Consider the following 72,089-nt stretch of genomic DNA (forward strand, 5'->3'; position numbering starts at 1 on the left):
CGGATGGAATGCATCCAAGGGTCCTGAAAGAAATGGCGGAGGTGATAGTGGATGCCTTGGTGGTTATTTTCCAAACGTCGCTGGATTCTGGGGAAGTGCCGGAAGATTGGAAAACGGCTAATGTTACGCCGTTGTTTAAAAAGGGTGCCAGGCAAAAGGCAGGGAATTATAGGCCGGTTAGTTTAACGTCTGTTGTAGGTAAAATGTTAGAATCCGTGATCAAGGAGAAAATAGCGAGGCATCTTGAGGAGAATTGTTTGGTAGAGCAGACGCAGCACGGTTTCGTTAAGGGGAAGTTGTGTCTGACAAATTTACTGGAGTTCTATGAGGATGTGTCTAGGGCGGTGGATAGAGGAGAGCCGGTGGATGTGGTCTTTCTTGATTTTCAGAAGGCGTTTGACAAGGTAGCTCACAAGAGGTTATTGCAGAAGGTCAGGGGGCATGGAGTTGGGGGTAGGGTGTTAGCGTGGATAGAGGATTGGTTGTCAAATAGGAGGTAGAGAGTGGGGGTCAATGGGTGCTATTCGGATTGGCGGTTGGTGACTAGTGGAGTGCCCCAGGGGTCGGTGCTGGGGCCTCAGCTATTTACCATTTATATAGATGATCTGGAGGAGGGAACCGAGTGTATGGTGTCGAAATTTGCTGATGACACCAAGATCGGTGGAACGGCAAATTGCGCGGAGGGTGTGGAGAGTCTGCAGAAGGATCTAGATAGGCTGGGCGAATGGGCCAGGAACTGGCAAATGGAATTTAATGTTGGCAAATGTGAGGTTGTCCACTTTGGTAGGAATACTGGTAGGAAGGACTATTACTTATATGGCGAAAAACTGCAGCAGGCGACGGTGCAGAGGGACCTCGGGGTCCTTGTGCATGAGTCGCAAAAACCCAGCCTGCAGGTGCAGCAGGTGATCAGGAAGGCGAATGGGATGCTGACCTTCATAGCGAGGGGGATTGAATATAAAATAGGGAGGTCTTGCTGCAGCTGTATAGGGCATTGGTGAGGCCGCAGCTGGAGTAATGTGTGCAGTTTTAGTCGCCGCACTTACGCAAGGATATTTTGGCCTTGGAGGGAGTGCAGAGGAGGTTTACTAGGCTGATGCCGGAGTTGAGGGGGTTGAACTATGAGGAGAGGCTGAATAAACTAGGCTTGTACTCGTTAGAGTTTAGAAGAATGAGGGGAGATCTCATTGAGACATATAAGATGATGAATGGGATGGATAGGATAGAGGTGGAGAGACTCTTCCCGCTCAGAAAGGACAGTAGGACTAGGGGGCACAGCCTCAAGATAAAGGGGGGTGCGGTTTAGAACGGAGTTGAGGAGGAACTTCTTCACTCAAAGGGTGGTGAATCTCTGGAATTCTCTGCCCGTTGAAGTGGTGGAGGCTGCCTCGCTAAATATTTTTAAGACGTGGGTTGATGGGTTTTTGATAAGCGAGGGGATTAAGGGTTATGGGGAGAGGGCGGGAATGTGGAACTGAGCCACGACAGATCAGCCATGATCTTATTGAATGGCGGGGCAGGCTCGAAGGGCTAGATGGCCTACTCCTGCTCCTATTTCTTATGTTAGCCAGTATATCAGATTTGACCTGGACCAGGCCCTGTTGCAAACCCAGGCTGCAGGATTCGCAACCATTGCAGGGATGCCACATGTGTAGAGGGTTATAGACTGTACCCACATCACCCTCAGGGTCCGGTGAAGAATCCAGGAAGATTCATAAACAGAAAGGGCTTCCATTCAATAAATGCGCAGTTGCTGTGTGACCATCAGCTCAATATTATGCACAGACTCCCCGGCAGTGTGCAGAGCAGCTTCCTATCGAGGAGTTCAGATATCCCGGAGGTCTTTGAGGAGGAGCCCAGAGAGCTGGGATAGCTTCTGGGGGACATGGGGTACCCGCTCTGGACTTGGCTGGTGATCCCCGTGTGGAGCTCTGAGATTGAGGCAGAGACTCAAAATAATGAGGCCCACAGAGCCACCCATTCACTAGTGGAGCAGTGGATAGGGATCCTCAGGATGTGATTTAGGTGTCTGGACCACTCTGGCAGGGCCCTCCAACTTGCCCCCTGATATCATTGCCACATTATGGTGGTGTGCTGTGCCTTGCACAACCTGCTGCAGCAACGAGGAGACCTTCTTGAGGAGGAGGAGGAGGACGTGGAGGCCAACCAACCAGGTGTCGCTGGGGAGGAGACCACTCAACAGGAGGAGGAGGAGGAGGAGCAGGAAGAGGAGGAACAGAAACACCACCCAGACACTGAAGGGCTGGCAGCAGCAAGAGTCAAACATGTGAGGGAGGCTTCCAAAACTGGCTCTGGGCAATAGGAGGCTTTATTGCTGCACGTGGGTTCCCTTCTCCAGCCTCCTGCCTCTCCAGAGTCCTACAACCTCCTGCTACATTGTCACACCAGAGTGTGTGGGGGGCGGAAAGCCTGGGTAGACTTTTTCAGTGAGTTTCTTTAGCGGGCAGGGAGGGTGATGACAGCTGGCCATTGTGATGATGCCCTGGTGTAAAGTAGTCTGACTCCTGCTTGTGCTGTGCATGCACGCTGCCATCTGGGCCCACATCTGGGTAAGGGAGCACTAAACCCCCATACAGGGCCCCGGGATGGTTGAGGTAGGGGAAGGGAGAGAGTCTTTCGTGGGTTCTGGGGATGTGATGGCTGTAAGTCACTGCTAATGCAGGCCACCCAGTGTAGCCAGTGAGTTATTTGAGCACTTTCATTTTCTCAGTGACAGCCCTACTGACATTAATATAAACAGCGACCATCAGGGAAAGAGCATTCCTGTTCGAGGCAAATCTGAGATAGACAGGTGGGTGATGAAAAACATTTATTACTGACAATAAAACTGTCTCATTGATAACATAAACACACGTGAACAAGAAATATTAAAGTGTATAAATACTGTATCTATCTAGTGCTGTCCTTCACCCCCGTGCTACCTTAGTGCCGTTACAGCTTCCTAACCTTACTTGACCTACCGCTATGTCTCAGTGTCTGCCCAGAATATATTTCAGAGGTGGAGGTGGCCAATTGCCAACCTCACTCTGTTACCTGTGATGTACATGGTGGGCGTCCTCTGGAGGTGCTGGACTTTGAGAGTCCTGGCTGGCGTGCAGGTGTCTGGGACATTTCCATGACACTCTCTTCATCCCGCTGCCCCTGAGATGCCCCAGTGTCAGTAAGGGAGGAGTCAGTAGGTGTAACCATAGCCACAGTCTCCTGGGTGGAAGGCCTGGTACAGGCTCGAGCCTTTCCTCAGCATCCTATCGGGCCCCTGGGTCACTCCATAGTGCTTCTGCAGCGAGCTCCAGAAACTCCAGCATCACTTGGGGCTGCCAGTCCTGGAGGACCTCCTGCATTCTAGCCATGGTGGTTAAGCCCTTCGCGATGCCCACCTGAGTCATGGACCACCTGTCAATAGAACATAGAACATTACAGCGCAGAACAGGCCCTTCGGCCCACGATGTTGCGCCGACCAGTTACAAAAACAATGACCCACTAGCCTATACCAATCCCTTTTCGTCCATAAACCTATCCAGAGATCTCTTAAACGCCCCCAAACTAGACGCATTTACAACTGCAGCAGGCAGGGCATTCCAATCCCTCACCACCCGCTGAGTAAAGAACCTACCCCTGACATCCGTCCTGTAGCTACCCCCCCTTAATTTTATTTAATTTAATCCCCTGCTCCAGGCTTCCCACCATGGAGATCACCTTTGTGGTTTTGGCCTGGGAACCACGCAGTACAGGCTGGTCTGCCTTAATTAATAGCACCACCAAGTGCCCTCTGAGACTGGGCCACATTCTCAAAGGCTGCTGCCATAGCACACTGTGTGTTAATGCTGTCCCGCTGGGTTTCCTGCAAGTTCTTGAGCCTCTCAGCCATGGGCCACAGAATTTCAAGAGCCCTGAGTTGTGACTGGGCCGTGGCCCTTAGGGACTCCAGCATGGCCTGACTCAGAGCCTGCTGCTCATGGTGAGAATCCCCTGCTCCAGGCTTCCCACCATGGAGATCACCTTTGCGGTTTTGGCCTGGGAACCACGCAGTACAGGCTGGTCTGCCTGAAAGCTTTGGGACTCCTCCCAACAGCCTCACAGTTGGTCCAGTGTGGCCGTTCAGCCCGTCCTGCACCCCCTGGCTCTGTTGCTGCATCTCCAGAGGCCCAGCATGTAGCCTGGGGCCAGCTGAGTCCGCAGACCCCCGCGTGCCAGAGGCCTCAGACATTCTCTCCTCCACCCCATGTACATCAGCAGATGTGTAATGCGCACCACAGAGTGACGCAGATGTCTCACCACTAATTTGACCCACTGATGTGAGAGTGCTTGGGAAGGAGATTTGCAAGTTGCAGGCTGACGCAAAACTGGTGCTGGCCTCGGACGTCCCTCCACCAGCTCCCTCTGAGTAATCCTCTGAGCTGTCAGGGGCAAGATGGGTGGGAACAGCAGTGGGAACCATAATGCCAGATGGCCTGGGTGTGTTGGGGTCCCTTCCTGCAATGCAGGACACAAGGTTAAGCGCAAGGAAGGGAGAGGAATCTGGGCTGCGTGCAATTTACTTGACATTTTTCCATAATGTAATTTTTCCATAATTGGGTGGCACGGTAGCACAGTGGTTAGCACTGCTGCCTCACAGCGTCAGGGACCCAGGGTCAATTCTAGCCTCGGATCACTGTCTGTGTGGAGTTTGCACATCCTCCCCATGTCTGTGTGGGTTTCCTCCGGGTGCTCCGGTTTCCTCCCACAGTCCAAAGATGTGCGGGTTAGGTTGATTGGCCATGCTAAGAAATTGCCCCTTAGTGTCCAGGGATGTGTAGTTTCGAGGGATTAGTGGGTATAATATGTAGGGATATGGGAGTAGGATCTGGGTGGGATTGTGTTCGGTGCAGACTCGATGGGCTGAAGGGTCTCTTTCTGTACTGTAGGGTTCGATGATTCTATGAATGTGGCGGTTTGGCAGGTACTCACTTCCATACTACACCCTGACCATGCTGTCACTAACGGCCCACATCTCCTCCTCTCCTGCAAGCTCCAGTACCCGCTCCTCAAAGTGGGTGAGGACTCGGAAGTCAGTCTCACCACCCCCTGCTTTCACCCTCTCCCAGTGGTTATGGGCATTCTTCTGTGCGGACAGAAGGACCCACAAAAAATCTGATGGCACAAGTCCTGCAGGGTATCGGGGGGGTTTCCCTCAGAGAGCAATCACTGTGATATTCCTGGGGGTGGGGGGGGAGAGAGGTGCTTGGGGGTCAGGGGTTGGAAGCACGCAGGGTGTTGGGGGGGAGGGATCTGGGGGGCTAATTTAAGGGAAAGATGCTCGATGAGATTAAACACTTTGCTGCCCAGATTAGATCATTCATTTTTTTCCAGCACTTCTTCCGAGTTCTCCTGGACAGTGCCCTGCGAAACTTGGCCACAGCCAGCCAGGCTACATCTGCATCACCTCCCCCAGGACAACATCCTGCTCGGGGGGGTGGGCAGGGGGGGGGTGGTGGATGGTGGGGGGCAGTTTGCCTTGTTACCATGCACAGGAAGGCAAGGCAGCACTTGCAAATGTGCTGATGGTGCAGAGGGGACTTTGTAGCTCTGTGTTGATCAGGGACAGAGGGGACAGAGAGTCATGAGGGGCAACCATCGGGGCCTGGGGATGATGGGGGGGGTGTGTGCCAGGGGGTTCGATGTCCATGGTGGGGGAGCGAGGAGGAGATGTGTCTGGCCTGGGAGGGTTCTCCAAAGAGAGCTGTTTTATTTTTTGCTTTTTCTGCACCTGGGCAGTTTTTGGCTCCAATCTGAGCTGTTGGATCTTTGGCAGATTAAGTAAGTCCTGTTCCACTGCCTCTTGTGGCCAGAAACAGACTAGTCCAAAATTTCAGAGACAGAGTGCATTAGATTGGGCATGAAAACGCACCCCGAAAACATATCTGGAACTCTCCCAGTTTTAGATTAGCTGGACTCTTTGAAAAGATCTTGTAAAATTCTGCCTTTGATGTTAGTGGGTTTCCAAGTTGGCTGAGTAATGACAAAATTCAGACATTACAGGACTCACAAAGCCAGTGTCTCAGTATAAAGATGTATATTTATTTGACCAGCAGCTGTTAGGTAAAGTCTGCAAAGTTACCCATGTAACTATCTAAATGCTTTTTAAAGGACAAAATTGTACCAGCCTCTACTACTACTTCTGGCAGCTTGTCCCAGACACTCACCAACCTCTGTGTGAAAAAATTGCCCCTCTGGATACTTTTGTATCTCCCCCCTGTCACCTTAAACCTGTGCCCTCTAGTTTTAGATTCCCCGATCTTTGGGAAAAGATATTGACTAATTGATGACCTGTGCCCCTCATTATTTCATGGATCCCAATAAAATCAGTCCTCAGCCTCCTACGCTCCAGAGAGAAAAGTCCCAGACTATCCAGCCTCTCCTTATAACTAAAGCCATCGATTCTCGGTAGCATCCTAGTAAATTTTTTCTGCACTCTTTTTCTAGTTTAATAATATCCTTTCTATAATAGGGTGACCAGAACTGTACACAGTATTCCAAGTGTGGCCTTACCAATGTCTTGTACAACTTCAACAAGACGTCCCAACTCCTGTATTCAATGTTCTGACCGATGAAACCAAGTACGCCGAATGCCTTCTTCACCACTCTGTCCGCCTGTGACTTCACTTTCAAGGAGCTATGAACATGTACCCCTCGATCTTTCTGTTCTGTAACTCTCCCCAGTGCCCTACCATTAACTGAGTAAGTCCTGCCCTGGTTCAATCTATCAGAATGCATCACCTCGCGTTTATCTAAATTAAACTCCATCTGCCATTCGTCAGCCCTCTGGCCCAACTGATCAAGATCCTGTTGCAATTGGAGATAACTTTCTTCACTGTTCACTATGCCACTAATCTTGGTGTCATCTGCAAACTTACTCACCATGCCCCCTATATTCTCATCCAAATTATTAACATAAATGACAAATAACAGTGGACCCAGCACTGATCCCTGAGGCACACCGCTGGTCACAGGCCTCCAGTTTGAAAAACAACTCTCTACAACCACCCTCTGTCAAACCAAATGGTGTCTCCAAATAAACAAAACAAACACATAATTCCACATCTGGACAAGTATCCATCTTGTTTAGACAGTGAATAATTTTATTCATAAGCAGTGCTGAGAACCTTATTGCTTGCAATCCCCATTGATAAGAAACTGCACATTCCGAGGTTTCATTGTTTTCTGAGAATGTGGTTCTGCCTGAAAGTTCCCGTCCTTTTAAACCTTACAGCAACTTGCTTTTAGCCAAAGTGCACAATCACTTTACAAATACACAGTTAATACATTTCAAATCAAAATATGCATTTAAATCAGAATCATTTGTTTTAAATCTCTTACTGTAATCACTGTAAACTATTCTCTTGTTAGCTTATAAATCTGATTTAGAGTCAATTAACTCAATGCTGGTAGTTCTGTCAGTGTCTGAAATGCTTAACTGTGGATTGAGGGATATGGTGGGCTGAGGGATATGAGGGTTGCGGTATGAGTGTTGAGGGGTTTGAAGGCTATGGTAGGTTGAGGGGAATGAGGATTGTGGGTTGGTTAGCTCATTTGGCTGGATGGCTGGTTTGTGATGCAGAGCGACGCCAAGAACTCAGTTTCAATTCCCGTGCGGGCTGAAGTTTTTCATGAAGGTCCCGTTTTCTCAACCCTGCCCCTTGCTTGAGGTGTGGTGACCCTCAGGTTAAATCAGATCCAGTCTGGTTCCACCCACCCCCCATGCCCCCCCACCAAACCTCCCCCCCCCCCACCTCCTCAGCAGCCTATGGTTCTCTGGGATTGTGGTGACTTTCATTTCATTTAATTTTCGTGATGTTTGTGGAATATAGTGGGTTGAAGGATATGGAGGGTTGAGGGATATGGAGGGTTGAGGGTATGGAGGGTTGAGGGATATGGAGGGTTGAGGGTATGGAGGGTTGAGGGTATGGTGGGTTGAGGGATATGGAGGGTTGAGGGTATGGCAGATTGAGGGTATGGAGGATTGAGGGTATGGAGGGTTGAGGGATATGGAGGGTTGAGGGATAAGGAAGGTTGTGGGTATGGAGGGTTGAGGGTATGGAGGGTTGAGGGTATGGAGGATTGGGGGTATGGAGTGTTGAGGGTATGGAGGGTTGAGGGTATGGAGGGTTGAGGGTATCGAGGATTGGGGGTATGGAGTGTTGAGGGTATGGAGGGTTGAGGGTATGGAGGGTTGAGGGATATGGAGTGTTGAGGGTATGGCGGATTGAGGGTATGGAGGGTTGAGGGTATGGCAGATTGAGGGTATGGAGGGTTGAGGGATATGGCGGATTGGGGGTATGGAGGGTTGAGGGATATGATCTTAGCCGGAATCAGGGTGAACACTCCGGCTGCAGTATCTTTAATGATAAACCAGGGCTGACCTTTGTCATTTGTAAATATTGCTACTCTGTTGACTGGAATCTGTAAAACTTGTGTGGACAGTCACCGTCCCTGTCTCCAAACCATGGGTTCTCTCCACTTCATTTACTTTTCTGTACTTTGTTTGACGTTTTCCTCGTGTATCCAAGGCTCAAGGCGTCAGAAAGCAAATCGAAGGCTGGAGAGCCCCATAGACAGAATCCAGCCACAGGACAACTTCAACATTCAACAGGTAACAAAAAGACTATCGCATCCTCACAGCCGCAGGGTGTCTGAACATTCTTCACAGCCCATTAAGTGTAGTCAATGTTGTAATGTAGGATTCGCAACAATCAATTTGCACACAGCAAAATCCCACAAACAGTGATATGAAATTGACCAGATAACCTGTTTGTTTGTGATGTTGATTGAGGGATAAATCTGGGTCATAAACTGGGGAGAACTCCTCTTCAATACAACACCATGGAATGTTTTATGTTAACCTGGAAGCACAACAAGGATCTCAGTTTAAAGGCTGAGTTTTGAAAGATGTGTGATGTGACAGTGCCGCACTCTCTGAGTATCGCATTGTAGTGGCAACTAGTAATTTACAGATTCAGATTCTGGAGGGAGACTTCAACCCAGAACCTTCTGACCCAGAGAGTGTGTGTGTGTCTGTGCCTGTCTGACTGTGTGTGTGTGGGCCGAATACTGAGAGAGGCAAGGGAGGAAATAGCTGTGGCCTTGAGAGAAATTGTTGATTCCTCACTGGTTACAGGGGAGGTCATGATGTGGAGATGCTGGCGTTGGACTGGGGTAAACACAGTAAGAAGTCCAACAAGTTTATTTGGTAGCAAAAGCCACCAGCTTTCGGAGCGCTTACTGCTCCTTTCTCATCTGAGTGGGAGTTCTGTCCACAAACAGGGCATATACAGGGGAGGTCCCAGAGGATTGGGGAATAGCCAATTTTATTCCTTTGTTTAAGAAGGGTAGCAAAAATAATCCAGATAATTACAGGCCGGTGAGCCTTACATCAGTGGGAGGGAAATTATTGGAGAGGATTCTTTGAGACAGGATTTATTCCCACTTGGAAATAAGTGGATGTATTAGTGAGAGGCAACAGGGTTTTGTGAAGGGGAGGTCGTGTCTCACAAACTTGATTGCGATTTTTGAGGAAGTGACAAAGATGATTGATGAGGGTAGGGCAGTGGATGTTGTCTACATGGACTTCAGTAAGGCCTTTGACAAGGTCCCTCATGGCAGACTGGTGCAGAAGGTGAAGTCGCATGGGATCAGAGGTGAGCTGGCAAGGTGGTTACAAAACTGGCTCGGTCGAAGAAGACAGAGGTTAGCAGTGGAAGGGTGTGTTTCTGAATGGAGGGCTGTGACAAGTGGTGTTCCTCAGGGATCAGTGCTGGGACCTTTGCCGTTTGTAATATATATAAACGATTTGGAGGAAAAGGTAACTGGATTGATTAGTAAGTTTGTGGACGACACAAAGGTTGGTGGATTTGCGCATAGCGATGAGGATCCTGTGATGAGGACCATCAGAGGATACAAGCAGGATATAGATCAGTTGGAGACTTGGGTGGAGAGATGGCAGATGGAGTTTAATCTGGACAAATGTGAGGTAATGCATTTTGGAAGGTCTAACTCAGATAGGAAATATACAGTAAATAGCAGAACCCTTAAGAGTATCAATAGGCAGAGGGATCTGGGTGTACAGGTACACAGGTCACTGAAAGTGGCAACGCAGGTGGAGAAGGTAGTCAAGAAGGCATACGGCACGCTTGCCTTCATTAGCCGGGGTACTGAGTTTAAAAATTGGCAAGTCACGTTGCAGCTTTATAGAACCTTAGTTAGGCTGCAACTTGGAATATAGTGTTCAATTCTGGTCACCACACTACCAGAAGGATGTGGAGGCCTTGGAGAGGGTACAGAAAAGATTTACCAGGATATTGCCTGGTATGGAGGGCATTAGTTATGAGGAGAGGTTGGAGAAACTTGGTTTGTTCTCACTGGAGCGATGGAGATTGAGGGGAGACCTGATAGAAGTCTACAAGATTATGGGAGGCATGGACAGAGTGGATAGTCCAATAGTCAGTTACTAGAGGGTATAGGTTTAAGGGGCAAGGTTTAAAGGAGATGTACACAGAGGGTGGTGGGTGCCTGGAACTCGCTGCCGGGGAAGTAGTGGAAGCGGATATGACAGTAACTTTTAAAGAGCGGCTTGACAAATCCATGAATAGGATGGGAATAGAGGGATATGGCCCCCGGAAGAGTAATTTTAGTTCAGTCGGGCAGCATGGTCAGTGCAGGCTTGGAGGGCTGAAGGGCCTGTTCCTGTGCTGTAATTTTCTTTGTTTGTTGTGTGTCTGTGGATCTGTGTGTGTGGGTGTGACTATGTGTGAGTAACTAAGAACAAAGAACAACACAGCACAGGAAACAGGCCCTTTGGCCCAACTGTGTGGCTGTGACTCTGTGGTGTGTATGCATATGACTGTGTGGGGCTCTGTGACTGTGTGTGGCTGTGTGTGTGGATCTGTGTGTGTGTTTGTCTGTGTATATCTGTGTGTATGTGTCTCTGTGTCTGTGGGTCTGCGCGGGTGTGTGTGGGTGTGTGTGTGGGTGGGTGTGTGTGTGGGTCTGTGTGGGTGTGTGTGTGTGTGTGGGTCTGTGTGTGGGTGTGTGTGTGGGTCTGTGTGGGTGTGTGTGGGTCTGTGTGGTTGTGTGTGTGGGTCTGTGTGTGTGGGTGTGTGTGTGGGTGTGTGTGGTCTGTGTGTGGGTGTGTGTGTGGGTCTGTGTGAGTATTGACAGTATGAATCTATTTTTCCAGTTCTGGCCAGATTACTAACTCTGAAACATCCTGGAAACTCTTGCAGGATCCAGCTTGTGTCCAACACATCATCAAACAGCAGTGCAGAAACCTGGGAACCAGTCAGTACAGAGTAACACTCTTCACAATGGCATGAATAGACTAGCAGCAGGACCAGGGAGGAAGATGGAATTTAACACAGAGATATATTTTGACCGGAAGCCTGAGGAAAGAGAAATATGAAAAGAAGGAACACTGGGCTGGAGGAACAGGGACTTGGAGTTTAAGTACGAAAATCTTTGAGGAACTTGGTTGAAACTGGGCTGCCTCCTTAGATTAGAGAAGGTAGAGCTCAGAGTTAAAAATGATGACAGGCTTTGGATGAATTAAATGAAGTTGTATTTCAGGCAGGAATGTTGCTTAACAGAGGATAAAGGTTTCATGAGAAGAGTGTAGAGGGAGCTTGCCTCCATTTGTAACCCGTGCTGTTGCCCTGTGAGTGTTTGATGAGACATTTAATATTAGTTTACAGGTGTGTGGCGTCTGATCGCTGTTGGTTCAGAATGTTCTTATCTAAAGATGAACAACCACAAGCTGGAGGCAGTCACTATACGGGTAACCAATCAGGATGGAAATATCCGTATCAATACACTGCAAAAACTGTGAGTACAAAAACTCATTCGTTGAGAACATCCTTTCCAGATATATCACTCTGTCCAAGACCACAGGAAACTATAAATTGTCATGAATGTAGCCCAATCCATCGCGTAAACCAGCCTCCCATCCATTGACTCTGCCTACACTTCCCGCTGCCTCGGGAAAGCAGCCAGTATAATCAAGGACTGTGTTTACTCCATAAATACTCTCTTCCACCTTAGGAAAAAGATACAAAAATCTCAGGATATGTACCAACCCACTCAAAAACAACTTCTTCCCTGCTGCCATCAGACCTTTGAATGATTTTACTATATATTAAGTTGATCTTTCTCTTCACCCTAACTATGATTGTGACACTATATTCTACACACTCTTGTTTACTGCTCCCCTGTGTGCCCTGTGCATGGTGTAATTTCTCTCTATAGCGCACAAGTAACAATAATTTTCACCGCATCCAAATACATGTGACCATAATAAATCAAATCAAATCCAGCAATAAAATCTATCAGTCTCTCATATCTGGAACTTCCCAAAATCCAGCTTTCTCTGAAATCCTGTTCTGTTTATAAATATTTTCTGTTTTCCTTTTTCCAGTGATGGAATCTGTTGGGACATTAAGCAAGATTATCAGAAGGCTGAAACTGTTGGGCGATTCTCCAGGAAAAGTTTGTAAAATATTATTCACATCAACTTCAGACACCTCACCTTATATACCGTATTCCCAGTGATAAGAAATATAATCGTACCTTTTTGCTTCGTATTACAGATCGTGGATTGACTACTGACATTGTTATTGCTGACACAGATTACAGTAATTACGCAATCCTCTTCCTTCAACAGAGGAGGAAAATCACCATCAAACTCTACGGTAAATAAAACTTGGGCTCGTTCCAGGACTAGGTCGGTGACAGTGTGGTGCACCAGTGAGCAGGCAACACACTAACACCGAGCTCTCCAACTCCCCTGTATCGATCTTTATAGATTATATCAAAATTAACACAATGGTGGACAGTAATATAGGTGAGAGAATCAAATTCAGTGACAACATCAGGTACAGCACAGGGTTAGATACAGAGTAGAGCTCCCACTAAACTGTCCCCATCAAACACTCCCAGGACAGGTACAGCACGGGGTTAGATACAGAGTAAAGCTCCCACTACACTGTCCCCATCAAACACTCCCAGGACAGGTACAGCACGGGGTTAGATACAGAGTAAAGCTCCCTCTACACTGTCCCCCATCAAACACTCCCAGGACAGATACAGCACGGGGTTAGATACAGAGTAAAGCTCCTTCTACACTGTCCCCATCAAATATTCCCAGGACAGGTACAGCACAGGGTTAGATACAGAGTAAAACTCCCTCTACACTGTCCCCCATCAAACACTCCCAGGACAGATACAGCACGGGGTTAGATACAAAGTAAAGCTCCCTCTACACTGTCCCCATCAAACACTCCCAGGACAGGTACAGCACGGGGTTAGATACAGAGTAAAGCTCCCTCTACACTGTCCCCATCAAACACTCCTAGGACAGGTACAGCACGGTGTTAGATACAGAGTAAAGTTCCCTCTACACTGTCCCCCCATCAAACACTCCCAGGACAGGTACAGCAGGGGCTTAGATACAGAGTAAAGTTCCCTCTACACTGTCCCCCATCAAACACTCCCAGGACAGGTACAGCACGGGGTTAGATACAGAGTAAAGCTCCCTCTACACTGTCCCCCATCAAACACTCCCAGGACAGGTACAGCACGGGGTTAGATACAGAGTAAAGCTCCCTCTACACTGTCCCCCATCAAACACTCCCAGGACAGGTACAGCACGGGGTTAGATACAGAGTAAAGCTCCCTCTACACTGTCCCCATCAAACACTCCCAGGACAGGTACAGCACGGGGTTAGATACAGAGTAAAGCTCCCTCTACACTGTCCCCCATCAAACACTCCCAGGACAGGGACAGCACGGGGTTAGATATGGGGCAAAGTGCCCTGTTTACAGGCTGAATTATCTAACCAGCAGTGAGTATAATATCTTCCACAATCCCTCGTTAACTATCATCTCGTCTTGCTGTGTAAAGTTGACACCTTATTGTTAGCTGAAATTGAGTGAGTGATGTGTTTGTGCTGTGAGACTTGAATGCTCTTGAATGTTTTAGGAAGTGGTTTAAAGCTGTTTAACCTGATCGGAGAGAAAAGGTAATGTTTAAGGTGCTGCTGAATGGCCCGCTCCTCCCTCCAATGCTGTCTGTTGCCTGGTGTGTTCCCAGGAGTGCTCAGTGTAACCTGCATTCACTGTGGGTGAGTGGTGTGTGTCGGAATGTAACTGGTGACAACTTTGTATTGGATGTAATGTGACCAATAGGAACAAGGTGTAAGGGTCAACTAACCCAGTAAACCATGGAGCCAATTACAGAGGGATGTAATAGTCAGCTGACCAGCTAACTGACTATAAATAAGGAACTATGTGGAATTGTGGGGAGTTTGGAGTGGCCTAGGGCGAGGCCCCAAGTTTGGAGTAATGATGTTTTTTATTTATTGAACCCTTTCTTTGATTTATAAGTTGGGGTAAGTTTTGTTGTATTTTCATCAGCTGCATTTTGAAAAGTTCCTTCTGAAGGAACAGTGTCACATTCTGCGCTAAAATGGATTTGGGATAACCATGGATAGACTTATCCATCTTAATATTTTATTTCTTTGTTTCCAGGGAGAGAGATCGATGTTAATGAGGCCGTCCAGCTGAAATTCCGTCAACTTGTCCTCAACAGCAACATTCCGGAAATATTTATCTACAGGTTCCCTCAATATGGTCAGAGTCACCCCAGTAACAAGACTGGGTTTTCAGTGAAATAGTCACATTTCTCTCACTCCTAGATCCAAGAATATGCACAGATTCAGGCAATAACTCTCTCATCGCATGCTTCAAATTTGACCTTGCAATGGTTCATTGCCGACTCCATTTGTTACAGCTGTACCAGATGGAGTTTAAGATATGTGGAGTCTGCAGATTACACTAATATGGGTTTGGGTTGCTCCTTGGGGAATTTGAAGCATTTGGAAAAACACAGCACATTCTTTTGTGTTGCAGAGTGAAAGAGCTGAATCATATGCCTATTGATGGATTTAACTGCTTGACAGATTGAAGGAAATGGGGATGCGTGATTAAACAGTGTGAGAGTAGGAATAGGCTAGAGATTGGACATTTCTTCATTTCCCAGGGGCCGTCTGTAACATGTGCTGCCAGTAATTCTGCTGTGTGCTGACTCATGAGGGAGCTGGACTGGTCTCTGACTGAGAGCGTGATCACACGCTTTGCAGGATTGACTGTCAGTGTATGGGGAGTCAATGTGAGCTAGTTTTGATTGCCTCAGGGGGACGGAGATCTGCGTACCCATTTTAACCCTAGATCTTTTCTGCTTATGCCTGTGTGCAGAAACTCTTTGGTCAATAATGCTCAAAAACAACACGAGGGTGAGGCAGAAGTGATGGTTGAATGAATTGATGGACAGACAAGGAGATATAGAACATAGAACATTACAGTGCAGAACAGGCCCTTCGGCCCACGATGTTGCGCCGACCAGTTAAAAAGCAATGACCCTCTAACCTAAACCAAACCCTTTCCATCCATAAACCTATCCACGGATCTCTTAAACGCCCCCAAACTAGGCGCATTTACAACTGCAGCAGGCAGGGCATTCCAATCCCTCACCACCCTCTGGGTAAAGAACCTACCCCTGACATCCGTCCTATAACTACCCCCCCTTAATTTAAAGCTATGCCCCCTCGTGCTAGCTTTCTCCATCCGAGGAAAAAGGCTATCACTGTCCACCCTATCTAAACCTCTAATCATCTTATATGTTTCAATAAGGTCCCCTCGTAGCCGCCTTCTTTCTAACAAAAACAACCTCAAATCCCTCAGTCTCTCCTCATAGGACCTCCCCTCCATACCAGGCAACATCCTGGTAAACCTCCTCTGCACCCTCTCCAATGCCTCCACATCCTTCCTATAATGTGGGGACCAGAACTGCACACAATACTCCAACTGCGGCCGCACCAGAGTTTTGTACAGTTGCAACATGACGCTGCGGCTCCTAAATTCAATCCCCCTACCAATAAACGCCAAGACACCGTATGCCTTCCTAACAACCCTATCTACTTGATTCCCAACTTTCAGGGATCTATGTACACATACACCTAGATGATGATGATCTGAGAAATGTGAATTTAAGAGCAGGACCCAATGGGGATGAAAAAGCACCAAAGGTTTGCTATAGACACATCTGAAATACAAAGAGAATGTCATTCCCTTCCATTCCTCAAAACTCCATCCCTCATCCACCCCGTCCCTCACCTCCTCCAATGTAACCTCACACCACCCATCCCACGTCTCCTTTCTTTCTCTTATTCATTCATGGGATGTGGGTGTCGCTGGCTGGTTGGCATTTATTGCCCATTCCTGAGGACAGTTGAGAGTCAACCATATTGCTGTGGGCCTGGAGTTACATGTAGTCAGACTAGGTAAGGACGGCAGATTTCCTCCCCTAAAGGACATTAGTGACCAGATGGGTTTTTAATGTTGATCAGTAATGGTTTCATGGTCGTCAGTAGACTTTCAATTACAGATTTTTATTGAATTCTAATTTCACCATCTGCCATGGTGGGATTTGAACCCAGGTCCCCAAAGCATTCCCCTGAGTCTCTGGATTACTAGTCCAATGACAAAATCACTGCCTCCCCTAAACCCTTACCACCGCCCCCCCCTTCTTCCCTTCCTCCTCCAATCCACATCACCTCTATCTCCCACCCCTCCACCCATCACCACCTTCATCTCTCATCCCTTCCACCTCTAACCTTGTCCACCCTCATCTCCACCACCTCTCCATCCCTCAGTCCCTCCACTCCTCACCCACTCCATCTCATACCCTCTCTATCCGAGTATTCCATTCACCCTCATCCATCACACAGCCTATTGGACGTATGTGTTAGCAGTGAACCCCTTATTAATCTTTGTGGAATTTGAATTTTAACCAGCATGAGAAATGTTAGCCCTGTAGTAATGTTGATTTCTTTGTCTCTTTCTCAGGTTTCTGCAATGTTGCCGATGAGTTCCATCAGCTTGGTAAGTTAGTCCGTGGTATAGAAGGGGTTTTCTCAGTCGAAAGGCCATGGCTGCCAAGCAAAGATTTAGTGCTTATGTTACTACCAAACCCAGCTCTATCTTCAGCTGCTTCCTCGCTTTCAGTTGTCACTCCTTGTTTGCCTGAACTGTTCCCATTCCTGAGCAAACCTGCTCTCGAATCCCATATTGACCCAATTGTATCTGCTCTAGAATCCCATATTGTTCCAATCGAACCTGCTCTAGAATCCCATGTTGTTCCAATCAAACCTGCTCTAGAATCCCATATTGACCCAATTGTATCTGCTCTAGAACCCCATATTGTTCCAATCGAACCCGCTCTAGAACTCCATATTGCCCTGATTGAGCCAGCTCTCCTCTGACCCCATGAGCCTTTGAGATAAGTGTTTGTGAGGTCTTGTTTTCGGTTCCATTAGTCTGAAGTGGTCTTTGTATTTATCCTTAGGCTAACCAATTCTTTAATGACTCTGAGAACTAGTTATAAATATAATGTAAAGAGTACAAGCTAGGAGTTTCTCTATGCTGGCTAGTACATATAGCTCTGATCAACATTCTCCCCGTGTCTGCGTGGGTTTCCTCTGGGCGCTCAGGTTTCCTCCCACAGTCCAAAGATGTGCAGGTTAGGTTGATTGGCCATGCTAAAAATTGCCCCTTAGAGTCCTAAGATGTGTAGGTTAGAGGGATTAGGGGGTAGATATGGGGTAGGGCTTGGATGGGAATGTGGTCACTGCAGACTCTATGAAATTTTAACTCCACAATGATACTGGGAGCGGGTCATGTGCTCTTTTACTTCACTTTACACAATCCCATGTTACGCCTAGATGTACCAGACCCTTATACTACACTACACTCCTCTAATTCTGGACTCTTGTACCTCCTGATGGAGCACACCCGAATGATAGGGAGTGGGATAGCTTGATTTTGGTTTTGGACAAAGCTCGGCACAACATCGAGGGCAGAGGGGCCTGTACGGTGCTGTACTGTTCTATGTTCAGTGTGAGATTCGGTCTGATAAAGCTGCCCTGAAGGGCCTTGGGTCTTGTCACTGTGAAGTTTGCTATGTTAATAGGAGGTGGGAACTATAAATGGAGAAGACACCAAGTGAAAGCTTAGTTAACAGGTAAGTCCCTGAGTAAAGTGTAACATTCCTAGTAAATTGGAAGCACCCCTGGGTAAACAGGTTTTTATTGATTTGATTAAATGTTGATCATTTTGAGTTTTTTTTTGTGATAGATGACGATTTTGGAAAATCTTGAAACTAGAAGCTGTGAACCAAGTCAGCTGAGAAACGATGGCAGATTTGATTGGTCTGCCTGTTTTGGACTTATACAACATCGGCTTTTCTGTCCTGTCAGTTAATGAATAAAGTCATTTGGCTACAAATCCTGCTTGTCTTCTGCTCTCCTGTCCTCCTGTCCACACCTCGCCACTGCCCACTTGTCTAAAGTGGAAACCATCTGCGTGCTTTGCTGACAGTGGAACTGTCTTTGCTGCTCAGCTTTCCTGTTTGTCAGGAGACTGTACAGTTAGCAGCTGCTCGGGGCTGTCAGGGAAAGGCACGCAATTAGAAATTGGGTTCAGCTTTGTGTGGGGATCCAATGACTTACTCTTGGGATGAGGCCTAAGGTTCAGCTCACCTTAATAATGACATTGAGCTTCAGGGGCCCGTTGTGCCTCCAGTGGCAGCTTGCAGAATTTGACCATACATTTGGACTTCACTTCATTGCTGGCACTGCCCCATCCTTGGGGTGGTGTGTGAAGCAGTGTCGGGGTGAGCTGGAGAGTGAGACTTTGGTAAAGATTATTTTGTTACTGTAGCAGGAGGGGAAATCTGATTAGAGGGAAATAAAAAATGGAGTTGCAGAAAAGATGGGGACATAAGAACATAAGAAATAGGAGCAGGAGTAGACCATCTAGCCCCTTGAGCCTGCCCCGCCATTCAATAAGATCATGGCTGATCTGAAGTGGATCAGTTCCACATTCCTGCTTTCTCCCCATAACCCTTAATTCTAAACCCTTAACCCTACCAAAAACCTATCTACCCGTGACTTAAATATATTCAGCGAGGCAGCCTCCACCACTTCAACGGGCAGAGAATTCCAGAGATTCACCACCCTTTGAGTGAAGAAGTTCCTCCTCAACTCCGATCTAAACTGCCCCACCCCCTTATCTTGAGGCTGTGCCCTCTAGTCCTACTGTCCTTTCTGAGCGGGAAGAATCTCTCTACCTCTACCCTATCCATCCCTTTCATTATCTTATATGTCTCTATAAGATCCCCCCTCATCCTTCTAAACTCCAACGAGTACAGACCCAGTCTATTTAGTCTCTCTTCATAGTCCAACCCCCTCATCTCTGGTATCAGCCTAGTGAACCTCGTCTGCACTCCCTCCAAGGCCAATATATCCTTGCGCAAGTGCGGCGACCAAAACTGCACACAGTACTCCAGCTGCGGTCTCAGCAGTACCCTGTACAGTTGCAGTAAGACCTCCCTGCTTTTATATTCTATCCCCCTCGCTATAAAGGCCAGCATCCCATTCGCCTTCTTGATCACCTGCTGCACCTGCAGACTGGGTTTTTGCGATTCGTGCACAAGGACCCCCAGGTCCCTCTGCACCGTAGCATTCTGCAGCTTTTCACCCTTTAAATAATAATCCCTCCTACTATTATTTCTGCCAAAGTGGATAACCTCACACTTGCTAACATTATACTCCATCTGCCAGGTTCTCGCCCACTCGCTCAGCCTATCCAGATCCCTCTGCAGTCTTTCCACACCCTCCACGCAATTCACTTTTCCACTCATCTTCATGTCATCAACAAATTTCGTCATCCTACACTCAGCCCCCTCCTCCAGATCATCTATATAAAAGGTAAACAGTTGAAGCCCCAGCACCGATCCCTGCGGCACTCCACTAGTCACCGACCGCCAGCCAGAATAGCATCCATTGATACCAACTCTCTGCTTCCTATTAGACAGTCAATCCTCTATCCACGCTAACACCTTACCCTCAACTCCGTGCACCCTAACCTTCTGTAGCAACCTTTTGTGAGGCACCTTATCAAACGCCTTTTGAAAATCTAAAAACACCACATCCACCGGTTCCCCTCTGTCTACCGCACTAGTCACATCCTCATAGAAATCCAATAAATTCGTCAAACAAAACTTCCCCTTAATGAATCCATGCTGCGTCTGCTCTATCAAACCATTCTTTTCTAGGTGCCTCGCTATTTCTTCTTTGACGGATTCTAGCATTTTTCCAACTATCAACTACTATTTTTCCAACTACTTTTTCCAGGACAGATTTGGAGGATTTTGGAGAGGGAATGGGATGTGAGAGCAGGGTCAGTGGTAATGAGCTTTCTAAGGATAAGTTCTCTTCTCATTTCTCCACATCTTAGGTCTTGTGCTTTTCTCTCCAATTACTCACAGGAATGTCCATTCACAATTTCATGTTGTCTGACATCACCATTCTCTTTCTCCTTCTTGTTCCATATCCCTCAAATCTTCCTTTAGTCATTTAGCCCTCATGCTTTACAGTACAGTCAATCTCACCTTGTTGATGATATTCACTAAACACCTTCCCTCTACCATCCTGAGAACTTCTTCAATCTTCTCTCTGACTCCTCCATCTTTCTCACATTTCAGAAAGGCTTTCTGCTCTTTGAATATCCACTTTTCTCAAAGTTTACATTTCAGCTCTGTGCACTCAATCACACTGCTGACCATTCTTTTCTTCAACCTGTCCTCTTTCCAATGATGGGCAGTTCTTTGTTTGGAGAATGTATTCTCCACTGTTACTATTCCAACTCAATGATAGGAACCAGCTGTTCACAAAATACATGATGTGGGTATGCCGGCGTTGGACTGGCGTAAACACAGTAAAAAGTCTGACAACACCAGGTTTTAGTCCAACCTATTTATTTGATAATATACTCACAAGCTTTCGGGGTTAGTCCCTTCGTCAGGTGAATGGAGAGTTCTCTCCATTCACCTGACGAAGGGACTAACCCCGAAAGCTTGTGAGTATATTATCAAATAAATAGGTTGGACTAAAACCTGGTGTTGTCAGACTTTTTACCACAAAATACATCCCAGGTACTTAAACGGTGAAATCTGTTTGGGTCACTGACTATTCTATCTTGACCTCCATTCTCTGATCATTATTTCTTGTCGTCTTCATAACTTTCATCTTTTTTACATTAATTTTCATTTGGGTAAACCTTTCATCTCTTTATTAATTACAGCTGTTAACATCTGCAGAGTTCCTGCTTTGCGGGTTGTCTGTAACACAGCTTCACTAACCGATCCTCTATTTTGACACCCTCTCTGGATCCTTTTATTATGATTCCACACGAATGTGAAAGAGAAACAGAAGGTTTTGAATGGGTGATGGCACATTAAAGAAAAAACAGAACGGGACTACGTCTAACATCTAATCCAAACAACAGCACCAGTAACTGTGCAGTGCTCCCTCAGTGCGCAGTGACCACCTGCCTCATGGAACTGAAATCCCTGGAGTGGGATTTGAACCCACTTCTGATTCAGAGCTGAGGGTAGTACTATTGAGTGAAGTCTGACACATCAAAGTAAGGAGCATCAGCCTGGGCTAAATTCTAAAGGTCATGTTGAAATGAGTTATTCATAGAATCCCTACAGTGACCATTCGACCCAATCTGACAACAATCCCATCCAGGCCCTACCCCTGCACCACCATGGCTGTAAATTGGGAGAGGGGAGTGTGCAGAGGGACCTGGGTGTCCTTGTGCACCAGTCACTGAAGGTAAGCATGCAGGTGCAGCAGGCGATAAAGAAGGTAAATGGTATGTTGGCCTTCATTGCGAGAGGTTGAGTACAGGAGCAGGGATGTGTTGTTGTAATTATACAGGGGCCTTGGTGAGGCCACAGCTAGAGTACTGTGTGCAGTTTTGGTCTCCTTTTCTGAGGAAGGATGTTTTTGCTCTCGAGGGGGTGCAGTGAAGGTTTACCAGGCTGATTCCGGGGATGGCGGGACTGATGTATGAGGAGAGATTGACTGGGTTAGGATTGTTTTCACTGGAGTTCAGACAAATAAGGGGGGATCTCATAGAGAAATTTGAACAGGACTAGATGGGGTGGATGCATGAAGGATGTTCCCGATGGTGGGGGGAGTCCAGAACCAGGAGTCACAGTCTGAGAATTCAGGGTAGACCATTTAGGATGGAGGTGAGGAGATATTTCTTCACCCAGAGAGTGGTGAGCCTGTGGAATTCATTAGCACAGGAAGTAGTTGATGCCAAAACATTGAATGTATTCAAGAAGTGGTGAGATATAGCACTTGGGGAGAATGGGATCAAAGGTTATTAGGAAAAAATAGGATTAGGCCAATGAGATGGATGGTCAGCCATGTTCACGATGGATGGCAGAGCAGGCTTGAAGGGCCAAATGGCCTCCTCCTGCTCTATGTTTTGCATCCTCTCCTCCCCTATGTACTCTGTGAATGGTATGTTTTGTACAGTGTGCAAGAAACGATATATTTCACTGTATACTAATACATGTCACCATAATAAATGAACGCAAAACTACTTGCTGCGTGTAAAACTTGTTCTTCAGGACACTGTCCTGTCAGTATCAATGATTTGTGCACACATACTGACTCATCTCTGTTTTTATACCTCCTTTACAATTACATCTTTTAGTGTACTTTGTCTCGCCTCATTCTTCCTCTCAGAATGTTTCATTTCACAGGTTTCCGTTTTAAAATTCACCATCAATGTTTGTCCATTCAAACAGAAAAGCATTTGTCCTCGACAAACCCAGAGAATGCCAGAGTGGGCCGTTTTCCTGTCTGAAAGATAAGCATTCAGCTGTTTCCCATCATCCATCCAATTTTGTATTCCATCTGCTACTTTCTCTTTTATTCTATGGTTTTTAAATTTGTTGGAAAGCCTGACATGTGACATTTTATCAAACACCCTTTGGAACTCCAGGTAAATCACATCAACATTACCCTCATCAGCCCTCTCTGATCCCACAACAAAAATTTCAAATCAATTTAGTTCAACAAAATTTGCCTATAACAAATCCACACTGGATTTCCTTAATTAAACCACTTATCCAGGAGGCAGTTATTTTTGTACTGGATTGTACATTCTGGAATCTTCCCCATCGCCAAAGTAAAACAAACTGGCCTGCGATTACTGGGTTTAATTTACACCCTTTCTTAATAAGAGTGTAATATTTGCAATTCTGCAATGCTCAATATCCAAGCAGGAATGGAATCAAATGGTCAGACTCTGTAATTTCCATTCTTATTTCCTTCAGGATCCTTACATGCATTTCATTCACCGTGGCAGCATCTTATTCATTAGAAACAATAAATCAAAAGTACTCTGAGGACCTCAGCCATATCGTCTGCACCTGGTCAACTCCAAACCTCCTCTCACTATCACTCCCTATTTCTGGGTCAGTGAAAGTATAAAAGAGGAGAACAAGAACCCAGAGTGATGTCTGGGTGTGTGGAAGGAGTTGCTGGAAGCTGGATAATATTAGACCAAACAATGTGGTGTAAAGTATGGAGTTTGCATGACTTCAGTTAACAGGACGCTCAACTTCGTGTGTTACACAGATCCTCATCTGCCCCATACAGCCTGTTGTTCTTTTCTGTCACGTTATGCAAAACATTTGCAAGCCACAGTTATATAATCTATGGCATTAATCACACGCACATGTTGTTTATCCTGTGAACTGGCACAACCATTCATATTAACAAAAGATCGACGTAACAAATCGAGAAAAATCTCCAATTCATTCAGTTAAACAACATTTTCCTCCACTGTCTCTGGTAAATATGAAGCAATGACTCTCTCTGGGGTACGGGTCCCACACACACTGACTCTCTCTGGGGAACAGTTCCACACACACTGACTCTCACTGGGGTACAGTTCCACACACACTGACTCTCACTGGGGTACAGTTCCACACACACTGACTCTCACTGGGGTACGGGTCCCACACACACTGACTCTCTCTGGGGAACAGTTCCACACACACTGACTCTCACTGGGGAACAGTTCCACACACACTGACTCTCACTGGGATACAGTTCCACACACACTGACTCTCACTGGGGTACAGTTCCACACACACTGACTCTCACTGGGGTACGGGTCCCACACACACTGACTCTCACTGGGGAACAGTTCCACACACACTGACTCTCACTGGGGTACAGTTCCACACACACTGACTCTCACTGGGGGACAGTTCCACACACACTGACTCTCACTGGGGTACAGTTCCACACACACTGACTCTCACTGGGGTACAGTTCCACACACACTGACTCTCACTGGGGGACAGTTCCACACACACTGACTCTCACTGGGGTACAGTTCCACACACACTGACTCTCACTGGGGGACAGTTCCACACACACTGACTCTCACTGGGGTACGGGTCCCACACACACTGACTCTCACTGGGGTACAGTTCCATACACACTGACTCTCACTGGGGTACAGTTCCACACACACTGACTCTCACTGGGGTACGGGTCCCACACACACTGACTCTCTCTGGGGAACAGTTCCACACACACTGACTCTCACTGGGGTACAGTTCCACACACACTGACTCTCTCTGGGGAACAGTTCCACACACACTGACTCTCACTGGGGTACGGGTCCCACACACACTGACTCTCTCTGGGGAACAGTTCCACACACACTGACTCTCACTGGGGTACAGTTCCACACACACTGACTCTCACTGGGGAACAGTTCCACACACACTGACTCTCACTGGGATACAGTTCCACACACACTGACTCTCACTGGGGTACAGTTCCACACACACTGACTCTCACTGGGGTACGGGTCCCACACACACTGACTCTCACTGGGGAACAGTTCCACACACACTGACTCTCACTGGGGTACAGTTCCACACACACTGACTCTCACTGGGATACAGTTCCACACACACTGACTCTCACTGGGGGACAGTTCCACACACACTGACTCTCACTGGGGTACAGTTCCACACACACTGACTCTCACTGGGGGACAGTTCCACACACACTGACTCTCACTGGGGTACGGGTCCCACACACACTGACTCTCACTGGGGTACAGTTCCATACACACTGACTCTCACTGGGGTACAGTTCCACACACACTGACTCTCACTGGGGGACAGTTCCATACACACTGACTCTCACTGGGGTACAGTTCCACACACACTGACTCTCACTGGGGGACAGTCCCACACACACTGACTCTCTCTGGGGTACAGTTCCACACACACTGACTCTCTCTGGGGTACGGGTCCCACACACACTGACTCTCACTGGGGTACAGTTCCACACACACTGACTCTCACTGGGGTACAGTTCCACACACACTGACTCTCACTGGGGGACAGTTCCACACACACTGACTCTCACTGGGGTACAGTTCCACACACACTGACTCTCACTGGGGTACAGTTCCACACACACTGACTCTCACTGGGGTACAGTTCCACACACACTGACTCTCACTGGGGTACGGGTCCCACACACACTGACTCTCACTGGGGTACGGGTCCCACACACACTGACTCTCACTGGGGTACGGGTCCCACACACACTGACTCTCACTGGGGTACGGGTCCCACACACACTGACTCTCACTGGGGTGCGGGTCCCACACACACTGACTCTCACTGGGGTACGGGTTCCACACACACTGACTCTCACTGGGGTACGGGTTCCACACACGCTGACTCTCACTGGGGTACGGGTCCCGCACACACTGACTCTCACTGGGGTACAGGTCCCACACACGCTGACTCTCACTGGGGTACGGGTCCCACACACGCTGACTCTCACTGGGGTACGGGTCCCACACACGCTGACTCTCACTGGGGTACAGTTCCACACACACTGACTCTCACTGGGGTACGGGTTCCACACACACTGACTCTCACTGGGGTACAGGTTCCACACACACTGACTCTCACTGGGGTACGGGTCCCACACACGCTGACTCTCACTGGGGTACATTTCCACACGCACTGACTCTCACTGGGGTACAGTTCCACACACACTGACTCTCACTAGGGTACAGTTCCACACACACTGACTCTCACTGGGGTAAGGGTCCCACACACACTGACTCTCACTGGGGTACGGGTCCCACACACACTGACTCTCACTGGGGTACGGGTCCCACACACACTGACTCTCACTGGGGTACGGGTCCCACACACACTGACTCTCACTGGGGTACAGTTCCACACACACTGACTCTCACTGGGGTACGGGTCCCACACACACTGACTCTCACTGTGGTACGGGTCCCACACACACTGACTCTCACTGGGGTACAGTTCCACACACACTGACTCTCACTGGGATACGGGTCCCACACACACTGACTCTCACTGGGGTACGGCTCCCACACACACTGACTCTCACTGGGGTACATTTCCACACACACTGACTCTCACTGGGGTACAGTTCCACACACACTGACTCTCACTGGGGTACAGTTCCACACACACTGACTCTCACTGGGGTACGCGTCCCCCACACACTGACTCTCATTTGGCTACGGGTCCCACAGACACTGACTCTCACTGGGGGACAGTCCCACACACACTGACTCTCACTGGGGAACAGTTCCACACACACTGACTCTCACTGGGGTCCCACACACACTGACTCTCACTGGGGTACGGGTCCCACACACACTGACTCTCACTGGGGTACAGTTCCACACACACTGAATCTCACTGGGGGACAGTTCCACACACACTGACTCTCACTGGGGTACAGTTCCACACACACTGACTCTCACTAGGGTACAGTTCCACACACACTGACTCTCACTGGGATACGGGTTCCACACACACTGACTCTCACTGGGGTACGGGTCCCACACACACTGACTCTCACTGGGGTACGGGTTCCACACACACTGACTCTCATTTGGCTACGGGTCCCACAGACACTGACTCTCACTGGGGGACAGTCCCACACACACTGACTCTCACTGGGGTACAGTTCCACACACACTGACTCTCACTGGGGTACAGTTCCACACACACTGACTCTCATTGGGGTACGGGTCCCACATACACTGACTCTCACTGGGGTACAGTTCCAGGCACACTGACTCTCACCGCGGTACAGTTCCACACACTGACTCTCACTGGGGTACGGGTTCCACACACACTGACTCTCACTGGGGTATGGGTCCCACACACACTGACTCTCACTGGGGTACGAGCCCCACACACACTGACTCTCACTGGGGTACGGGTCCCACACACACTGACTCTCACTGGGGTATGAGCCCCACACACACTGACTCTCACTGGGGTACGGGTCCCACACACACTGACTCTCACTGGGGTACGGGTCCCACACACACTGACTCTCACTGGGGTACGGGTCCACACACACACTGACTCTCACTGGGTACGGGTCCCACACACACACTGACTCTCACTGGGGTACGGGTCCCACACACACACTGACTCTCACTGGGGGACAGTTCCACACACACTGACTCTCACTGGGGTACAGTTCCACACACACTGACTCTCACTGGGGTACGGGTTCCACATACACTGACTCTCACTGGGGTACGGGTCCCACACACACTGACTCTCACTGGGGTACAGTTCCACACACACTGACTCTCACTGGGGTACAGTTCCACACACACTGACTCTCACTGGGGTACGGGTTCCACATACACTGACTCTCACTGGGGTACGGGTCCCACACACACTGACTCTCACTGGGGTACGGGTCCCACACACACTGACTCTCACTGGGGTACGGGTCCCACACACTGACTCTCATTGGGGTACAGTTCCACACACACTGACTCTCACTGGGGTACGGGTCCCACACACACTGACTCTCACTGGGGGACAGTTCCACCCACACTGACTCTCACTGGGGTACAGTTCCACACACACTGATTCTCACTGGGATGCAGTTCCATAAGAACATAAGAAATAGGAGCAGGAGTAGGCCATCTAGCCCTTCGAGCCTGCCGCGCCATTCAATAAGATCATGGCTGATCTGTCGTGGCTCAGTTCCACTTTCCCGCCCTCTCCCCATAACCCTTAATCCCCTCTCTTATCAAGAACCCATCAACCCGCGTCTTAAATATATTTAGCGAGGCAGCCTCCACCACTTCAACGGGCAGAGAATTCCAGAGATTCACCACCCTTTGAGTGAAGAAGTTCCTCCTCAACTCCGTTCTAAACCGCCCCCCCTTTTTCTTGAGGCTGTGCCCGTAGTCCTACTGTCCTTTCTGAGCGGGAAGTGTCTCTCCACCTCTATCCTATCCAACCCATTCATCATCTTATAGGTCTCAATGAGATCTCCCCTCATTCTTCTAAACTCTAACGAGTACAAGCCTAGTTTATTCAGCCTCTCCTCATAGCTCAACCCCTCACTCCGGTATCAGCCTAGTAAACCTCCTCTGCGCTCCCTCTAAGGCCAAAATATCCTTGCGTAAGTGCGGCGACCAAAACTGTACACAGTACTCCAGCTGCAGCCTCACCAGTGCCCTATACAGCTGCAGCAAGACCTCCCTACTTTTATATTCAATACCCCTCGCTATGAAGGCCATCATCCCATTCGCCTTCCTGACCACCTGCTGCACCTGCAGGCTGGGTTTTTGCGACTCATGCACAAGGACCCCGAGGTCCCTCTGCACCGTCGCCTGCTGCAGTTTTTCGCCACGTAAGTAATAATCCTTCCTACCATTATTCCTACCAAAGTGGACCACCTCGCACTTGCCAACATTAAATTCCATTTGCCATTTCCTGGCCCATTCGCCCAGCCTATCTAGATCCTTCTGCAGACTCTCCACACCCTCCGCACAATTTGCGTTTCCACCAATCTTGATGTCATCAGCAAATTTCGACACCATACACTCGGTTCCCTCCTCCAGATCATCTATATAAATGGTAAATAGCTGAGGCCCCAGCACCGACCCCTGGGGCACCCCACTAGTCACTATCCGCCAATCCGAATAGCACCCATTAACCCCCACTCTCTGCCTCCTATTTGACAACCAATCCTCTATCCACGCTAACACCCTACCCCCAACTCCATGCCCCCTGACCTTCTGCAATAACCTCTTGTGAGGTACCTTGTCAAATGCCTTCTGAAAATCAAGAAAGACCACATCCACCGGCTCTCCTCTATCCACCGCCCTAGACACGTCCTCATAGAACGCCAATAAATTTGTCAGACACGACTTCCCCTTAACGAAACCGTGCTGCGTCTGCTCTATCAAGCAATTCCCCTCAAGATGCCTCGCTATTTCCTCCCTGATGACGGATTCAAGCATTTTACCTAAAACAGACATTAAACTAACCAGCCTATAATTCCCTGCTTTTTGCCTGGCACCCTTCTTAAACAACGGCGTAACATTAGCCGTTTTCCAATCTTCCGGCACTTCCCCAGAATCCAGCGACGTCTGGAAAATAACCACCAAGGCATCCACCATCACCTCCGCCATTTCTTTCAGGACCCTTGGATGCATTCCATCCGGTCCTGGGGACTTGTCCACAATCAGTCCCTCCAGTCTGTCGAGCCCCGCCTCTCTAGTAACAGTAATGTCATTAAGACCCTCCACTCCTACCACCTTTCCATCTCTAACACCCGGCAAATTATTCATGTCCTCCTCCGTGAAGACCGAAACAAAAAAGTTATTCAAGGCCTCAGCCATTTCCCCATCCCCTACCACTAAGTCCCCCCTCTCATCCTCTAAGGGTCCAACGTTCACCCGAGCCAGCCTCTTCCTTTTTATATATTTATAAAAACTCTTACTATCCTTTTTTATATTAAGCGCTAGCCCAGCTTCATAGTTTATCCTTCCTTTCTTTATCAACTTCTTTGTCAATCTTTGTTGATATTTAAACCTCTTTGTTGATATTTAATTCCAACATTACTGATTTTTTATTATCACAACCAGTGAAGTTGACATTTTATATTCACTGTCGATGTTGATTAATATCCAGCTGGTCTAATTTGCACTTTCCTGCTCAGTGCCCAGGGAAAAGTTATTTCCGCAGAGACCAGACGTTTGTGAGATGTGGATCTGATTATGTGTGTGTGCTGAGATGGTTTTGAGACTGGGTCCTGTTTGTTGTGTGAATCTATGCGTGTTGTGCTTAAACCCACTTCCAGCCAGTGTCGTGTGAGGAATAATAATTAATTTGGTATGTTGTGGTTTACTGTTGAGCTGTGCGAGTCTCTCCTTTATAAATTCAAGCTCCCAGCTGGGACTGAGTCAGAAGGGTCTCTGAGAGTGTGTGAAACGCAGCAGTAACAGCAACAATGAACAAGATGGTTTTGTGTGCCACTCTGGCACTGCTCTGTGTTGTCCTGGTGTCCGGGGAAATCCAAGTGCAGGATTATTTTGACCTCGAGCAGGTACTTTCAGGGTTCTGGGATTGACTGCATTTCTGATTTGTCATTTCTCTCCCTCTCTCCGAGTTATCTTTCAGATCAGTATTAGTTTTGTCTCTTTAGTTACTCCTCCTGTCCCTCATCCAATCAAACCCTGAATTCTCCCCTGCCCTCACTCAGAGTGAGGCGGAGAAATGGGTGGGAAGGAGTGGAGGATGGACTGGGAAGGAGTGGAGGATGGACTGGGAAGGAGTGGAGGATGGGGTGGGAAGGAGTGGAGGATGGACTGGGAAGGAGTGGAGGATGGACTGGGAAGGAGTGGAGGATGGACTGGGAAGGAGTGGAGGATGGACTGGGAAGGAGTGGAGGATGGGGTGGGAAGGAGTGGAGGATGGGGTGGGAAGGAGTGGAGGATGGGGTGGGAAGGAGTGGAGGATGGGGTGGGAAGGAGTGGAGGATGGACTGGGAAGGAGTGGAGGATGGACTGGGAAGGAGTGGAGGACACTGCACCACGAGGGGCATCTGAGCCACAAGAACTGAAAACGAGGGCAATGATGCGAGAGTGAAGAATGGGGTGATCAGTGAGGGGGTGAGTGGGTGGGTGAGGGAATAGGATGAGGGGGAGGAGAGGTTTGTGTTCAGGGTGTGATCCCATTCCGCTGCCCTGGTTCACTTTGCTGTCTGTATTTGTGTTGTAGGAGGCTGTGAATTGAAGTGGGTCCCTCCTGATTTTGAGCACATATTGAAGCTTAGAATATCGATTCCAGGTTTGAATCTCTCAGGAGTGATGTTAGTTTGACAGATTTTGTACAGTTTTAGCTGCCTGGCATTATCAAGGTGAGGGCAGCTCTGGGGCAGTAACTGAACCTGGTGTGCAGGTGGGTGAAGCATGTGCCGCCCATGCCCACTGCTTCCGGGTTTAACTGACCAATGATCCTTGGCATCTTCATTTCCATGGCAGCAGGAAAAGTTCACCCTGGCCTTGGTGTCACCTTGTCATCGACCTGTTCATCCAAGCCCCCTCTGATCATCCCCACCCCATACCCAACTGGGACCCCTAATCACCATTTATCCTCTAATCCCCCCCTCCCCAATCCCCCCCTCACCGTCTGATCGCCCCCTCCCCAATCCCCCCCTCACCCTCTAATCCCCCCCTCCCCAATCCCCCCCTCACCCTCTAATCCCCCCCTCCCCAATCCCCCCCTCACCCTCTGATCACCCCCTCCCCAATCCCCCCCTCACCCTCTGATCACCCCCTCCCCAATCCCCCCCTCACCCTCTGATCACCCCCTCCCCAATCCCCCCCTCACCCTCTGATCACCCCCTCCCCAATCCCCCCTCACCCTCTAATCACCCCCTCCCCAATCCCCCCCTCACCCTCTGATCACCCCCTCCCCAATCCCCCCCTCACCCTCTGATCACCCCCTCCCCAATCCCCCCTCACCCTCTGATCACCCCCTCCCCAATCCCCCCTCACCCTCTGATCACCCCCTCCCCAATCCCCCCTCACCCTCTAATCACCCCGTCCCCAATCCCCCCCTCACCCTCTAATCACCCCCTCCCCAATCCCCCCCTCACCCTCTAATCACCCCCTCCCCAATCCCCCCTCACCCTCTGATCGCCCCCTCCCCAATCCCCCCTCACCCTCTAATCACCCCCTCCCCAATCCCCCCTCACCCTCTAATCACCCCGTCCCCAATCCCCCCCTCACCCTCTAATCCCCCCCTCCCCAATCCCCCCCTCACCCTCTAATCACCCCCTCCCCAATCCCCCCTCACCCTCTGATCACCCCCTCCCCAATCCCCCCTCACCCTCTAATCACCCCGTCCCCAATCCCCCCCTCACCTTCTGATCGCCCCCTCCCCAATCCCCCCCTCACCCTCTGATCACCCCCTCCCCAATCCCCCCCTCACCCTCTAATCCCCCCCTCCCCAATCCCCCCCTCACCCTCTAATCACCCCCTCCCCAATCCCCCCTCACCCTCTAATCACCCCCTCCCCAATCCCCCCCTCACCCTCTAATCACCCCCTCCCCAATCCCCCCCTCACCCTCTGATCGCCCCCTCCCCAATCCCCCCCTCACCCTCTAATCACCCCCTCCCCAATCCCCCCCTCACCCTCTGATCGCCCCCTCCCCAATCCCCCCCTCACCCTCTAATCACCCCCTCCCCAATCCCCCCCTCACCCTCTAATCACCCCCTCCCCAATCCCCCCCTCACCCTCTGATCACCCCCCTCCCCAATCCCCCCCTCACCCTCTAATCACCCCCCTCCCCAATCCCCCCCTCACCCTCTGATCACCCCCCTCCCCAATCCCCCCTCACCCTCTGATCGCCCCCCTCCCCAATCCCCCCCTCACCCTCTAATCACCCCCCTCCCCAATCCCCCCCTCACCCTCTAATCACCCCCCTCCCCAATCCCCCCTCACCCTCTGATCGCCCCCTCCCCAATCCCCCCCTCACCCTCTGATCACCCCCTCCCCAATCCCCCCCTCACCCTCTAATCACCCCCTCCCCAATCCCCCCTCACCCTCTGATCGCCCCCTCCCCAATCCCCCCTCACCCTCTAATCACCCCCTCCCCAATCCCCCCTCACCCTCTAATCACCCCGTCCCCAATCCCCCCCTCACCTTCTGATCGCCCCCTCCCCAATCCCCCCCTCACCCTCTGATCACCCCCTCCCCAATCCCCCCCTCACCCTCTAATCCCCCCCTCCCCAATCCCCCCTCACCCTCTAATCACCCCCTCCCCAATCCCCCCCTCACCCTCTAATCACCCCCTCCCCAATCCCCCCCTCACCCTCTGATCGCCCCCTCCCCAATCCCCCCCTCACCCTCTAATCACCCCCTCCCCAATCCCCCCCTCACCCTCTGATCGCCCCCTCCCCAATCCCCCCCTCACCCTCTAATCACCCCCTCCCCAATCCCCCCCTCACCCTCTAATCACCCCCTCCCCAATCCCCCCCTCACCCTCTGATCACCCCCCTCCCCAATCCCCCCCCCTCCCTCTAATCACCCCCCTCCCCAATCCCCCCCTCACCCTCTGATCACCCCCTCCCCAATCCCCCCTCACCCTCTGATCGCCCCCCTCCCCAATCCCCCCCTCACCCTCTAATCACCCCCTCCCCAATCCCCCCCTCACCCTCTGATCACCCCCCTCCCCAATCCCCCCCTCACCCTCTGATCACCCCCTCCCCAATCCCCCCCTCACCCTCTGATCACCCCCTCCCCAATCCCCCCTCACCCTCTGATCGCCCCCCTCCCCAATCCCCCCCTCACCCTCTGATCTCCCCCTCCCCAATCCCCCCCTCACCCTCTAATCACCCCCTCCCCAATCCCCCCTCACCCTCTGATCGCCCCCCTCCCCAATCCCCCCCTCACCCTCTAATCACCCCCTCCCCAATCCCCCCCTCACCCTCTGATCGCCCCCTCCCCAATCCCCCCCTCACCCTCTAATCACCCCCTCCCCAATCCCCCCTCACCCTCTGATCGCCCCCCTCCCCAATCCCCCCCTCACCCTCTAATCACCCCCCTCCCCAATCCCCCCCTCACCCTCTAATCACCCCCCTCCCCAATCCCCCCTCACCCTCTGATCGCCCCCTCCCCAATCCCCCCTCACCCTCTGATCACCCCCTCCCCAATCCCCCCTCACCCTCTGATCGCCCCCTCCCCGATCCCCCCCCGGTTATTATCTTTGTGCTGGAGACAGACTGGAATGGCGAGGTTGGATTGAATGTCTCATTTCCATCTATTTTCTCAGTCATTTGACCTTAGCGGAAATTTGCTGACAGGGAGAAGTAGGGAATGATTCTGATATAAGAATGTGACACCATTCCTCTGTCTGTGACCTGCTCTGACCTCCCGGTGCTGGAAACTGGGATGAGTCTCGTTCAATCTCTGTGGATGAGCCTGGACACGATGGGCTGACTGGCCTTCTTGTGATCTGTGTCTCTGAATCTGATTTCATTCAGTGAGATGGGACCTAAACCTTGAGATGAACAGGTATTTTAAGTGTCAGTCTATATAACCTGGGCTAACTTTTTGATTGGTTTCTGAAGAGTGTCTGTGATCTTGTTCGATTCACCTTTTGGTCGTGACTCTCCCCCCAGGCCCGAGTGTAACTTGATGGCAATGGAGTTTTTAAATTCAACAATCCCAAAACATAAAGTGTCAGTGATTGTACCTAATATCAATGATTCTCTAATGTCAAAGACCCCCATTTCTGTTTAGTTTGTAGGGAAGTGGTACATTATTGGAATGGCTTCTGATGCACAATGGTTCACTACAAGGAAGCACAAATTTACAATGAGCACAATTCTTATGAAGCCTGCCGAGAATGACAAAGTCGAGACGATTTTGACGAAAGTAAGGTAAGGTTAATAAAGTTAAATATGGCTCCAGTGAAAACTTCAGAGAGAACAAAGCAATAACCAGAATTCTTCAGCCCACAATGTTCACTTTCAATGAATGTACCCACTTAACTTCAGAAGCTGCTTAGAAATGAATATCTGAATATAAATTCCTGAAAATGGAATTTAGAACATGGAACATTCCAGCGCAGTCCAGGCCCTTTGGCCCTCGATGTTGCTCCGACCAATCTAATGACCCTCTAACCTAAACTATTCCAATGTTATCCATATGCCTATCCACTGACCATTTGAACGCCCTTAAAGTTGGCGAATCCACAACTGTTACAGGCAGGGCATTCCACGTTCTTACTACCCTCTGAGTAAAGAACCTACCTCTGACATCTGTCCTATAATTATTAATGCAACCAAGAATCAACATTAAGAATTTTCGATAGATGTCAGAGAGAAATAGCTTGATTCATGACCATCCCTTTTCATACATGCAGGGACAGATCACTGGGGAAACGGGAAATAGTAAGTCAGCGGGACAGAGGATGTGGTCAGTCTAATCCCACTTTCCTACTCACTCCCTTTATTATTCTACCCAGTCCAACCTCCCTCTTGCCTCACTTCCAGCACCCATTAATATTTCAGCCAGTCTAATCCCACCGTCTCCTTATTCTCCATCCTCTTTAGTGTCCTACTCTCCCCTCACTCCCTGTACCCTTTAATAAACTAACCAGTGTAACCCGACTCTTCCCCTCAATCTCCATGATGGTACAATAGTTGGCACTGCTCCCTCACAGTGCCAAGGATCCACATTCAATTCAGCTTGGGTCACTGTCTGTGACAGTGTGCACATTCTCCCCGTGTCTGCGTGGGCTTCCTCCGTGCGCTCCAGTTTCCTCCCACAGTGTGAAAGACACGCGAGTTAGGGTGCATTGGCCGGGCTAAATTCTCCCTCAGTGTAACCCGAACAGCTGCTGGGGTGTGGTGACTAGGGGATTTTCATAGTAACTTCATTGCAGTGTTAGTGTAAGCCTATTTGTGACACTAATAAACAAAAAAACATATTCTTTAATACCCCACCCAGTCTAATCTCCCTCTCCCACTCACTGCCCACACTCTTTAATATCCAATCCGGTCTAATCTCCCTCTCCCACTCACTCTCCACAATCTTTAGTATTCAACACAATTTAATTTCACCCCTCTTTAAAATTAATTTCAGGATGTGGGTGTTGCTGGTATTAATTGTACATCCCTAATTGCCTTGGGAAAATGGTGGTGCTACACTGCCTTCTGAAATGCTGCAGGCCCTGTGGTGCTGTTTATAGAATAGAGTTTCGAATTGCACGGTGTAGAAGGAGGCCATTCGGCCCATTGAATCTGCACTGACTCAGCATTTTACCCAGGGCCTACATACCCACACCCTGCCCAATCCCATAACCCCTAATCCACTACACAATTTGGAACACCAAGAGGCAATTTAACAAGGTGAATCTATCTAACCTGCACATCTTTCGACCAGCAACAGTGAAGGAATATTTGTGAATCCTGTTCCCTCTATAGGACTAGACAGACCAATAAGATTCTGTTCCTCATATTTAATAATGATAACACTGATTACAATATGGTTTCAGAATAAAAGTCACCATTAGCTTTAGGGTTTAATAAGAACCTTCTGAATTTTCACAGTATGTTAATAATGTATTTCTATTTTTCAGGCGTGGAAAGTGTTTGCAGATAATCATGCCCTACATGATGACAGAACAGGATGGACACTTTGTATTTCACAGTGACCGTTAGTGACCACTTTAATATCTGCTTCTCTGAGGTTTCACTTTAGTCACAGCTGCCTTTCTTTGGTAATTGAGGCGTTTGTTCCTGACTGATTTTCCAGTCCTGAAGTGGGCGAGGGGTGGACCATGGAAAGGTTCATTGACCTCAGGTGGGATTTTCCAGTTTCAGGGCAAGCGTGGCTGGAAAATCCCACCCCAACTGTCCAAATTCAAACCCTGACTCACAAATTTATTCAGAAACAAATTGGGCCTTAGGGACAGAAGAGGAAATTTAAAACACCCGCTCAGATTTGGGACAAGAGACGGTAATTCAGCTCCTTCAGCTGAGTACCTGGGATCAGGAAGAGGTCATTCACCTCCTCAAACCTGTTACATTGGGACAGGAGGAAGCATTCAATCTTTCAAACTTACTTTACTCTAACTTCATTTACTCATAATACCTGAGTTAAATTTATGAATTATTATTTATATTAATCAGCTGGTTTATTCTCATTAAATAATTCCATTAAATACAAGGCTTTGATGAATCCATAGAATATGTAGAGTAGAAATTCAAATCCCCACAGTGTAGAAAGAGGCCATTCAGCCCATTGAGTCTGCACTGGCTCTCAAGTTCTTATCCAGACTCATCCCCCCACCCTATCCCCATAACCCTACGCATTTAGCATTGTCTATCCACCTAGCCTGCATATCTTTGGACTGTGGAAGGAAACCAGAGCACCGGAGGAAATCCACGCAGACACGGAGAGAAGATGCAGACTCTGCACAGACAGCGATCCAAGCCAGGAATCAAACCTGGGTCCCTTGAGGTGTGAGACAGCAGTGCTAACCAGTGGGCCGCTGTGCCACCAAATGGATCTGTATACTCGTTAAATCATTGTTCTTGTTAAGTTAATGGATTTGTGCAGTCATTAATGTTTTGTGCTCTTATTAAACATAAACTTTCCACTCTTACTTAATACATGGATGAGTATTCCTGTTGGAAAATTAGATTTTAACTTTAGCCAGTAGATGGATTTGCATTTTTATTAAATATATCAATTCGTACTCACACTCACTAAATATGAGTATACATTTAAATAAATCAGCTAGTACTCATGCTAAATAAAAGAACTTTTAATCGAGGGATTGAGTTTAGGCGTTGGGAGGTAATGCTGTAACTTTATAAGACCCTTGTCAGACCCCACTTGGAGTACTGTGCGCAGTTCTGGTCGCCTCACTACAGGAAGGATGTGGAAGCTATTGAGAGGGTGCAGAGGAGATTTGCAAGGATGTTGCCTGGACTGGGAGGCATGCCTTATGAAGATAGGTTGAGGGAGCTCGGTCTCTTCTCCCTGGAGAGACGAAGGTTGAGAGGCGACCTGGTAGAGGTTTATAAGATATTGAGAGGAATAGATAGGGTGGATTCTCGGAGGCTATTTCCCAGGGCTGAAATGGTCGCTACAAGAGGACACAGGTTTAAGGTGCAGGGAAGCAAGTTCAGAGGAGATGTTAGGAGTAAGTTTTTCACTCAGAGGGTGGTGAGTGAGTGGAATCGGCTGCCGTCGGTGGTGTTAATGGGATTGGGAGTTACAGATAGTTCTATGGCCTGGTAGGTATGGATATGATCGGCGCAACTTGTGGGCCGAAGGGCCTGTTTGTGCTGTTGTGTTCTATGTTCTAACCTCTCCCGGACTCTGCCTCTTTTTCCCCCAGCCCTGCTCTCTGTCACACTCACTCTATTCAAAATCTCTCTCTGTGGCACAGCTACAACACTAATATCTAAATGTCCTTGTTCAGGTTGGAAGTGCGACAATGAAGTGTATGTGGTAGAAACCAACTATGATGAATATGCTTTGGTCCATAGCACTATCATCAAAGGCTCAGACGTCAGGACTCTGGTGAAACTGTACGGTAAGAAATGTTGATTATTATCTCTCCTCCATTAAGTATGAGTAAAGTCTAAAAATGAATCAAAGTCCAGGGAACACCGAAAATGTATAGAACGGATAATCCTCCGATTTAACCGGCAAACTGAAAGCTGCACGCTAGCCGCTGGTTTGTGTAATATATTGGGTCAGTTGCTGCATTGCGACAGGTGGATTGGAGGGAGCAGCAGAACTTTTCCTTGATAAACAAGGTGAAATTTTGGAGAGCAGAGAAACTGCATCGCAGAGTTGTGAGAATGTGCAATACATTTCCACCGTTAAATGTTGAGGCAACAACATTGTCGATTCAAATGGGCAGCTGCATGAAAGAAAATCAGAAACAAAAGTGATCAGGATAGACTTTAACACACTGACTCTCACTGGGGTACGGGTCCCACACACACTGACTCTCACTGGGGTACGGGTCCCACACACACTGACTCTCACTGGAGTACAGTTCCACAACACTGACTCTCACTGGGGTACAGTTCCACACACACTGACTCTCACTGGGGTACGGGTCCCACACACACTGACTCTCACTGGGGTACGGGTCCCACACACACTGACTCTCACTGGGGTACGGGTCCCACACACACTGACTCTCACTGGGATACGGGTCCCACACACACTGACTCTCACTGGGGTACGGGTCCCACACACACTGACTCTCACTGGGATACGGGTCCCACACACACTGACTCTCACTGGGGTACGGGTCCCACACACGCTGACTCTCACTGGGGTACAGTTCCACTCACACTGACTCTCACTGGGGTACGGGTCCCACACACACTGACTCTCACTGGAGTACAGTTCCACACACACTGACTCTCACTGGGGTACGGGTCCCACACACACTGACTCTCACTGGGGTACAGTTCCACACACACTGACTCTCACTGGGGTACGGGTCCCACACACACTGACTCTCACTGGGGTACAGTCCCACACACACTGACTCTCACTGGGATACGGGTCCCACACACACTGACTCTCACTGGGGTACAGTTCCACACACACTGACTCTCACTGGGATACAGTCCCACACACACTGACTCTCACTGGGGTGCAGTCCCACACACACTGACTCTCACTGGGGTGCAGTCCCACACACACTGACTCTCACTGGGGTACAGTTCCACACACACTGACTCTCACTGGGGTACAGTTCCACACACACTGACTCTCACTGGGGTACAGTTCCACACACACTGACTCTCACCGGGGTGCAGTCCCACACACACTGACTCTCACTGGGGTGCAGTCCCACACACACTGACTCTCACTGGGGTACAGTTCCACACACACTGACTCTCACTGGGATACGAGTTCCAAACACACTGACTCTCACTGGGGTACGGGTTCCACACACACTGACTCTCACTGGGGTACAGTTCCACACACACTGACTCTCACTGGGGTACGGGTCCCACACACACTGACTCTCACTGGGTACAGTTCCACACACACTGACTCTCACTGGGGTACGGGTCCCACACACACTGACTCTCACTGGGGTACAGTTCCACACACACTGACTCTCACTGGGGTACGGGTCCCACACACACTGACTCTCACTGGGTACAGTTCCACACACACTGACTCTCACTGGGTACAGTTCCACACACACTGACTCTCACTGGGATACAGTTCCACACACACTGACTCTCACTGGGGTACAGTTCCACACACACTGACTCTCACTGGGATACAGTTCCACACACACTGACTCTCACTGGGGTACAGTTCCACACACACTGACTCTCACTGGGGTACAGTTCCACACACACTGACTCTCATTGGGGTACAGTTCCACACACACTGACTCTCACTGGGGTACGGGTCCCACACACACTGACTCTCACTGGGGTACGGGTCCCACACACACTGACTGTCACTGGGGGACAGTTCCACACACACTGACTCTCACTGGGGTACGGGTTCCACACACACTGACTCTCACTGGGGTACGGGTCCCACACACACTGACTCTCACTGGGTACAGTTCCACACACACTGACTCTCACTGGGGTACAGTTCCACACACACTGACTCTCACTGGGGTACGGGTCCCACACACACTGACTCTCACTGGGTACAGTTCCACACACACTGACTCTCACTGGGGTACAGTTCCACACACACTGACTCTCACTGGGATACTGTCCCACACACACTGACTCTCACTGGGGTACAGTTCCACACACACTGACTCTCACTGGGGTACGGGTCCACACACACTGACTCTCACTGGGGTACGGGTCCCACACACATTGACTCTCACTGGGGTACGGGTCCACACGCACTGACTCTCACTGGGGTACGGGTCCCACACACACTGACTCTCACTGGGGGACAGTTCCACACACACTGACTCTCACTGGGGTACAGTTCCACACACACTGACTCTCACTGGGGTACAGTTCCACACACACTGACTCTCACTGGGGTACGGGTCCGCACACACTGACTCTCACTGGGGTACGGGTCCACACACACTGACTCTCACTGGGGTACGGGTCCCACACACACTGACTCTCACTGGGGTACGGGTCCACACACACTGACTCTCACTGGGGGACAGTTCCACACACACTGACTCTCACTGGGGTACAGTTCCACACACACTGACTCTCACTGGGGTACGGGTCCACACACACTGACTCTCACTGGGGTACGGGTCCCACACACACACTGACTCTCACTGGGGTACAGTTCCACACACACTGACTCTCACTGGGGTACGGGTCCACACACACTGACTCTCACTGGGGTACGGGTCCACACACACTGACTCTCACTGGGATACGGGTCCCACACACACTGACTCTCACTGGGGTACGGGTCCACACACACTGACTCTCACTGGGGTACGGGTCCACACGCACTGACTCTCACTGAGGTACGGGTCCCACACACACTGACTCTCTCTGGGGGACAGTTCCACACACACTGACTCTCACTGGGGTACAGTTCCACACACACTGACTCTCACTGGGGTACGGGTCCACACACACTGACTCTCACTGGGGTACGGGTCCCACACACACTGACTCTCACTGGGGTACGGGTCGCACACACACACTGACTCTCACTGGGGTACAGTTCCACACACACTGACTCTCACTGGGGTACGGGTCCACACACACTGACTCTCACTGGGGTACGGGTCCACACGCACTGACTCTCACTGGGGTACGGGTCCCACACACACTGACTCTCACTGGGGTACGGGTCCACACACACTGACTGTCACTGGGATACAGTTCCACAAACTCCGCTGAGCTCAGAAGAAAATTTGATTCCGAAATGATCAACTTTTTAAAAGCCCACAGTGCTACAATAGCAAACTGGGCGTGGGCCAAACAGGCTCGTGGTCGCAACTCCAGAGTTTTGTTGACTGGAAGTCTCACCCTCGTGGACTGTCAGCCCATTTGATTTTGTGCTTTGTCTCCCTGTCACTGTCCAGCATTCTAATATTTATTTGTTTATTTTGGGTTGCCCACCATTTTTTTATTGATCTATTTTTTGACGGCTTTGTTCACTATCTAACATCACTCTAGACAGATTGGGGCCATTAATTGTTAATTAATTGGACAGTTCTGGCCCTGATCAGGTTATGAGTGTGAGATTTTGTGTGTTTCTTACCCACTCCCTGGGTTTTGGGGACCATGTCAGGGTGTGTGGGAAGAAGGTGGGCTGGGAACCTGGTAATATTTGACATGACACTCATCCTCCCAACCTCTAAAGCCCGGCTGGTGGGAGGGTAGGGGTGCTGCAAAGTCCAGCTCACTGTGGTTATTGTCCATGGGCGCTGTTGAGTTCAGTTTCAGGGGCAGTCACGGCCACTCTGCATCATTGCTGGTTTTATGGATACAAAATCTCAAAGGACTTCAGACTGGATCGGCAGTGAATCCGGATAGGATACAGGTTCCATGGTCACGGAGTAAGAAATCACAAAGACTGATGTGTAATGGTTCCAAAAACACTGGGAGGAATTTAATAAAAAAACACTAAGTGTTGAACGAGCTTTTCAATGTTGGGGAGAGGAGAAAAATGCACTGATTTTTTGAGCGAGCTGTCAGTCACAATCATACAACACTTAGTTTAAAATAGTGGCAGGGTGTGATTCTCACCAGCAAGTGAGGAGGGGGGTTGGCATGGAGCCTAAGCTCGTTATGAAAGCCAACTGCTGACTCTAGGGGAGCTATTGCACAGGCACCCTGATCTCCCAGTGCTTTGGGAGATCTCCTGGTAGACCCCCTAATGTCCCCCCCCACCGCACCCCACGGACATCGGGACCCACCGCTGATCAGTCCCTGTGCCGGATTCTATCCCACACCGTAACCCTCAGACAATGCCCCTCCCCCACAAACCCAGACATCGCCACTCCCACCAATCACCATGCCTATAGCGTTCCCACCCCACCTGATTGCTGCCCCCACCAATCAACCCCCCCCAATTGCCGACCTGACAATCAAACCCCGATGCCTCCCAACTGCTGTCCTCACCAATCAACTGCCACTCCTCTGCATTGCTCCCCACTTCACTCTCCTCACTATGGAACTCCATCCTACACCCCCCTTGCCATGGCTCCATGCCTTCTCAGGCTCCATCCCCCCCTCAGGCCCCACCCCCCCCCTCAGGCCCCACCCCCAGGCTGCATCCATTCAGGCTCTGCCCCATTGGCTCTGCCCCGGCACTGCTAGGGTACTCAGTGGACAGTGCCTGGGTGGCCAATGGGCAGTGTCAGGGTGCCAAGCCGGCACTCCCAGGCTTGCACTGCCTATGGGACACTGCAAGGCCTGCCCTCACCACCTGGTGGGCTCCAATGGCCTCAAGTCCCACCGACGACACTATCACGTCTCTTCCCTTTTGGTGGGAACATACACGATTCTCACCAGTGAAGGTACAAGTGAGCTCAGCCGATGGTGTCTGTGACTCATTAATGATATTTAAATAGTTGCATGAATATTCAAATCAGTTACGTGCCCTTTCTGGGTGTGAAGCTATTTTGCCAGACAATCCGTGCCGGTAAGATTGAGGAAGGTGCAAAAAGGAGTATGATCCTGATTTTTCCGTTCTTGCTCGATTTTACCGGCTCGCATCACTGATCGACCAGCAAGACGAGCTGGTAAAATCACAAATCAGTGATTATTTTGGGTACCGATTACACAGAGACTGAGGTAAAGATAGAATTAGGGGATTGTGTGTTTTCTTTTACTTGATACAGGGTTGTGTGACATGTATAATACTCAATTACAGGGACATGGAGTGATGTTTTAATGCTCTCCATTGTTGCAGGTAGAGGTCAGGAACTGAGACCAGAAATTTTGGAGAGATTCAGACAGTACAGTCTGGCACATGGACTGGAGGAAGAAAACATTGTCACCTTTGCAAAGCAAGGTAAATTCACAGCAGATAAACAGCAGTGACCGTCTGCAGTCTGATGGAGTTTGAAGTGGGAACTCCTGATCACACACTGGAAAAACTGGAGATTAATAAGAGTTAATAGTAAATTTGCTGATCTGGTTCTTGTTTTTATCATCGGATCACAGGCACTGAAGGAGTTCTTTCTGTCCACCCTCCAGTAATCAATGGGTTTCACTGCTTGGCTCTTTCCCCAGAGACCACCAAACTTGTCCTTGCCAAGTAATTTACCAATGTTCCTCAGGAAAGACTCTCTTGTATTTGCTTCAGTAAGAAGTCTCACAACACTAGGTTAAAGTCCAACAGGTTTATTTATTAGCATGAGCTTTTGGAGTGTTGCTTCTTTGTCAGGTGAGTGCAGGATTTGTTTCACAAACGGCATATTTCAACACAAACTCAATTTACAAGATAATAGTTAGAATGCAAGTCTTTACAGCTAATCAAATCTCAAAGGTACAGACAATGTGATTGGAGAGAGCGTTAAACACAGGTTAAAGAGATGTGTATTGTCAGGACAGTTAGTGAGATTTTGCAAGCCCAGGCAAGTCATGAGGATTACAGATAGTGTGACATTGTGTGATAGTCTGCACTGTTGGGTTCTATGATCTATGATCTATGACATGAACCCAAGATCCCAGTTGAGGCCGTCCTCATGTGTGTGGAACTTGGCTATCAGTCTCTGCTCAGCGGTTCTGCACAGGTCTGTGCGGTTTTTCACCTTCCCAGAAGACAAACATGGGACAGAGTACCCTTCGTCATCCAGTACTTCCCCGGAGCAGAGAAGCTATGACATCTTCTCCAGAGCCTTCAATGTATCATTGATGAAGACAAACATCTCACCAAGTCCTTCTCCACACCACTTGCCTTCAAACAACTGCACAACCTCAAACAGACCATTGCACGCAGCAAACTACCCAGCCTTCAGGAGAACAATGACCACAACACCACACAACCCTGCCACAGCAACCTCTGCAAGATGTGCCGGATCATCGACATGGATACCATCATCTCACGTGAGAACACCATCCACCAGGTACACGGTACATACCCTTGCAACTTGGCCAATGTTGTCTACCTGATACGCTGCAGGAAAGGATGTCCCGAAGCATGGTACATTGGGGAGACCATGCAGACGCTACAACAGCGGATGAATGAACATCGCTCGACTATCACCAGGCAAGACTGTTCCCTTCCTGTTGGTGAACACTTCAGCGGTCACTTGCATTCGGCCTCTGACCTTCGGGTAAGCGTTCTCCAAGGCGGCCTTCACAACACACAACAGCGCAGAGTCGCTGAGCAGAGACTGATAGCCAAGTTCCGCACACATGAGGATGGCCTCAGCTGGGATCTTGGGTTCATGTCACACTATCTGTAACCCCCATGACTTGCCTGGGCTTGAAAAATCTCACTAACTGTCCTGTCTAGAGACAATACACATCTCTTTAAACTGTGCTTAACCCTCTCTCCATTCACATTGTCTGTACCTTTAAGACTTGATTAGCTGTAAAGACTCGCATTCCAACCATGATCTTGTAAACTGAGTTGGTGTTGAGATATGCCCTGTTTGAGAACACAACTCCTTGCTCATCTGATGAAGGAGCTGAGACTCCAAAATTTTGAGCTACCACAGAAGTCTATTGGACTTTAATCTGGTGTTGTGAGATTTCTTACTGTGACCACCTCAGTCCAACCCCGACATCTCCACATCACATATTTGCTTCAAGAATGAAAAAGCTTACTCTAATAAAAACAAATATTCTCATCTTTGCCATTTCCCTTAACAATTTTCTTTCATTTGGTTTCATAACATTATTCCCACATTTCAAGTGGTTTACCCTGGATACAAATGTATGTTTGTAATTTCACACTTTGCTTGTTCACGATCATAATTCAGTCAAGTACCCTCAGGAGACAGGAAATGTGGAACTGGGCTCCTGTCTGTGGAGCAGAGGAGGAAACATTGGGACAGAGATGGGGACAGACATATCTCTCTTTGTGTAATTGGTCTTGAGGCTTGTGTTTGGGATTGTGTGAATAGAATTTCATTCAAAATCAACCCAAAGCTCATTTACCCTGGAGGGACAGTGTAGAGGGAGCTTTACTCTGTATCTAACCCTGTGCTGTACCTGTCCTGGAAGTGTGTGATGGGGACAGTGTAGAGGGAGCTTTACTCTGTATCTAACCCCGTGCTGTACCTGTCCCGGGAGTGTTTGATGGGGGACAGTGTAGAGGGAGTTTTACTCTGTATCTAACCCCGTGCTGTACCTGTCCGGGGAGTGCTTGATGGGGGACAGTGTAGAGGGAGCTTTACTCTGTATCTAATCCCGAGCTGTACCTGTCCCGGGAGTGTTTGATGGGGGACAGTGTAGAGGGAGCTTTACTCTGTATCTAACCCCGTGCTGTACCTGTCCTGGGAGTGTTTGATGGGGACAGTGTAGAGGGAGCTTCACTCTGTATCTAAGCCCGTGCTGTACCTGTCCTGGGGGTGTTTGATGGGGACGGTGTAGAGGGTATCTAACCCTGTGCTGTCCCTGTCCTGGGAGTGTTTGATGGGGGGACAGTGTAGAGGGAGCTTTACTCTGTATCTAACCCCGTGCTGTCCCTGTCCTGGGAGTGTTTGATGGGGACAGTGTAGAGGGAGCTTTACTCTGTATCTAACCCTGTGCTGTCCCTGTCCTGGGAGTATTTGATGGGGGGACAGTGTAGAGGGAGCTTTACTCTGTATCTAACCCTGTGCTGTCCCTGTCCTGGGAGTATTTGATTGGGGGACAGTGTAGAGGGAGCTTTACTCTGTATCTAACCCTGTGCTGTCCCTGTCCTGGGAGTATTTGATGGGGGGACAGTGTAGAGGGAGCTTTACTCTGTATCTAACCCTGTGCTGTCCCTGTCCTGGGAGTATTTGATGGGGGGACAGTGTAGAGGGAGCTTTACTCTGTATCTAACCCCGTGTTGTACCTGTCCTGGGAGTGTTTGATGGGAACAGTGTAGAGGGAGCTTTACTCTGTATCTAACCCCGTGTTGTACCTGTCCTGGGAGTGTTTGTTAGGGCAATCTGGAAATGTCTGCATGTACACCCTGCACCCCATTGATGAAGACCCTATGGATTGGATAGAAATCCTGCAAATCCCATTAAAATCAATCCCTTCCTTTTCCTTATAGCTTCAGACTCAGTTCCTCATTCACTGGTAAATGTGGATCTAGATCTTGTTTTGAAGGTGTGGGTATATGAGAGTCTTAGTGTTTTAAATCACAGAAACAGGCCCTTTGGCCCATTGTGTCCGTGGCAGCCATCAAGCACTTCTCTATTCTAGCCCCATTTTCTGGCACATTGTCTGTTGCTTTGTACACTGAGGTATTTCAAGCACTAACCTAAATACTTCTTAAATGCTGTGAGGGTTCCCACCTCTATCACCCTTTCAGGCAGTGGTTCCAGATTCCTAGCACCTTCTGGGTGAAAAAGATTTTCCTCAAACCTCCTTGAAATCTTGTGCTCCTTACCTTAAATCCATGCCCCTCACTATTGATCCCTCTACTAAAGGAAATTTTTCCTTCCTATTTACCCTACCCACATCCCTCATAATTTTATACACCTTGATCATGTCTCCCCTCAGGCTTCTCTGCTCTAAGGAAGATATTCCCAGTTTATCTAGTCTTTCTTCCTGGTTAAAACCAGGCAGCATTCCTGGTGAATCTGCTCTGCACCGGAACTCTTCATAGTGCAATCACATCCTTCCTACAGTGTGGCGACCAGAACTATGCACAATACTCTAGCTATGGCTTAACCTTGACAAAGGCATGCTGACTATCTTTGATTAATCCTTGCTTCTCCAAGTGGAGATTAGTTATTTCCCTCAGAATTTTTTTCCAATGATTTCCCTACTGCTGAAGTTAGACTAACTGACCTGTAATTATCTGACTTATCCCTGCTGTCCTTCTTGAACAAAGGTATCACATGATTCATTTTGGTAGGACAAACATGAATGTGGATTACAGGGTCAATGGCAGGGTTCTGAGGAATGTGGAGGAACAGAGAGATCTTGGGGTTCATATCCACAGGTCTCTGAAGTTTGCCACTCAAGTGGGTAGAGCTGTGAAGAAGGCTTATAGTGTGTTCGCGATTATTAAGGATAATCAAGGATTATTAAGGAGAGGACTAGAGGGCACAGCCTCAAGATAAGGGGGGGGGGCAGTTTAGATCAGAGTTGAGGAGGAACTTCTTCACTCAAAGGGTGGAGAATCTGTGGAACCTGTGGAGGCTACCTCGCTAAATATATTTAAGTCACAGGTAGATAGGTTTTTGACAGACAAGGGGATTAAGGGTTATGGGGAGAGAGCGGGAAAGTGGAACTGATCCACTTCAGATCAGCCACGATCTTATTGAATGGCGGGGCAGGCTCGAAGGGCTAGATGGCCCACTCCTGCTCCTATTTCTTATGTTCTTATTGTTAACGGGGGTTTGAGTTTAAGAGCCATGGGGTTATGCTGCAACTGTACAGGACCTTGGTGAGACCACATTTGGAATATTGTGTGCAGTTCTGGTCACCTCACTATAAGAAGGATGTGGAAGCATTGGAGAGAGTGCAGAGGAGATTTACCAGGATGCTGTCTGGTTTGGAGGGTAGGTCTTATGAGGAAAGATTGAGGGAGCTGTGGCTTTTCTCTTTAGAGTGGAGGAGGATGAGAGGCGACTTAATAGAGGTTTATAAGATAATGAGGGGGATTGATAGAGTGGACGTTCAGAGACTAATTCCTCGGGTGGATGTAGCTGTTACTAGGGGCATAACTATAAGGTTCATGGTGGAAGATATAGGAGGGATGTCCGAGGTAGGTTCTTTACTCAGAGAGTGGTTGGAGTGTGGAATAGACCGCCTGCTGTGATAGTGGAGTCGGACACTTTAGGAACTTTCAAGCAGTTATTGGATAGGCACATGGAGCACACCAGAATGATAGGGAGTGGGATAGCTTGATCTTGGGTTTGGACGTAGCTCGGCACAACATTGAGGGCCAAAGAGCCTGTACTGTGCTGTATTGCCAGTACTGTATTGTGCTATGTTCTATTCACTGTCCTCCAGTCTTCTAGAACCTACTTCCTGGCCAGAGAAAATTTGAAAATTATTGTCAAAGTTCCTACAAATCCCTCCCTTGCCTCACATAGTAACCGAGGATGTATCTCATCTGGGCCTGGGGATTTATTCACTTTTAGGCCTGTTAAAGCCATTAACACCGACTCCCACTCAATGTTAAATTATTCACAGTCCCCGCCCAGGTTTCTATATCTAAATCCTCCTTCTCCGTAATCAGCAAAGATGCAAAAAACTCATTTAAAACCTCCCTTACTTCTTTTGGCTCCACACACTGACTGCCAATTTGGTCCCGAATGGGCCCTACTCTTTCCCTAGTTGCCCTCTTGCCCTTAATATATTAATAAAGCACCTTGGGCTTTTCCTTTATTTTACCTGCCAGTGTTTTCTCATGCCCCTCTTCGCTCTCGTAATTGCTATTTTAAGTATCCTCCTGCACAATTCCACTGTGGATTGATAGATGGAAGTGTGATATTGTCGCCATCATAAGATCATTGTTGAGGGAAGGACAGGACTGGCAACTCAACCTTCCAGAGTCTGGGATCTTTCAGCAAGAGAGAGGAGAGTGTAAAAAAGGGATGTAGCACTATTAATTGAAGAGTCAGTTACTACAATAAGGAGAGATGATATCTTGGAAGGGTCTTCAAATGAGGTTTTGTGGGTAGAATTTAGGCATATAAAAGGGACAGCCACATTTCTGGGACTGTATTATAGGCCCCAAAGAGTCCGTGGGGAATAGAGGAACAGATGTGTAGACAGCTCACTGAGATGTGTAAGAGTAATCATCGGGTAAATATGGTAGGGAATTTCAGCTTCCCCAATATCAATTAGGATAGCTAATAGGTAAAGGGTTTAGAGGGGCCAGGTATCCTGGGGAGTTTTTTGTATCAATGTATAGAAGGCCCAACAAGGGATGTTGTAGTACTAGATCTGGTTACAGGGGACAAAGCCATACAAGTGTTCAATGTGGCAATGGGCGAGCATTTTAGCAATCGCGACCACAACACAGTACGATTCAAGTTTGTTATGGAGAAGAAGAAAGATGGCCTGCAAAAGGTGGCTTTGGATTGGAGGAAGGCAGATTTTATTAAAACAAGGCATAGTCTGGCCAAAATTGACTGGGAGCAGATCCTTGTGGGAAAGTCCCCAGCGGAGCAGTTGGGGGGCATTCGAAAAGATACTGGGAGAGTACAGATCCAACATGTTCCCTGTATGGGGAAATGTAGGAACAATAAGTTCAGGGAACCCTGGATGTCTAGGACAATTCATTACTGAATAAGGAAGGAGAGAAAGGCTTTTAGCAAATCCAAAGGGAACAATTCAGCTGTGGCCTTAGAGGAATATAAGGAGTGCAAGAGGATCTTAAAAAAGCAATTAGAGTAGAGAGAGGGCATGAGAAAGGAGTTGCAAACAGGACTACGGAGAATCTGAAGATATTTTATCAATACATTGAGGGGGAGGAGTTAGCAACGGAAACTGAAGGGCCCATTAGCGACCAAGGGGGGTAATCAGTGTGTGATGCTGCAGAACATTGGAAGGATGTTAAATGAATACTTCTCATCGGTCTTCACTCAGAAAAAGAAGAACATAATTACAGAATTCAGGGAAAGGGACTCAGAGAACCATAAAATCCCTACAGTGCAGAAGGAGGCCATTCAGCCCATCAAGTCTGTAACAACCGCAGTCCCACCCAAATCACTATTCCCGTAAGCCCACACATTTACCCTGCTAATCCCCCTGACACTACGGCCAATTTAACATGGCCAATAAACCTAACCACACACCTTTGGGCTGTGGGAGGAAGCACAGTAAGAATTATCATAACACCAGGTTCAAGTCCAACAGGTTTATTTGGTAGCACAAACCACAAGCTTTCTGAGAGTGGCTTCTTCATCAGGTGAGTGGGAGTTCTGTTCACAGACAGGGCATATATAGACAAAATCTCAATTTATAAAATAATGGTTGGAATGTGAGTCTTTACAGCTATTCAAGTCTTAAAGATACAGACAATGTGAATGGAGAGAGGGTTAAGCACAGGTTACAGGGATGTGTATTGTCTCCAGACAGGACAGTTAGTGAGGTTTTGCAAACCCAGGCAAGTCATGGGGGTTACAGATAGTGTGACATGAACCCAAGATCCCAGTTGAGGCCATCCTCATGTGTGCAGAACTTGGCTATCAGTTTCTGCTCAGCGACTCTGTGTTGTGTGTTGTAAAGGTCGCCTTGGAGAATGCCTTTGGTTTTCAGAGGCTGGAGCTCAGAATGAGGGGGGTGTCAAATGGGCTGGAGCCCAGCAGCGCAGGAATTTAGTCTTTAGTCTTTTAGTCTTTTAAAAACTATTTAGACTGTTACATCGGTACGATGGGTATAAAGTGATATGGGCCAAATGTGGGCAATTGGGATTAGCTTAGAGTTTAAAAAAAAGGGCGGCATGGACAAGTTGGGCCAAAGGGCCTGTTAGACTCTATGACAGTGACTCTAATGACTAGATCATTTGTTTTATAGTGATTTTGATTGAGGGATAAATGTTGACCAGGACACCAGCACAAACTGTTGTTTTCTTTTTTAAACCCCACATGGGAAAGTTATACTTTCAACTGAGTGAGCAAATGAAGCTTTGTTTTAATATTTCATCTGAAAGAATATTCTTCTGACAATGCAGCACTCCCTCAGTCCTGCCCAGACTCAAGTCTCTAGTGCAACTCTTGAATCCACAACTTTCTTACTGACAGGGATTGATATCGATTGGAGCGTAGCTGAAAGCTCCACTAGTGTAGATATGAATGGGGTAAAAGAGTCAGCAACAGCTTAAATAACCAAAGGTTTTCTCTGTGATTTATGAAAACTAACTGAGTTTCCTTCTTTTGCTCTCTTTTCAGATGAATGCCAACCCAGCTCTGCTTAGGTTAGTATAGCCAATCTTCTTTCTATTTTTATTGATAAGGTTGGTGGGCTTAGCAGGGAGGGGGCATTGGGTGGCCAGTGATATTACTCTTCCTTGGAGGGATTGTTGAATCAGGGTCTAAAGGTAAAGGTAGAGGAAAACCTGCATTAAGCTAGTCTTGCCTGGCGTATTCATACAAGTTTTTAAAAATTGTTTCACTGGTTGTGGGCGTCACTGGATAGGCTAGTCTTAGTTGCCAATCCTTAGTTGCCCTTGAGAAGGTTGTGGTGAATCCACATGATGTAGGTACACCCACATTGCTGATAGGGAGGGAGTTCCAGGATTTTGACCCAGTGACAGTGAAAGAATGGCCAAGGCAGGATGGTGAGTGGCTTGGAGAGGAACCTCCAGGTGATGGTGTTCCCAGGTGTCTGCTGTCCTTTAGATGTAGAGATTGTGGGTTTGGGAGGCACTGTCTAATGAACTTTGGTGAGTTACTGCAGTGCACCTTGTAGATGATGTACACGGTCTGTTACTGTGCATCGGTGGAGAGAGTGAATGTTGAAAGTGTTGGTAAACACTGCTGTTCATTGATGGTATTTGGAGTCAAAGATCCTAACCTTTGACTTCCGCCACCCTGTGCCCACATTCACCGTGCTGATGTAATTAAATAATAATAATGTACTGGAGAGAAAGTGAACATCCACAGATTGTAGAGATTGTGGAAGCTCCATGAGGGGACGTGCAAATCTGGAACTCCCCAAATGACTCCTGTTTCTGGGAATCAAGTGCAGCTTTGAGGGCTGAGACTGATAGATCTTTTGGAGTAAAGGTTTCGAGGAATATGGAGCAAAGCTGGGTAAATGAAATTTTTGTAAGATTAACCATGATTTCATTAAATAATTGAACAGGTTCAAAGGGCTGAATGGTCTCCTCCTATTCCTTTGGGGATTGGCTTTCCAGAGTGAACCATCAGGGCTAGCTTTTCAGAACTCCTAGGATGAACAAGCAATGCGGATATTGAACTAAATACAATCTCAAATCTCTCTGCAGAACTGAACAATGGAGCCTGTGCTGAAGGAAAGCCCACAGAAGGAATAATCACACTGCCAATCTGCTCTATGCATTTCTCCAGCCACTTTGTACACTGCAGTTACATAGCCAGCTATCAATAAAGCCAATAATAATCATCCACAATCTTTGTCTGAATCCTCGTTTGAGATCTTACTGGGACATTTGTGTGTTCTGTGAAAGGTTCTGAACTTCCTCTCAGAAAAGAGAGAAGGTAGTGATATTGTGCAGTCGCAATGAGCCAGGGAAAAGAAGCAGTAAATAACAAAGCAAGAACTACTTCAGCTATTAAATCCTGGTCAATATTCACATGTTACAGCAGGGTTGATTAGTGTGATTTCTGCCCTGCTGCACTCCAGAACATTCTGATTTCTGTGAAGGATAGAACATAGAACATAGAACATTCCAGCGCAGTACAGGCCCTTTGGCCCTCGATGTTGCACCGACCAGTGGAACCAATCTAATGACCCTCTAACCTAAACTATTCCAGTGTTATCCATATGCCTATCCACTGACCATTTGAACACCCTTAAAGTTGGTGAATCCACAACTGCTGCAGGCAGGGCATTCCATGCCCTTACTACCCTCTGAGTAAAGAACCTAACTCTGACATCCCTCCTATAATTACCACCCCTTCATTTAAAGCTATGTCCCCTTGTGTTAGCCATCACCATCCGAGGGAAAAGGCTCTCACTGTCCACCCTATTCAATCCTTTGATCATCTTGTATGCCTCAATTAGGTCACCTCTTAACCTTCTTCTCTCCAACGAAAATAACCTCAAGTCCCTCAGCCTTTCCTCATAAGACCTTCCCACCATACCAGGCAACATCTTGGTATGATGCTGTACAGGTCACCTCTGTAAAGTGACCATTTCTGATATGTGAGATAGGATGTCAATTCAGGCAACAATCATCAAGAATTCAGGGAGCAAGGCAGCAGACTAAACCTCAGGATGTAACCCCTGGAATACTCCCACTGCCATGTGTGAATGAGCACAGAAATAAAGAGGAAGAAAAATGGGTGTTTTTCCAAATGGCAGTGACTTGTAGGGTACTGCAGGGATAGTACTGGGATCTCAGCTATTCACATTGTATATTAATGATTTAGACCAGTGAACTAAATGTGTTATCTCCAAATTTGCAGATGACACAAAACTGGGAGGGAGGGTGAGCTGAGAAGAAGATGCAAAGATCCTTCAGTATGATTTGGACAAGTTGAATGAGTGGGAAATAGAAACATAGAAACTAGAAGCAGGAAGAGGCCATTCAGCCCTTCGAACCTGCTCCGCCATTCATTTTGATCATAGCTGATCATCAAATTCAATATCCTGATTCCCCCCCATCCCTTGATCCCTTTAGCTCCAAGAGCTATATCTAATTTCTTCTTGACATCAGACATTTTGGCCTCAACTACTTTCTGTGGTAGTGAATTCCACAGATTCACTACACTTTGGGTGAAGAAATTTCTCTTCACCTCAGTTCTAAAAGGTTTACCTCTTATCCTCAAACTATGACCCATAATTCTGGACTTCCTCACCATCGGGAACATTCTTTCTGAATCTACCCTGATCTAATCCTGTTAGAATTAAATAAGTTTCTATGAGATCCCTTCCCACTCTTCTAAACTCCAGTAAATATAATCCTAACCAACTAAATCTCTCCTCATACGACAGACCTGCCATTCCAGGATTCAGCCTGGTAAACCTTCACTGCACTCCCTCTATTGCTAAGACATCCTTCCTCAGTTAAGGACACCAAAACTGCACACAATAATCCAGGTGTGGCTTCACCAACACCCTATACAATTGCAGTAAAACATTTCTATTTCTATATTCAAATCATCTCACTATGAAGGCCAAAATACCAATTGCCTTCTTTACAGCTTGCTGTACCTACAGTTAGTGCCATTGTACTTTCAGTGACTCGTGCTCGGGGATACCAAGGTCTCGCTGCGTATTCATCTCTCTCAATTTACACCCATTCAAATAATAATCTACCTTCATATTATTGTTACCAAAGTGGAGAACCTCACAGTTATCCACATTACACTGCATTCTCCATGCAGATGTCCACTCACTCAGCCTGTGCAAATCACACTGAAGCATCTCTGCATATAAAGACGGCAAATACACATGGAATGCAGGGTAATTTGATAAAGTAGATTCAAAATTGGCTCAGTTGCATGGTAGAGTGAGTAATAACAGGAGGCTGCTTTAATGACTGGAAGCTAGTGTCCACTGGCATAGCACAGGGATCTGTGCTGGGTCCCCAATTATTGGTCATTTATATAAATGACATAGATGGTTATGTGGGGAGTGGGATTAAGTAAGTTTTCAGGTGACACAAAGATTGGCCGGGTGGTTAATGGTGAGGCAGAGTTTGCTGATGACACCACTGTAGTGGGTCAGATCTCAAACAATGACAAGACAGAATACAGGAATAAGATAGAGAATCTGGTGAACTGGTGCAGTGACAATAATCTCTCCCTCAATGTCAACAAAACAAAGGAAATTGTCATTGACTTCAGGAAGCGTAAAGGAGAACATGCCCCTATCTACACCAATGGGGATGAAGTAGAAAGAGTTGCGAGCTTCATGTTTTTGGGTGTCCAGATCACCAACAACCTGTTCTGGCCCCCCATGACAATAGTATAGTTGAGAAAGCCCACCAATGCCTCTATTTTCTCAGAAGTGAAGGAAATTTGGCATGTCAGCTACGACTCTCACCAATTTTTACAGATACACCATAGAAAGCATTCTTTCTGGTTGTATCACAGCTTGGTATGGGCTCCTGCTCTGCCCAAGACTGCAAGAAAATACAAAGGTCATGAATGTAGCCCAATCCATCACGCAAATCAGCCTCCCATCCATTGACTCTGTCTACACTTCCCACTGCCTTGGCAAAGCAGCCAGTATAATTAAGGACCCCACGCACCCCGGACATTCTCTCTTCCACCTTCTTCCTTTGGGAAAAAGATACAAATGTCTGAGGTCATGTACCAACCAACTCAAGAACAGTTTCTTCCCTGCTGCTGTCAGACTTTTGAATGGACCTACCTTGCATTAAGTTGATCTTTCTCTACACCCTAGCTATGACTGTAATACTACATTCTGCACTCTCTCGCTTCCTTCTCTATGAATGGTATGTTTTGAATGTACAGCGCACAAGAAACAATATAGAACATAGAACATATAGAACATAGAACATTACAGCGCAGAACAGGCCCTTCGGCCCACGATGTTGCGCCGACCAGTTACAAAAACAATGACCCACTAGCCTATACCAATCCCTTTTCGTCCATAAACCTATCCAGAGATCTCTTAAACGCCCCCAAACTAGACGCATTTACAACTGCAGCAGGCAGGGCATTCCAATCCCTCACCACCCGCTGGGTAAAGAACCTACCCCTGACATCCGTCCTGTAGCTACCCCCCCTTAATTTAAAGCCATGCCCCCTCGTGCTAGCTTTCTCCATCCGAGGAAAAAGGCTATCACTATCCACCCTATCTAAACCTCTAATCATCTTATATGTTTCAATAAGATCCCCTCTTAGCCGCCTTTTTTCCAACGAAAACAACCCTAAATCCCTCAGTCTCTCCTCATAGGACCTCCCCACCATACCAGGCAACATCCTAGTAAACCTCCTCTGCACCCTCTCCAACGCCTCCACATCCTTCTTGTAATGCGGGGACCAGAACTGCACACAGTACTCCAAGTGCGGCTGCACTAGAGTATATATGGTGAATCTCTGGAATTCTCTGCCCGTTGAAGTGGTGGAGGCTGCCTCGCTAAATGTTTTTAAGACGCGGGTTGATGGGTTTTTGATAAGAGAGGGGATTAAGGGTTATGGGGAGAGGGCGGGAATGTGGAACTGAGCCATGACAGATCAGCCATGATCTTATTGAATGGCGGGGCAGGCTCGAAGGGCTAGATGGCCTACTCCTGCTCCTATTTCTTATGTTCTTATGTTATGTTCTTATTATGTTAATACATGTGACAATAATAAATCAAATCAAATCAAATCCCTGTGTTACGTGGTGCTCCTGTTTCCCTTCTTGGTCCGAAGATGTGTGGTTTAGGTGGATTTGCCCTGCTAAATTGCCCTTAAGTGTCCAAAGATGTGCAGATTCAGTGGGTTGGCCATGGTAAATGCACGGAGGTTATGGGGATAGGTGGGAGTGTGGGCCTGGGTGGGACGCTCTTTCAGAGAGTTGGTACAGACTTGCTGGGTTGAATTGTTTCCTTCTGCACTGTAAGGATTTTATGATTCTGTGATGGGAGCCTTGTGTTCTGCCCTGAGCCTGCTCAGTATGTTGGCTCACTGTTCATCAGCTCTCATGTGCACCTCAATCAAGGTTTTTTTAATGGTTCATGAGATGAGAGTGATATTGTCAAGTTTATTTTCATTGCCCCATCCAGTGGCCATTTGAATGATCAGAATCAGATTTAAGAAAATATTCACCCAGTGACTGCAGATGGACTTTCCAGCTGGAGGCACTGGTCATTAGTCAGCAGTGTGAATTCTGGCTCACTTACAAAGTTTCCTCGCCATCATCTGCGGCCACAGTGAATGGCCCAGCTCACATCAGAGACCACAGGAGGTAGCAGAAAACAGATAGGGTAGTGAGGAACTTCAATCAATTTCAAAATGGTGATGATGAGCAGGATAGTGGCCGATATAGCGTCTGCCCATGCTTAGAATTTTGTTGCTTTTCGAATTAAGTTGAAATGTTCCCTGTGACTCTTTTTCTAAATGATTAACCAACAAAAACAAAAAGTTGAACTCAATGCCTGTCATTTTGCAATGTTAGTCATTGCAACTGTTTGCTTTTCCAAGCCTAGTTTGTTGATCTCAAGGACGTGGATAAAGAGTTTCCCGGTTAGTGACACAAAGACCTTTGAAGTGAAAAGATTGCAGCAATGTGTGAGAGACTGGAGCAAATTTTCCAATTGCATTTCAGAGTTATGTGCCTGTGATGTCAGGGAGAGCCTCGGGGATAAAGGAGCTGTTACTGATAACTCTCTCGCCCCCCCAAAAATAATAGCCAAACCTTCATTTTTGATCTGAGTAAAGGCTGTCTCAGCGCCTGTTAGTGTTCTTAAAGTAAAAATGATAGATTTCTCAACACCATCCTCAAGTTTGTGGGACAATACTGTTTCTATTCTGTAGAGTGAGGTGTTACAGGTCAACACTATTTCTTTTGCAGGATAAAAATGATGTGGAGATGTCGGTGTTGGACTGGGATGGGCACAGTAAGAAGTCTCACAGCACCAGGTTAAAGTCCAACAAGTTTATTTGCAATCATGAGCTTTTGGAGCATTCTCCTTTATCACGTGAATCATCACCTGATGTTGTGAGACTTCTTACCAGAGTTAAAATGGAAAGAGGTTTGAAGACTGCAATGTCATTTTAACCCCTCAAATGCCCTCTTTTGATGTTCATTCCTAGTTAAAGTATTAGTCACGGGTAGGCTTACATTTACACTCAATGAAGTAACTGTGAAAATCCCCTAGTTGCCACATTCCAGCACCTCTACGGGTACACTGAGGGAGAATTTAGCATGGCCAATTCACCTAACCTGCACATCTTTGGATTGTGGAAGGAAACCAGAGCAACCGGAGGAAACTCACACCAACATGGGGAGAATGTGCAAACTTCACAGTCAGTGGCCCGAGCCAGGAATCGAACCCGGATCCCTAGCACTGTGAGGCAGCAGTGCGAACCACTGTGCTACCGTGCCACACCGGTTTGGTGTAGGGTACCAATCCTGTTTTGCTGTTTGGTTTATGGTTAGTTTATAATCTCCACATACTCTGACAGTCCAGTCTGACATAACAACAGGGGCAGTGGGGACAGCCCACTCTGAAAACGGCAACAGGACTCCTAAATTCTCCAACCTCTTGAGCTCAGTTTGTGTCTTTTTGTGTAAAGCATGGAGCGCTGGACAAGCTCAGTAGAAACTGGGTTTTGACTCAGGATCAATGTAGATTTTGCCCTGTTGGTTCTGAAATACCTCTTGCATTTCCTTAATAATTCATGAAAACTGTTTTAAATAATGCTGAAGATTTCTAACCAATTAAATTGGATTTGACGGGGGTGATTTTTCACCAAGAAACGGAGTATCCAACAGATAGGAAAACAGGAGAGTTTCCAATCCAATTTTTTGGAGGATGTTAGTCAGTTGAGTTTCTGGAACTTTGTGCCTCACAGAGTCCGCCGGGGAATTCAGGCCAAGAGTGGGGGAGTTGTGGGGGGTTAATCCCACCTGAGAGGCCAGAATCAGTGGGCTGAGAAGGTGCCTGCACATTCACTGGTCTGTCAGTAAGGAGACCGGCGCACTGGCCACCTCCCACCTTCTGCTTTTCATCCCTCACCATTTCATTGGCACAAGGAGAGAAACAAATCTACAAGGAAATTACAGAGAGGTGCAAAAATAATAGAGTAGTTATAATGGGGGACTTCCATAATCTGAAAATGATAGTAATGTAAAGGAGAGAAAGGGAAAAGAGTTCCTAGAATGTGTTGAGAGAAACTTTCAACATATCCAGTTAATGAGAAAGGAAGCTCTGCTTGACCTGATTCCTGGGAGGGACGTGGATCAAGTGACATTGGGAGAGCATTTAAGCAACAGTGATCATTGTATGCTAAAAGTTTGACTGACTATGGAAAGAGACACAGGACAATCCAGAATAAGAATAATTAACTGGGGGAAAGCCAACATCAACAGGGTAAGAATGGAGCTGGCTTGAATTAATTAGTGTTAAAGGCTGGCAGGAGAAATGGTAGCTAAACAATGGGTTACCTTCAAAGAAGGGATAGTTGAGACACAGTCAAGATATATTCCCTCCAAAGGGAAAGGTCAGATAAACAAAACAGAGTTTCCTCTATGACAAAAGATGTCAGGTAGAAAATTCAATTGACAACCAGGCTGAATATAAGAGATTCAGACAAGAGGTGAAAAAGTAAATTAGAGATGCAAAGCGGCAGAATGAAAAGAGACTGACAGTCAACATAAAAAGAAAATCCCAATGTCTTCTATAGGTATTTATATATATATATAGTATATAGGTAGTAAAAAGAGGAGTAGGGCTGATTATGGTGCAAAAGGGGGACTTATACATGAGGGCATGAGATGACTTTGGCTGATAGGATTAAGGAGAATCCTAAGGCGTTCTATAGGTATGTCAAGAACAGAAGGTTGGTTAGGGCAAGATTAGGGCCAGTTACAGACAGTAGGGGGAAGTTGTGTGTGGAACCGGAAGAGATTGGAGAGGCATTGAACCATTATTTCTCTTCGGTGTTCACGCAGGACGATATGAATGTAGCTGAGGAGGTCACTGGGGTGAAGGGGTGTAAACTAGAAAGTATTGTAGTTGATACAGAGGATGTGTTGGATATTCTAGATGGGTTGAAAATAGATAAGTCCCCTGGTCCAGACGGGATTTACCCTAGGATTCTATGGGAGGCAAGAGAGGTGATTGCAGAGCCACTGGCTCTGATCTTCAGGTCGTCGTTGGTCTCTGGTATAGTACCGGAAGATTGGAGGACAGCGAATGTTGTCCCATTGTTTAAGAAGGGGAGCAGAGACTTCCCTGGGAATTATAGACCAGTGAGTCTTACTTCTGTAGTGGGCAAGGTTTTAGAAAGAATTATTAGGGATAGGATTTATAGTTATTTGGAGAGTAATGAATTGATTAGAGATAGTCAGCATGGTTTTGTAGCGGGAAGGTCGTGCCTTACTAACCTTATTGAGTTCTTTGAGAAGGTGACCAAAGAGGTGGATAGGGGTAAGGCAGTAGATGTGGTATATATGGATTTTAGTAAGGCGTTTGATAAGGTTCACCATGGCATGCTTCTGCAGAAAATGCAGATGTATGGGATTGGTGGTAATTTAGGTACTTGGATCAGGAATTGGTTAGCAGATAGGAGACAGAGGGTGGTGGTTGATGGTAATTATTCATCATGGAGTTCGGTTACGAGTGGTGTGCCTCAGGGATCTGTTTTGGGGCCACTGCTGTTTGTAATCTTTATTAATGATCTGGATGAGGGTATAGTTGGGTGGATTAGTAAGTTTGCTGACACCAAAGTCGGAGGTGTGGTAGATTGTGAGGAAGGGTGTCGAAGTTTGCAGGGTGACTTGGACAGGTTGCAGAGCTGGGCCGCGAGGTGGCGGATGGAGTTTAATGCGGAGAAGTGTGAGGTAATCCATTTCGGTAGGAATAACAGATGTGTTGAGTATAGGGCTAACGGGAGGACTTTGAATAGTGTGGAGGAGCAGAGGGATCTAGGTGTATGTGTACATAGATCCCTGAAAGTTGGGAATCAAGTAGATAAGGTTGTTAAGAAGGCGTACGGTGTCTTGGCGTTTATTGGTAGGGGGATTGAATTTAGGAGTCGCAGCGTCATGTTGCAACTGTACACAACTCTGGTGCGGCCGCACTTGGAGTACTGTGTGCAGTTCTGGTCCCCACATTACAGGAAGGATGTGGAGGCTTTGGAGAGGGTGCAGAGGAGGTTTACCAGGATGTTGCCTGGTATGCAGGGGAGGTCCTATGAGGAGAGACTGAGGGATTTGGGGTTGTTTTCACTGGAAAGAAGGCGGCTAAGAGGGGATCTTATAGAAACATATAAGATGATTAGAGGTTTAGATAGGGTGGATGGTGATAGCCTGTTTCCTCGGATGGAGAAAGCTAGCACGAGGGGGCATGGCTTTAAATTAAGGGGGGGTAGTTATAGGACGGATGTCAGGGGCAGGTTCTTTACCCAGAGGGTGGTGAGGGACTGGAATGCCCTGCCTGCTGCAGTTGTAAATGCGCCTAGTTTGGGGGCGTTTAAGAGATTGGTGGATAGGTTTATGGACGAAAAGGGATTGGTTTAGATTAGTGGGTCAATGTTTTTTTTTAAAAATAAGACTGGTCGGCGCAACATTGTGGGCCGAAGGGCCTGTTCCGCACTGTAATGTTCTATGTTCTATGTTATACATGGAGACAGAGGACATGGCAGACGTATTAACCAGGACAAATCCAATGCAGCCAATTACTGCCCAGTCTACTCTCGACCACCAGTAAAATCGCAGTACCGAACAGCATTACCTGCTCAGCAAAAAATCGGCTCAGTGACGCTCAGTTTGGGTTTCACCAGGGTCACTCAGCTCCTGTCCTTATTACAGCCTTGGTTCAATCATGGACAAAAGAGCTGAATTCCAGACGTGAGGCAAGAGTGGCAGCCCTTAATATCAAGGCCGCATTTGACTCAGTGTGTCATCAAGGAGCCCTAGCAAAACTGGAATCAATGGGTGTCAGGGGGCAAATATTTCATTTGTTCAAGTTATACCTGGTACACAGGAAGATGGTTGTGGTTGTGAAGGGTCAGTCATCTCAACTCCAGGACATTTCTGCAGGAGTCCCTCAGGGTAATGTTCTTGGCCCAACAATTTTTAGCTGATTCATCAATGACCTTCTCTCCTTCATAAGGCCAGAAGTGCAGATGTTTGCCGACGATTGCACAATGTTCAGCACCATTCGTGACCTCAGATACTGAATCAGTCCATGTTCAAATGCAACAAGATCTGGACAATATCCAGACTCGGGCTGACAAGTGACAAGTAACATTCGCATCACACAAATGCCAGGCAATGACCATCACCAACAAGAGACACTCTAACCACTGCCCCTTGACATTCAATGGTGTTGCCATCACTGAATCCCCCAGTGTCAACATCCATTGACCAGAAACTCAACTGGACTCACCACATAAACACAGTGGCTACAACAGCAAGTCAGAGGCTGGGAATACTGAGGCAAGTAACTCACCTCCTGTCTCCCTAAAGCCTATCTACCATCTACAAGGCACAAGAGTGTGATGGAATACTCTTTACTTGTCTGGTTGGGTGCAGCTTCAATAAGACTCAAGAAGGACAAAGCAGCCTACTTGATGAGGGCAAGCATGCTTATGCTTTCTTGACTACCTTATCCACCCTGAGTTGCCACTTTCAGTGAACGGTGGACATGAACACTCAGATCTCTGCTTGTCAGAAAGGTACACTCATTTAACAATGCTGATGATCAGGAAAAATTTGCCATTTGACCCAGAGGTCAATGACTGGGGACAATACATAGAAAGGCTGTGATATTACTCAATTGTAAATGAAATAGTGAAATAAGGAAAGGGTTAGTTTTCTTACAGCCTGTGGCTCACAGACTGACAGTTTAGTGAGACACTCCTGACATTATGCAACTTTCATACGGCAATCTGAGACTAAGGGATCCAGTCTCAGGCTTTGTGACAAGGCTTAGGGTACTGGCAGAACACTTTGGCCCAGAATTAATAGCAAATATAACAGACAGAATGGCCTATGGTATAAATACTTAATAATACAAAAAGGCAAAGACCAAAATCACCTTAGAAAAAGCTATGGAGCTGGCCCAGGTGATTGAGTAGGGCAAGGTTTGGAAGGCGTGACAAACGAGACAAACAGTTTATGACAGAAAATGGCTACGGTGCAAAACAGCCCAGTATTGGGCACAATAGTGCCTGATAGAAAAGGTGTAACAGTGAAGGCTGGAATGTGTTTTTGATGTGGGGGGAAACATACCCAAAAAGTCGATGCAAGAATTATGTGTGCTTCAAGTGCAACAAGAAAGGTCAAAGGCCACACTTGGAATACTGTGTAAAGTTCTGGTCACCCAATTATAGAAAGGGTATTATTAATCTAGAAAAAGTGCAGAAAAGATTTACTAGGATGTTACTGGGACTTGATGGATTGAGTTTTAAGGAAAGGCTGAATAGACTGAGGGGTGACCTTATAGAGGTCTATAAAATAATGAGGGGCACAGATCAGCTAGATAGTCAATATCTTTTCCCAAACGTAGGGGAGTCTAAAACTAGAGGTTTAAGGTGAGAGGGGAGAGATACAACAGTGTCCAGAGGGGCAATATTTTCACAGAGGGTGGTGAGTGTCTGGAACAAGCTGCCAGAGGTGTAGTAGAGGCAGGTACAATTTTATCTTTTAAAAAGATTTAGATAGTTACATGGGTAAGATGGGTATAGAGGGATATGGGCCAAATGTGGGCAATTGGGATTAGCTTTGGGGTTTCAAAAAAAGGGCGGCATGGACAAGTTGGGCTGAAGGGCCTGTTTCCATGCGATAAACCTCTATGACTCTATGACTTAAAATCTTGGTGCAGAGCAACACAATCAGTACAGTCACTGCAACTTAAAACAGCTACTATTAGCTTAAATCTTTTCAACAATTTGGACGAGGAGCCTGACGAGGGATCCGAGTCATTTACCCTAAACCAGATCCAGTTAAGAGCAATGTCTGACAGATAAAACTTTGCTGGTAAATAGCAGGGTGGAGGTCAATACGGGGGCAATGGCCACATTGGTAGGGGAATAGGCATTTTGTTATCTTCAAAAGGAGCTCCAACTATGAACATTACATGAGTCAGGTGCTGTTTTGTCCACATATATTAAAGAGACATTGCAGATTTTAACAGTGGCATATCAGAACCAGACAGTGAAGCTGCCAGTCTTGGTCATCAGTGGTCACAAGCCTTGTTTAATGGCTAATGATTGGTTAAAGCAAATATGTCTGGAAATCTTAAACCTGACGGCTGGAGATTTTCAGGAGCTACTATATAAATATTCCGAGGCTTTCCGAGTTTAATTAGGATGTATACAGGGAGCTAAAACTAAAACCTATCTGGATCAAGAAGTGATGCCTAAATTTTTTCAGGCAGAGATGGGTTCTGCTGTTGGTAGTGTCCTTACACATTTCAGGATCAGCCTGGAACACAGGTATCACATGTAGATACACTTTGCCAGTTACCTTCACTACAAATAGTAACATCAGCACAGGTTTCTCAAGATTTTGGCTCTGCATCTGATAGACGCCTTGCCAGTCTTGGCAAACACAAAGTTGAGGACAGAAAGAGACCCTGTATTATCCAAAGTAAAGAAGATGATCATACAAGTGTGGTGATATGAGAAGTCAAGAATTATTAAAATTCCACCAAAATAAAGAATTGCATGACTCTCATCCAGATCAAAGTATAATGAAGGTCCTAACCAGGAGTTATGTTTGGTGGTGGGGCATTGAAAGGAAATACAAAGGATGGTTAGTCAATGCCCTCATTACAAAGATCAACAGGCATTACCACCACCAGCAAATGTGTCGCCATGTGAGTGGCCACACCCACCATGGGTGAGGCTACATATAGATTTTGCTGGGCCTTTTATGGGTGATATATTTCTTATACTAGTAGATGATGTATGCACCAAGTGGTTAGATGTGTTGTTGATGAAGGCTATAACAGCTACCACTGACAAGTTAAGGAAGATATTCCATGACATTCAGAAAGTGGTGATGTCGGACAATGTGCTTATGGCAGAAAAATTCACAAAATTTCTCCAATCCAATGGTATTCGCCATGTGAGGTCAGTGCCTTACCATCCTGCATCAAATGGGCTGTCAGAGCGGATGATATCGATATTTAAGTTGTCAATTCCTTTATGCACAGCCAGTTTCCTATTATATAACACAACCCCAGATGTAGCAACAGGAGTCATACCAGCAGAGTTACTGATGAAATGTCATTTAAGAACACAATTGGACATGACTTTCCCAAATTTGTTGGGAAGGTGGAGACTAGGCAAGCGTTTTGATTCTGGAAGGAGAAACAGAGTCTTTAAAGTGGAGCATGCAATCTTGGTTAGAAATGTTGCAGCATGCCCTGTATGGGTGGCTGGTAAAATTGTGGAGTCAGCAGGATGGGTTCTCCTACTTGGTGGAGGTACAAGGCTGCACACTTTGGAAACATGTAGATCATCGAAGGAGGAGAGCAGTAATGGACACAGGGAAGCCATGGGCAGCCCATGCGGATAGTTTGAGGATCCCAGGTCAGGTTATTGAGACTTCTGTTGAGAATGTGGGACTAGAGCAATGGATGATTTTGGAGACTGAGTAGCCAGGAGCTGAAGAGGCAGTAGATCCTGGATTAATGAGTTTGCTTTTTTTGTGTGTCCTGTTGGCCCTTTAAATGTACATAGAACATAGAACATAGAACACTACAGCACAAACAGGCCCTTCGGCCCACGAGTTGTGCCGATCACATCAACACCTACCAATCCATAGACCTATCTATAACCCCCAATCCCATGAAATCCCATATACTCATCCAGAAGTCTTTTAAAAGACCCCAGCGAGTTCGCCTCCACCACCACTGACAGCAGCCGATTCTGTGAGAAACACAGCTCACAGTTAAACAATTTAGTCAAGTTCTGAAGGAGCAAGATTTTATTTGACGTTCTTGCAAGACCGGGTGTCTAGCGAAATAGGCACACCTCACATAGATTTACAGCACATTTTATACCTTTTTACAAGCATTGTGATAGCTTTGCAATGTGATGTTCTCTCCTAATTGGTGGTCCCTGTCCCAACTATGTGTTGACATTTTCCTATTGGCTCAAGGTGTCTTAAGTTCCTATCACCTCTACTCCTCATCTAACAATGTCTCCTGTTATCACAAGAGTGCATTAGCAAACTCATCCATCTTATCCAATACTGTTACATGTCCAGTTCAGATTGGTAGTAATCAATCCTTTGCCAACTTAATCACTGCTGTCCCGACTATCTCAGTGACCCCTTCCCCCTTTTATGCTTAGTTGTATAAACACATCTTGCAGACCATTTGCTTTTTATAACGTGGGCCTCTTACATTCCTGCAGGATGTGGTGTATGCTTCACTGCACATCACATCTCTGATGTTATCTCTACATTACAGGCAGTCTTTTTATTATCCCTAAGTATTGCTGTGTTAGCAGCATCGAACCTTATGTCCTACGTTTGTGACTAAACTCACAGTTGTTTCCATAAAGTGGGTTATCAATATGCCTAACAATATCCAATCTATTTGACTTCAAGCTATTTCTCTATGCTCTACAAATATATGTGTTAACAACATCTTTACCTATTGCTCACAATTCCATTCACTCACCACCCTCTGAGTGAAAAACTTACCCCTAACATCTCCTCTGTACTTGCCTCCCCGCACCTTAAATCTGTAGAAGAGCCTACTGAGGCCTAGCACCAAACTGAGGCCTCTGGATCAATTAAACCTTTGATGTGTTTTCTAATGGATTTTCCTATTACCCTTTTTATCTAGAGCCTACTGTACTCTTACTAACCTTGTTCTTCATTCCTTCATAGGTGTATTTCAGATTTTGGAACAAGGAGTGAAGTAACGTGGCCCTTTAAGGCAGCATTTCCCGAGGCCATGTGATTATTAGAGAACCTTATGGATTATCCTGCAGGACGCTGAATCAGTTTAGCAGGAGGGTGAGGGCCATGGGTCAAGGAGGGACTTGTAGCTTGAGCCTGGGAGTCGAGCAGAGCAGTCACATTGTCAGCTATACATTGTTGTATATATATGATTCTGTTTTTGGCAAAAAAAAACTTTCATTGTTTAAAGTCACATTGAGTCGTCCTCGATCTATTACAACTAGGCTTTAATATAGAACATAGAGTTCAAGAACAATGGCATTGATGAACTTGGAAAAGTCACTCATTCAGCCTCAGCTGGAGTATTGTGTCCAGTTCTGGGTGGGACACTTTAGGAAGGGTGTGAAGGGATCAGAGAGAACAGAAAAGATTCACCGGGATGGTTCCAGGGATGAGGAGGTTTTTATAAAAATTGATTTACGGGATTTGGGCATTGATGGCTAGGCAGCATTTGTTGTCCATCGCCATTTTCCCTTGAGAAAGTGATGGTGAGTTTCCTCCTTGAACCCTGCAGTCTCTGAGGTGTAGGTACACTCTGTTGTCAAGTTGGAATTTGATGTTGGTGAAGATTTAAAAAATTTTAAATATGCCAGAGAAAAAAAAATTCTGCGTCCAAGCTGGTGTTTTGTTTCAGTGCTTGGAGGTTTAAAATGTAAAGTACAAAGTACAAGTCCAAGCTAAAACATTTGTATAGAAAGCCAAGCAGTAGTCTTGACAAGACAAGCTTTTTTAAATTTAGCCCAATCAATTTAAAGCAGGCACTCAGCTACCAAGAACTTATAAAATTTGAATTTGATGGTGTTGACAACATCAGACCAATCCTATTGTAGGAAAATTGATAGGTCATCACAGGTATAAAAGAGAGTGCAGGGGAGCAACAGAGGAACTGCCATCTCTCAATCCTCGAAAGGGAGAGAGCAGCTCTCAACTCTGCCAGCTTCAGATATCTCTTAAGAGAACATACCGTCTAACCAGCGAAAGATACCAAATCAAAAATAACTTACAGACAGAGGAATCAACAGAGGAAATCCAAAAGATTCCAAAAGCCACAAACCTGGTTATATTTTTGAGTTTGGCTGAATTCTATTACTATATATTTTTTGGTTAATGAATGAGTATTGTATTTATTGAACAGCATTCCATTAGAATCTTATCTTATTTGGTATGTCACTTGTTTAATGTTCCCTGTTAGTTAAATTAAACAATTGTCAAATGTTTGCGCATTCTCCCCGTGCTTGCGTGGGTTTCCTCCGGGTGCTCTGGTTTCCTCCCACAGCCCAAAGATGTGCTCTTAGGCTGATTGGAGTAACAATTTGTCCCTAAACTATTCTCCCCTGAATTTGGTTTCCAATGGGGGTACCATACACATACACACGGGTCAAGTAGGTGTAAGAAAATGCTTTTAAGATGGCGGCGCGGGCTCATTGGGCCAAAGGGCCTGTTTCCCATGCTGGGTTGTTCTTTGTTCTTTGTTCATTACGAAGCACGTGTCAGGTATTTCTGTTAGTTACCCTCTGAACATTATTGAAGAACACTTCACACCTTCTCGCACACTTTTAACACGTTATAAAATGAGGTATTCCTCTTTGGGGGATTCAGCGTTATTTTTCAAAAGGGGGTCAACCTCTGCATTGTAACAACCCACATTGCTGTTAAGATGTGCATTCCAGGATTTTGATTCAGTGAAACTGAAGGAGTGGTGATGTACTTCCAAGTCAGGATGGTGAGTGGCTTGCAGGAAACCTCCAGGTAATGATATTCCCAGGTATCTGAAGCTCTCATCCTTCTAGACGGTAGCGGTCGCGGGTTTGGAAGTCATTGCCTCAGGATCCTTGGTGAGTTCCTGCAGTGCATGTTGTAGATGGTACACACAGCTATCACTGTTCATCAAAGTTGGAGGAAGTGAATGTTTGTGGAACGGATAGCAACCAAGCAGGCTGCTTTGTCTTGGATAGTGTCAAGCTTCTTGAGTGTTGTTGGAGATGTACTCAACCAGGCAAGTGGGCAGCATTCCTTTACACTCCTGATTTATGTGTTGCAGTTGATAGACAGGCTTTGGAGAGTCAAGGGGTGAGCTACTTCCCACAGGATTCCTGGCCTTTAACCTGTTCTTAGAGTCATTGTCATAAAATGTACAGCACAGAAAAGGCCATTTGGCCCATTGAGTCTGCACTGACCACAATCCCACCCAGGCCCTACCCCCATATCCCTACAATAACTACCAGTAAAGCCATGCTAATCCCATTTTCCAGCACTTGTCCCATATTCCTAAATATTACATTTTAGATGCTCATCCAAATACTTATTAAAGGATGTAAGTTTTCCAGCCTCCACTACTTTCTCAGGCACTGCATTCCAGTGACTCACTATCTCTGAGAGAAGAAATGTTGTCGCAAATCTCTTCTGAATCTCCTGTTTTTGCAGCCACAGTATTTATATAACTGGTGTAGTTCAGTTTCTAGTAACCTTCAGGATGTTGACAGTGAGGGATGGAGTGATGGTAATGCCATTGAATGTCAAGGGGCAATGGTTAGATCCTTTCTTGTTGGAGATGGTCATTGCCTGGCACTTGGGTGATGAGAATGTTACTTGTCACTTGTCAGCCCAAGCCTGGATATTGTCCAGATCTTGCTGCATTTGGACAGGGACTGCTTCAGTATCTGATGACTTGCAAATGGTGCTGAACATTGAGCGAACATCCCCACTCCTGACCTTATGATGGAGGGAAGATCATTGATAAAGCAGCTGAAGATGGTTGGTCCTATGACACGACCCTGAGGAATTCCTGCAGTGATGCCTTTAGAACATAGAACATAGAACATAGAACATTACAGCGCAGAACAGGCCCTTCGGCCCATGATGTTGCGCCGACCAGTTACAAAAACAATGACCCACTAGCCTATACCAATCCCTTTTCGTCCATAAACCTATCCAGAGATCTCTTAAACGCCCCCAAACTAGACGCATTTACAACTGCAGCAGGCAGGGCATTCCAATCCCTCACCACCCGCTGGGTAAAGAACCTACCCCTGACATCCGTCCTGTAGCTACCCCCCCTTAATTTAAAGCCATGCCCCCTCGTGCTAGCTTTCTCCATCCGAGGAAAAAGGCTATCACTATCCACCCTATCTAAACCTCTAATCATCTTATATGTTTCAATAAGATCCCCTCTTAGCCGCCTTCTTTCCAACGAAAACAACCCTAAATCCCTCAGTCTCTCCTCATAGGACCTCCCCACCATACCAGGCAACATCCTAGTAAACCTCCTCTGCACCCTCTCCAACGCCTCCACATCCTTCTTGTAATGCGGGGACCAGAACTGCACACAGTACTCCAAGTGCGGCCGCACTAGAGTAGTGTACAGTTGCAACATTACACTGCGACTCCTAAATTCAATCCCCCTACCAATAAACGCCAAGACACCGTACGCCTTCTTAACAACCTTATCTACTTGATTCCCAACTTTCAGGGATCTATGTACACACACACCTAGATCCCTCTGTTCATCCACACTATTCAAAGTCCTCCCGTTAGCCCTATACTCGACACATCTGTTGCTCCTACCAAAGTGAATTACCTCACACTTCTCCGCATTAAATTCCATCCGCCACCTCTCGGCCCAGCTCTGCAACCTATCTAAGTCTCCCTGCAGACTATGACACCCTTCCTCACAATCTACCACACCTCCAATTTTGGTGTCATCAGCAAATTTACTAATCCACCCAACTATACCCTCATCCAGATCATTAATAAAAATTACAAACAACAGTGGCCCCAAAACAGATCCCTGAGGCACACCACTCGTAACTGTACTCCATGATGAATATTTACCATCCACCACCACCCTCTGTCTCCTATCTGATAGCCAATTCCTGATCCAACTTCCTAGATTACCCACAATCCCATACATCTGCATTTTCTGCAGAAGCCTACCATGGTGAACCTTATCGAACGCCTTACTAAAATCCATGTATACCACGTCAACTGCCTTGCCCCCATCCACCTCTTTGGTCACCTTCTCAAAAAACTCAATAAGGTTAGTAAGGCACGACCTACCCGCTACAAAACCATGCTGACTATTTCTAATCAATTCATTACACTCCAAATAACTATAAATCCTATCCCTAATAATTTTTTCTAAAACCTTGCCCACAACAGAAGTAAGACTCACCGGTCTATAATTCCCGGCAAAGTCTCTGTTCCCCTTCTTAAACAATGGGACAACATTCGCTATCCTCCAATCCTCCGGGACTACACCAGAGACCAATGACGACCTGAAGATCTGAGCCAGAGGCTCTGCAATCACCTCTCTAGCCTCCCAGAGAATCCTAGGGTAGATCCCATCCGGACCAGGGGACTTATCTATTTTCAGCCCCTCAAGAATTTCCAGCACATCCCCTTTATCAACCGTAATACTGTCTATTTTACACCCCTGCAACCCAATGTCCTCCTCAGCTATATTCATGTCCCCCTGCGTGAACACCGAAGAGAAATATTGGTTCAATACTTCTCCAATCTCCTCCGGTTCCACACACAACTTCCCCCTGCTGTCTGTAACTGGCCCTAATCTTGCCCTGACCAACCTTCTGTTCTTGACATACCTATAGAAGCTGAGGGCAGCACAGCAGTTAGTGCTGCTGCGTCACAGCGCCAGGCACCCTGGTTCAATACTGACTTCAGGTCACTGTCTATGTGAAGTTTGTATGTTCTTCCTATGGGTTTCCTCCGGGTGCTCCGGTTCCCTCCCATAGCTCAAAGACATGCAGGTTAGGTGGATTGGCCATGGTGAAAAAAAAAGCCCCTTAGTGTTTCAAGATATGCAGGTTAGATGGACCAGCCATGACGAATGTGTGGGGGAATAAAGTGGGGGAGAGGGATTGGCT

The 72,089-nt window shown here is 47.3% G+C and overlaps 2 protein-coding genes across 2 annotated transcripts; both read left to right on the top strand.

Moving 5' to 3' along the window:
- Window positions 1-2,083: 2,083 nt before the first annotated feature.
- On the top strand, window positions 2,084-18,350 carry c8g (complement component 8, gamma polypeptide). Its single transcript, XM_080211810.1, has 9 exons — window positions 2,084-2,287; window positions 5,371-5,473; window positions 8,568-8,650; window positions 11,738-11,874; window positions 12,464-12,534; window positions 12,636-12,737; window positions 14,575-14,676; window positions 16,951-16,986; window positions 18,238-18,350. Exons 1-9 carry the CDS (start codon window positions 2,084-2,086, stop codon window positions 18,258-18,260), a joined length of 861 nt encoding a protein of 286 aa, XP_080067936.1. The 3' UTR covers window positions 18,261-18,350.
- Window positions 18,351-30,264: 11,914 nt separating this feature from the next.
- On the top strand, window positions 30,265-53,050 carry LOC145358215 (lipocalin-like). The gene is made up of 7 exons (XM_080212027.1): window positions 30,265-30,428; window positions 34,631-34,770; window positions 36,474-36,550; window positions 38,328-38,441; window positions 43,763-43,864; window positions 51,849-51,874; window positions 52,907-53,050. Exons 1-6 carry the CDS (start codon window positions 30,333-30,335, stop codon window positions 51,872-51,874), a joined length of 555 nt encoding a protein of 184 aa, XP_080068153.1. The 5' UTR covers window positions 30,265-30,332; the 3' UTR covers window positions 52,907-53,050.
- The last annotated feature ends 19,039 nt before the right edge of the window (window positions 53,051-72,089 follow it).

This window comes from Carcharhinus amblyrhynchos, chromosome 25 (genome assembly GCF_965287045.1).
Source record: "Carcharhinus amblyrhynchos chromosome 25, sCarAmb.v2.hapA, whole genome shotgun sequence".
Taxonomy (NCBI): domain Eukaryota; kingdom Metazoa; phylum Chordata; class Chondrichthyes; order Carcharhiniformes; family Carcharhinidae; genus Carcharhinus; species Carcharhinus amblyrhynchos.

Excerpts from the sequence above, each read along its gene's own strand:
- c8g (XM_080211810.1), top strand. The coding sequence starts at position 2,084 with ATGGTGGTGTGCTGTGCCTTGCACAACCTGCTGCAGCAACGAGGAGAC. Across the intron at positions 5,474-8,567 it reads ACAACATCCTGCTCGGGGGG|GCTCAAGGCGTCAGAAAGCA; the intron begins GTGGGCAGGGGG and ends CGTGTATCCAAG. Across the intron at positions 12,738-14,574 it reads AATCACCATCAAACTCTACG|GGAGAGAGATCGATGTTAAT; the intron begins GTAAATAAAACT and ends CTTTGTTTCCAG.
- LOC145358215 (XM_080212027.1), top strand. The coding sequence starts at position 30,333 with ATGAACAAGATGGTTTTGTGTGCCACTCTGGCACTGCTCTGTGTTGTC. Across the intron at positions 36,551-38,327 it reads CTTTGTATTTCACAGTGACC|GTTGGAAGTGCGACAATGAA; the intron begins GTTAGTGACCAC and ends GTCCTTGTTCAG. Across the intron at positions 43,865-51,848 it reads TGTCACCTTTGCAAAGCAAG|ATGAATGCCAACCCAGCTCT; the intron begins GTAAATTCACAG and ends CTCTCTTTTCAG.